Source organism: Xenopus laevis, chromosome 7L (assembly GCF_017654675.1).
Source record: "Xenopus laevis strain J_2021 chromosome 7L, Xenopus_laevis_v10.1, whole genome shotgun sequence".
NCBI lineage: Eukaryota > Metazoa > Chordata > Amphibia > Anura > Pipidae > Xenopus > Xenopus laevis.
The window spans coordinates 63583737-63649572 of record NC_054383.1 but is presented as its reverse complement, the minus strand read 5'-3'; the positions used below and the strand labels follow the sequence as shown (position 1 = coordinate 63649572).

At 38.8% G+C, this 65836-nt stretch overlaps 1 protein-coding gene across 9 annotated transcripts; it reads left to right on the top strand.

Moving 5' to 3' along the window:
• The first annotated feature begins 6097 nt into the window (after window positions 1-6097).
• On the top strand, window positions 6098-44885 carry rad9a.L (RAD9 checkpoint clamp component A L homeolog). Of its 9 annotated transcripts, XM_018224365.2 has the most exons (13): window positions 7851-7929; window positions 9591-9745; window positions 11389-11481; window positions 12056-12126; window positions 23071-23190; window positions 23330-23444; window positions 27759-27858; window positions 30492-30601; window positions 32969-33075; window positions 34310-34374; window positions 35770-35874; window positions 40653-40857; window positions 44627-44885. In XM_018224365.2, the coding sequence occupies exons 3-13, from the start codon at window positions 11436-11438 to the stop codon at window positions 44714-44716; spliced, it is 1134 nt and encodes a 377-aa protein (XP_018079854.1). In that variant the 5' UTR covers window positions 7851-7929; window positions 9591-9745; window positions 11389-11435; the 3' UTR covers window positions 44717-44885. The 9 variants fall into 9 exon arrangements, 8 of the variants coding, with proteins under 8 accessions (XP_041424361.1, XP_018079853.1, XP_018079857.1 ...); XM_041568427.1 differs by lacking the exons at window positions 7851-7929; window positions 9591-9745 and adding an exon at window positions 6098-6116; NM_001089131.2 differs by lacking the exon at window positions 9591-9745 and having other exon boundaries at window positions 7862-7929; window positions 44627-44881.
• Window positions 44886-65836: the final 20951 nt, after the last annotated feature.

Genomic DNA, 65836 nt, shown 5'->3' with positions numbered 1-65836 from the left:
ATATATATATATATATCTGGAAACAGGCGAGCACACACAGGTCTTAATTGAAAAACAAAAGGTGTTTATTAAACAAAAAACTGACGTTTCGGCTAGCACTCTAGCCTTTCTCAAAGTACAAATGCACACTAAAAACCAACCTTTTAAACCCCCAGTGGCGGGAAGGGAGGGAAAGTGATGTCATAGGTCAGGAATGTTAAGTGGATAAACAGTATGCAACAAAAGGGGCGTGGGAGTAAGGTGAAGTGAAACCATCAAAGAAAAAAGGGGAGGTTAATAATATATACATATCAAGGCAAGCAGTAATTGCAGAAAAAGTACATGTTAACATTAATATATACAGAGATTAATAAAAGCTCCAACGCTGACTTGACACAAATAGTGAAATTTAGACAATATCGGTAGTTCGTTACTCAAAGTCAATGCAACATAAAAATATATGAGTTCATAATAGAGATACAAGTCCCTTGACAAAGTAGATGTATAAAGCGATACAAAGTTGTATCTACGCTTGAGGGAAAGAAACATTGTGTGATGTCTGTTAGTTAACGCATTGATCGCCAGGTGGGTCATCATGGAGGGAAATGTCAAGTAGTGACAGATGAAACTATTCCCCATTCAGTTCCGTACCTAATACCTGTAGATCGCTAGTTGTGATCCTGTTATCTATTACTTTGTGATTATTTTTCTCCTGTTAGAAATAAGTGAACTTTGAACTTTGATCCTTGAACTTGATCTCGTTGCTATCCTTCCAGGCCCTAGCGACGCTCACCTTCACATTGAGTTTACAGCCAGCCTGAACTACACCAGATCTATTGCTGATACCACACCCCTTACTTCATCTCCATAATGACCATTCCCGCGGACTCCACGCCTTGAATACAAGCGAAACCTCTCTGCTGTTTCCCCGACTGATATCCACGGTAGCTCTCAAACAGCCGCAGCACCACTGGATGCTCCACACCGCTGCGCACTCTAAGGCGCATCACGCTACCGATCTCCTGCCTCTGATCTGATGGATCTCACGGCCCACAACAAGGTACACCACGTTCCAGCACTTTTACGGCCGGACCAGTCGACAAATACAGGTAACCGCTGTGGAACCGCCATTACATCTGTCACTACTTGACATTTCCCTCCATGATGACCCACCTGGCGATCAATGCGTTAACTAACAGACATCACACAATGTTTCTTTCCCTCAAGCGTAGATACAACTTTGTATCGCTTTATACATCTACTTTGTCAAGGGACTTGTATCTCTATTATGAACTCATATATTTTTATGTTGCATTGACTTTGAGTAACGAACTACCGATATTGTCTAAATTTCACTATTTGTGTCAAGTCAGCGTTGGAGCTTTTATTAATCTCTGTATATATTAATGTTAACATGTACTTTTTCTGCAATTACTGCTTGCCTTGATATGTATATATTATTAACCTCCCCTTTTTTCTTTGATGGTTTCACTTCACCTTACTCCCACGCCCCTTTTGTTGCATACTGTTTATCCACTTAACATTCCTGACCTATGACATCACTTTCCCTCCCTTCCCGCCACTGGGGGTTTAAAAGGTTGGTTTTTAGTGTGCATTTGTACTTTGAGAAAGGCTAGAGTGCTAGCCGAAACGTCAGTTTTTTGTTTAATAAACACCTTTTGTTTTTCAATTAAGACCTGTGTGTGCTCGCCTGTTTCCAGATATACATTACTATTTTGCTGTTAGCACCCAGGCAACAAGACTTTTTAAACGAGCTGTGCTGGCTTTTTTTGCTCTTTATATATATATATATATATATATATATATATATATATATATATATATATATATATATATATATATATATATATATATGTTATAAGTCAAAGCTACATGGCCAGACCCAAACAGAAATCCGGCCCTGGTCTTTCTATATCCATACCAGGCCCACCCCTGTCTCTGATGTCAAAAACAGATGCTGCCTTACGTGGAAGTGGGGAACAGTTAGGTTACAGGCAGGACAGCTGGCAAGGGCAGCAGGAAGCGCTTGACCCGAACCTGCCCATACCGCAATTCGTTCTGCCTGAACACGCTGACCCATGGGTCCTGCAGGCTTTGGGCTGCCCTGCATATCACTAGAGGGCAACTGGATCTGTTGTTGCTTATCTGATTCACATAAGCTTTCACTCTTAAGGTCCCTGTCACATTCCCATCAGTCTATGCCCCATTAAGCTTACACTCCAAGGTCCCTGTCACATTCCCATCAGTCACTGCCCCAGTAAGCTTACACTGTAAGGCCCCTATGTGTGTGTGTGTGTGTGGGGGGGTGCAGAGGGTGTTTTGCGGCTGGGGGCCCTGGGCCCCCCAGTCTGATGCTGGCCACACATGAGAGAATCGGTATATGTAATATGTGTATGCAGCTTTACGCATCATCCTTTAAAAAGAGAATATTAAAAAGGAATTTACCATATAAAGAGGAGGTCTGCACTGTTGCTTAGTATGTATGTGAAACTATTTTGTTTTCATTAAAAATGTTTCATTTAGGAAGAAGAGGTGTGGCATACCTTTAGGGCAGAGACACACGGTTGCCCAGCGACAAATCTCCTCTTCTTTGGAGCAACTATTCTCCCTGAACTGCCTTATTATTGCGTCAGAACGCACCGTTTATAATCTTAAAGAGACAGCACTTGCAGCTGCGGCCCTCTCCTCTACCCTTGTTTCCCGCCAGTTTCGATTTTAAGCGCCACATTTCCTTACTTCCCCCACACGAATCAAGCTCTGCCTGGTTCACTCCCTCCCATGTATTGGCTTCTCTGTCCTCCTCTCACATCACACTCGCACGTCCCCTGCAGCTGCCTCCCTGGTGTCGCTCCCTTTCTCACAGGATTGTAACCCCCCTCCCGTCCACTATCTCAAATCTCGCTCCCCCTCCCATCAGCTATCGCAAGTCTCTCTTCCCATCCAATATAACACGTCTTGCTCCCTTCTCCTTCCCTTGTCTCCTCCCCCCAGCTCTGATGCCTCAGAATGAAGTGACACAGAGCAGGCTCCATCAAAAAGAATCTGAAGAAAGGAAAATAAATACAGGTACTTAGCCCCATAAAAGGGATGCAGGGAAAGAACAAAATCAACAGTAATAAAAAAGTATCGCATTTTGTAAAAAGCTAAGACAAGAAGTAAAAAAAAGTGTAGGTAACAATAATGTACCCCCTACTGAAAATTTATAAAGATATTAGCACCTCGAAGTTATGTGACCTGTATAAAAGCATTTGGCCTGTGGCCTCGTGCTTTTATATGGTCACATAACACATAACTCCTCGGTGACATAATATTTTTATAAATTACAGAAGGGGTTACATTATTCACTATATAACTAAATCATGTTTTAGTGAAAAAAATATATAAATATAGCTTTAGTTCTTGCACTTGTTCTACCTCTGAACCTTATCACAAATTCCAGCTGATGACTGTTCAAACAATGTCTGAGCATATCCTGATTATGAGTAATGCACGTGTGCTCTTGATCAAAAAATTGTTGGATGTTATGAATTTCCCAACAGCACAGAGATTCATCAACTGTTGGCATGGGGACACAGTTACCACATCGGCACCAGGTGGTATTACCCAAATGTCCATTTGTATCTGGAACTCTGACAGGATCCACAGGTGCTATTTCAGGGTCATTCTGGAAACAATAATAGGACCTTTGATATGGGCTCTAGCTATAGCACACTGCTCTAAAAACATCTGTTCTCTCTAGAGTTAAAATATACAGTATATTTCTATCACAATCTCTCACTATCTGTAACACATGTATTTGTGTTTGTGCTCTCTCTTGATGACATTTTGCTATTACAAAAGAAACCTTGTGAAAAATGAATATACGAACGGTTATAAAACACAAGTTTGCATAAATGGTGACCTTTTGGAACTATCGTAATATGCTATAAGGTTTAATGTACCCCACAACTGTAAATTCTTAGGATGATAGGGATACTAGAAGTCACTGAGGGGTTCTGTGACCATATAAAAGCACAAATCTGCAGGCCGATTTATACAGGGAACTCTGAGTATCACTTGTGTATTATAAGGGATACTATACCTCCTGAAGTAATTGATAATGAAATTAGAAGTCACTGAGGGTTTATGTGACCATATAAAGGCACAAGGCTACAGGCTGCCTTTTATATAGAACTTCGAATAAACAAAAATTTATTGACTTTTTAAGAGTGCCTTTCACCTTTAATTTAAATATTTGTATCCTATAGGGTGACCTATTACAACATTTTAGTTGGTCTTTATTTACAGTTTTTGAATTGTTTACTTCTTCTGCTTCTTTCCAGTTGTAAAATAGTGGTCATTGCTGCCATCATCGCAGTAGTAATAATATTATTAATAATGATTTTTAAAAACACTGGCTGTTTGGTAGGTAAACTCACAACAAACAACCGAATAACTGTTGAAATTCCAAAATATATACCTGTAATCAATGTCCGTTGAACGCTGTTTTTTCACTGAGGGCTAGTGGTGATCCTATGCTTTTAAAATTGGGCGTTTGTTTTGGGAATATCTCTCCTTTAAAAGCCTGATTGCTGGCTGGGGAGGATTTAGCCCTTAGTGAAAAAACAGCGTTCAACGGACATTGATTACAGGTAATGCTAAAATGCACATAAAATATAAAACAAGTTAGGGACCGCCATTCGGGGTTTACCTTGACGTGGTATGGTGGCTTATCAATTTTATGATCATAACTTTGTAACAAAATAACCCCTGTTTTGGGTACATATGCAATAGCATTTATTATACTTATATATACTTTAAAGCCTTTAGAGTGCTCCCACAACCCCCCTGTTTTGATATTATATATATATATATATATATATATATATATATATATATATATATATATATATATATATATATATATGTTATAAGTCAAAGCTACATGGCCAGACCCAAACAGAAATCCGGCCCTGGTCTTTCTATATCCATACCAGGCCCACCCCTGTCTCTGATGTCAAAAACAGATGCTGCCTTACGTGGAAGTGGGGAACAGTTAGGTTACAGGCAGGACAGCTGGCAAGGGCAGCAGGAAGCGATTGACCCGAACCTGCCCATACCGCAATTCGTTCTGCCTGAACACGCTGACCCATGGGTCCTGCAGGCTTTGGGCTGCCCTGCATATCACTAGAGGGCAACTGGATCTGTTGTTGCTTATCTGATTCACATAAGCTTTCACTCTTAAGGTCCCTGTCACATTCCCATCAGTCTATGCCCCATTAAGCTTACACTCCAAGGTCCCTGTCACATTCCCATCAGTCACTGCCCCAGTAAGCTTACACTGTAAGGCCCCTATGTGTGTGCGTGTGTGGGGGGGTGCAGAGGGTGTTTTGCGGCTGGGGGCCCTGGGCCCCCCAGTCTGATGCTGGCCACACATGAGAGAATCGGTATATGTAATATGTGTATGCAGCTTTACGCATCATCCTTTAAAAAGAGAATATTAAAAAGGAATTTACCATATAAAGAGGAGGTCTGCACCGTTGCTTAGTATGTATGTGAAACTATTTTGTTTTCATTAAAAATGTTTCATTTAGGAAGAAGAGATGTGGCATACCTTTAGGGCAGAGACACACGGTTGCCCAGCGACAAATCTCCTCTTCTTTGGGGCAACTATTCTCCCTGAACTGCCTTATTATTGCGTCAGAACGCACCGTTTATAATCTTAAAGAGACAGCACTTGCAGCTGCGGCCCTCTCCTCTACCCTTGTTTCCCGCCAGTTTCGCTTTTAAGCGCCACATTTCCTTACTTCCCCCACACGAATCAAGCTCTGCCTGGTTCACTCCCTCCCATGTATTGGCTTCTCTGTCCTCCTCTCACATCACACTCGCACGTCCCCTGCAGCTGCCTCCCTGGTGTCGCTCCCTTTCTCACAGGATTGTAACCCCCCTCCCGTCCACTATCTCAAATCTCGCTCCCCCTCCCATCAGCTATCGCAAGTCTCTCTTCCCATCCAATATAACACGTCTTGCTCCCTTCTCCTTCCCTTGTCTCCTCCCCCCAGCTCTGATGCATCAGAATGAAGTGACACAGAGCAGGCTCCATCAAAAAGAATCTGAAGAAAGGAAAATAAATACAGGTACTTAGCCCCATAAAAGGGATGCAGGGAAAGAACAAAATCAACAGTAATAAAAAAGTATCGCATTTTGTAAAAAGCTAAGACAAGAAGTAAAAAAAAGTGTAGGTAACAATAATGTACCCCCTACTGAAAATTTATAAAGATATTAGCACCTCGAAGTTATGTGACCTGTATAAAAGCATTTGGCCTGTGGCCTCGTGCTTTTATATGGTCACATAACTCCTCGGTGACATAATATTTTTATAAATTACAGAAGGGGTTACATTATTCACTATATAACTAAATCATGTTTTAGTGAAAAAAATATATAAATATAGCTTTAGTTCTTGCACTTGTTCTACCTCTGAACCTTATCACAAATTCCAGCTGATGACTGTTCAAACAATGTCTGAGCATATCCTGATTATGAGTAATGCACGTGTGCTCTTGATCAAAAAATTGTTGGATGTTATGAATTTCCCAACAGCACAGAGATTCATCAACTGTTGGCATGGGGACACAGTTACCACATCGGCACCAGGTGGTATTACCCAAATGTCCATTTGTATCTGGAACTCTGACAGGATCCACAGGTGCTATTTCAGGGTCATTCTGGAAACAATAATAGGACCTTTGATATGGGCTCTAGCTATAGCACACTGCTCTAAAAACATCTGTTCTCTCTAGAGTTAAAATATACAGTATATTTCTATCACAATCTCTCACTATCTGTAACACATGTATTTGTGTTTGTGCTCTCTCTTGATGACATTTTGCTATTACAAAAGAAACCTTGTGAAAAATGAATATACGAACGGTTATAAAACACAAGTTTGCATAAATGGTGACCTTTTGGAACTATCGTAATATGCTATAAGGTTTAATGTACCCCACAACTGTAAATTCTTAGGATGATAGGGATACTAGAAGTCACTGAGGGGTTCTGTGACCATATAAAAGCACAAATCTGCAGGCCGATTTATACAGGGAACTCTGAGTATCACTTGTGTATTATAAGGGATACTATACCTCCTGAAGTAATTGATAATGAAATTAGAAGTCACTGAGGGTTTATGTGACCATATAAAGGCACAAGGCTACAGGCTGCCTTTTATATAGAACTTCGAATAAACAAAAATTTATTGACTTTTTAAGAGTGCCTTTCACCTTTAATTTAAATATTTGTATCCTATAGGGTGACCTATTACAACATTTTAGTTGGTCTTTATTTACAGTTTTTGAATTGTTTACTTCTTCTGCTTCTTTCCAGTTGTAAAATAGTGGTCATTGCTGCCATCATCGCAGTAGTAATAATATTATTAATAATGATTTTTAAAAACACTGGCTGTTTGGTAGGTAAACTCACAACAAACAACCGAATAACTGTTGAAATTCCAAACTGGAGAGTGGGTAGACAAAAGCAAAATAATTCACAAACATAAAAAGACCATTTGCAAATTAAACCTGTTATATACTAGGGAAAAAAAGTAAATATCTGAAGTCATCAGTGCACTCTAGTTAACATTGGGTTAATAAGAGTCCAGTTTTATTTAGTAGGCTATTGTAGAAAAACCAAAGACAGATCACCTCAATCACCACAAAGATTGAAAATGTGCATCAATGCAGTTTCAATAAAGTTTATTTAAAAAAAATCTGAAGCAACAGGCACACACCCAATGAAAAGGTTTCTTCTGCTAGCCAATAAGTGAATAGTAAGGGAAAAGTCTTGTGATGAGGCCAGCACGCTGCCATGTGACTCACACTGCAGAAAGGAGAAACGCTCCTCCCCCCGAAGACTTTCTCAGATGCCTCTGTATGATGTGCAGCTATTACAGTAAGTTTTAAACAGCTTATTTAGCCACATAGATACACAATCTTTGCACAACACATATTATCATACTCAGGAGAACATAATATATAATTTTTTGAGTAACAGTGAAAAAAGGCGGACAAGGGCCACCCCTGGGATCACAAGATTCACAGTGCAAATAAACAAACAAACAAACCTAGGCCACACATACAAGTTAGGTCACATGAGCCAGTTAAAGGTGGTTTGCCTTTCAGTTAACTTTGTTAAATGTTATAGAATGGCCAAGTCTAAGATTCGGCTTCATTTTTTTTTTTTTTTTATAGTTATTTAATTATTGCCTTTTTTTCTGATTCTTTCCAGCTTTCAAATGGGGGTCACTGATCCCAATTAAAAAGAAATACTCAGGCTACAAATTTACTGTTATTGCTAGTTTTATCACTCATCTTTCTATTCAGGCCCTCTCCTATTCATATTCCAGTCTCCAATTCAAATTGTGTATGGTTGCTAGGGTAATTGTGATCCTAGCAACCAGATTTAATTGCAAACTGGAGAGCTGTTAAATAACAAGCCAAATAACTCAAAAAACACCAATAAAAATGAAAAACAATTGCAAATTGTCTTAGAGTATCACTCTCTACATCATACTAAAAGTTTATTTTAGTATGTTATAGAACAGCCAATTCTAAGATACTGTTTAATTGGACTTCAGTATTTATTTTTTATAGTTTTTGAATTATTTGCCTTCTGTTTCTTTCTAGCTTTCAAATGGGGGCCACTGAATCCATCTGAAAAGCAAATTGTCAGTAAGGCTACAAATTGATTGTTATTGCTACTTTTTTTATTTTTTATTGCTCATCTGTCTATTCAGGCCCTCTCCCGTACATATTCCAGTCTCTTATTCAAATCAATGCATGGTTGCTAGTAATTTGGACCCTAGCAACCAGATGGCTGACATTACGAACTGGCGAGCTGAATAAAAAAACGTAGAAACCAAAAATAAAAACCAATTGCAAATTGTATCAGAATGTCACTCTGTGCATTATAATAAGTTAACTCAAAAGGTGAACAATCCCTTTAGGACAAAGTTCTTTCTTTTGCTCCCACACTTCCTGTTACAGCTAGAGCTTTATTAATTCTGGTCAGATGACCTCTGAGGTAGTACAAAGACTATCACAAAATGGTGTCTCAAGGTAAAAGAAGTGAGAGGTAAATATTTACTGACATATTCCAATTTAATGTATATATCATATAAGATAAAAAATATCTGTTCAGTATTCATTCTGGTGGTTTAGTTTTCCTTTAATATGATTATGTGAATAATAGCACACCACTTAAAGAACACCTGTTGGGTAAAAATGTTATCCCCAACCAAAGGTGTGGGCTAATATAGCTCCCTCCCGGTGTGGGTAGCGTAGCGGTAAATTGCTCCAACTGCGCATGCGCTGATTCGCAGGTCTCTGTCTCAGCTTACTGAAGTTGACTGCGGTGAACTCCAATGCTGTGACTCTGCACCAAGGGGTAAGTAAAGAGTTAGGGGCATTTCCCGGGGAAAGGGGGGTAGGAGTTTTTTTGGTAAAAGGTTTGTTTTTGCTTTAAAGGTTAAACCCACCTTTAAACATGCACAAGGACCAAATCATGTCCTGTTAAATCTCTCTTCCTTGCTTTTCTTATGTCCATGTGACCAGTCGATGGGTGGCTACTGGAATTTTAATTTTACAGGACATTTTTGTAAGTGGAAGACCCAAGCAACTTGCAGTTCTTTTACTACCATCAACTCAGGCACAGTTTCCCCTGGAAGTATATTTACATAGACCTGACCTTGGCAAGGACTTTCCAGCAGGTACGGACTGAGAATTAAAGTAGGCCCAGGCATTTCAGGTATACAGAGGCCCAATCAGTCCACACAGAGGCCCAAACAGCCCCCACCAGCCCACTAAATAAACACTTTCTATGGCAGCTTATAGCAGCCCCTCTGGCATTTGCCAGAACCCACAGATTGCCAGTCCAGGCCTGCTTTCCAGTAAAAAATTGTTGTAAAATTAGGGAAATTAATAATATAAAAGTGGGACCACAAAAAAATGGTGTAAAATGAGGGAAAACTTAAAATCAGGGTATGTAAAATTGAGGTTTCACAATCTGCCAAAAGGACAGAGGCTTCTCTGCTCCATGGTCCTTGAGCTTGTCCCTCTTAATGCATTTCACATCACTGGATACTTCATTAGATGAGAACTACCCATAACCAAATGACCACAGTGCAGGGAAACTGGTAAAGGAATATTCCAGTTTGGGATGCTGAAATGTGGAGTGATGCCCTGAAATAACTATATCAATCAAAGCTTGATTCATTCAGCTTAATTTTTTTTAAATCATGTCTGTTTGATGCCCTACAGGCTCTCATAAACTGTTCTCATAGACCTCGAATTTCCATAACGGATACCTAGACAGAAAAGAGTTTAATGGTATTGAGTCTGTTAAACAATTAAAATAAGTGCTCCACTTTCTTTAGATTGTACTCACAGGATGGGTTGGGAGGTCATATTCAACAACACCAATGTGTAATTTCTATTCCAACGTTGTCTGCTTCCTCTCCCCAGATCAAGCATTAACTTCCTGTTATCAAGTAATTATGTATTACAAGTGTAATTATTTTATGGTACTAAAATTAAAACCACATGAAGCTGAAGCATTCAGCATGTCTTAGTTGGCAGCCGATGTTTTTCTCAATTCGCAGTATAGCCACTTGTTACCAGCAGAATCATATTCCAACAATAATTGCTCTTAAAGCACTCTCCTTAGCTTAATGTCATGTTTTATTATTGTAAACTCTTTATATTAGCTATAAAATGCAAAATAAATGTTTACCTCATTCATAAAGTTACTTTTAGGCTAATATGAGACTGGGTTTTTGACTGCCGCTACCATCCAGCATTAAAGCAATGGCACACAGTTTTCTGTAGACAATTATGGAAAGCAGAAACTAATAGGAGAGGAGTTTTGTCTGTTGCTGTTTTTCACCTCGTCACAGAATCTACAGTGGTGAAAATACTTAAAATTTTGCTTTTCTGGCAACCTAAGGGGAAACACTTTGCTTTACACAGCTATGCTTTTTGAACGCATAGATGTATGATAAAAGTTATAGGTAAATTTCTTTTGACAATCATACCTGTTACAGTTATTTGATATATGGTACTATCTAAAAAAAAATGTCATATTACTTTTTGACAGAAGAGCATTAATTAGTTATATGTTACAATTTAGCATCCTTAGAGCTGATATAACTTTTTTGGAAATCCACATAGTTTATATGAACGTAGTTTGTGTGTCTAGTTATGCCCTTTGATGACAAGAATTAAAAAAAAATATGCAAAGAATTAACACATTCTTGGCTCGAACTATCTATCACAATTCATAAAAAGTCAAATAAATATACCTTTATGCTATATTTAAGGTAAATGTTTATAATGTTTATCATTTTTGTTCCAGCTTTCTTGATTATCAGTTAACAAGCTGCATTGTCATTTAGTACTATTATGGGAGGAGAAGTAAAGTGTGTGATTACTGGAACCAACATTAAAGGTGAATATGTTTTTAAAGGGGACCTGTCACCCTAAGAAATATTTCCAAAATCAAGTTAGTTGAGCAAAATAAAGTTTACTTACACTATATTTATTGTTTACATTTTGTTTCCTTCAGTCTTGGAAGTATACAATCACAGCAAGCAGGCAGGTGCCATTTTGTGGACACCTAAGACAAATAGTGTATCAATCTTGTGTATTCATCAGAATAGGGGACCTAATGTCCATGCGCAGTGCTCTACACAATACAGCGTTAGGAGGGAGGGTGAATTTGGGGAGGGCAGTGGCATCTCGGAATTGCTGTATGGAAAGTGAAAGTAAATGACTGCCCCATCTCTATGCCTCAAGCATAGAGGCAGGCAGGTAATATTTGATTGACAGCTCAGATATTTAAACACCTTTATAACAGGTATGGATGCTTTAATGAAGAAAATAATTTAGGGCCCATGTTTAATTTGCAAAGGACTTTCATTATACAGCTTTTCTGAATAGGTGACAGGTCTGCTTAAAGTTCATTTCTGTAGAGATAAACAAATAACAATCTCATTTAATTATTTATTCATTCTTTTTCACAGCACTTGGGCGAGCTGTACATTCCCTTTCACGAATAGGAGATGAATTATATTTTGAGCCTTTGGAAGATGGAGTAAGTAACATGTTGAGGCTTTATTATGTGATGTTAAAAGATGATATAGTTTGGAACAATACAACCAGTTGAAGTTTAGGCTTTTCTGTTCTGGTGTAGTTCGTATAATAAACTTGCTGCAATGATTTCTTGCTAGAGCTAGATTAATTTAGCGCTACTTTAGATATGCCATGTCTCCAAACCCTTCACTCTCAGCTGTGCCACTGCAGGTGCAGCCTGGCGGTACTTTCAAAAGCAAATTGTAGATTTTTTTTTCTATATAGGCATACATTGTGTTTAGAGAAAATTACATCTAATCAATTAATTTAGTGTGAAAAAATATTTAACAGCTTCTGGATGGGGGAACTAGAGTACTAGAAGACTAAGGGGTGCAGAATCATGTAATTTAGAGCTCATTCAATAAGCATTTTATTCTGGGGTCTGTTACACGGTGAAGACTGCAGCATTATCAGATTCAAGGCAGCACTATCCTTACCTCTTGCCTTGGCAGAACTACCCTAACTCTGTTTAAACTGACTGACCAGTTCCAATAAAAAGGAACAGTAAGCTTTCAGTATTACTTAAAAAGTAGTATTATTTTTTAACTGCCCCCAAACCACCCTACTAGCCCAACGAAAACCTACACATATATTAGGGATAGTGAGCTGCCGGAGTAGCGCTGCTTCCTTCCTTCACACTGATTAGAGAAGTGAGATCTTCAGTAGTTTGGATTACAAATGTAAACCGTATCCTAACCTATTGAAAGGGCCTGGATCAATGTTTTAGCAGTAGGGGACACAGAAAGATAAGGGAAATTTGTTACATACTTGTCGTGAGTTTCCTTTTTTGGTACCTCTCCATATCAGCACCCTCCGGGATAGCTTCTCCCCTCACCCCCAGAAAGAACCCCTCCTACGAAGTAATTAAATACCATCTACATTCTACAGGAAATCACCCGCGTCACGTTAAAATCTTGAACCAGGCAAGAACACCAGGGAGGGGACTGCTGATTTGGAGAGGTACCAGGAATAGAAAATCACGGTAAGTATGTAACTATTTACCCTGGCCCTCTCCATATCTGCACTCTCCGGGATATAGCAAGCTACCGGAATAAGGGCGGGACCATGCAGTGGAATGCAAAATGTTTTAATGTACATAGGCGACCGAGGACAATACATTGTGACCAAAACCTGCACGTTCCACTGTTGCCACGTCCGTTTGAAAAATAAAAGTATTGGGTGATGCCCAGGAAGCTGTCCTACCAATCACTTCCAGGGAAGTTCCTACTTCTGCTGCCCAGGAAGCTGCTTGACCTGTGGTTGAGTGAGCTGTCACCACTGGCACCTGCAAGCCTCTTGCAGAATATGACTTCATGATTACCATCTTAATCCATCTTAATCTATAGGAGTAGAAGCTGCCTCTCCTTTCCTTTTGCCACCTGGAAGGATGAAAAGTCTCTCCGCCTTTCTAAAAGTTTGGGTTGGTTGGCGATATGCCTTAATTGTCCTTCCCACATCCAGAAGATGTAAAGGATGATCTTCCTTTTTTTCCTTACTCTTTCCGAAATGAAGGAAGAGAAGGCTTGTCTCGAATGTGGAAATCTGTAACCACTTTAGGCTTAAATGAAGAGACAAACTTTAGGATTACTCTATCCTGATGAAAAATAGCACAATCTTCTGTACACTTTAGGGCTTGCAGTTCCCCAACTCTTTTAGCTAAAGTCACTGCTATCAGAAAAATGGCTTTTAGCGTTAAATAACACAAAGAAGCCTCTTGAATTAGTTCAATCGGACCAGATGAAATAAACTCCAGGACGGATGAAAGATCCCACTGTGGACAAGAAGGTCTCTTAGGAGGAAGGATCCTGATAACTGCTCTGAAAAATGTTATTATCAGTGGATGCAGGGCCCAACGGACATCTGAGAAGGTTGAAATGGCCGTCACCTGGGTTTTGAGGGTACTAACTCTTAGCCCTTTGTCCAGCTCCTTTTGGAGGAAGTTGAAAAGCTCCACTATTGAAACAGAAGAATTGTCTTAAGATTCTTTGCTTCTTTTCTTGATGAATGCTTTCCAGATGCTAGAATATCTCAAATCTGTAGGGGATTTCCTAGACTTCATTAGCACCTCAACCACTCTGCTTGAAAGACCTTGAGCCTCTAGACCCTCTCGCTGAATCTCCAAGCCGTCAGGGCTAAGGGAGCTGGAACCGAGTGTATGAACGTCCCCTGAATCAGCAGATCCCTGGAATATGGCAACTTCCATGGAGGACACACTGATAGTCTGATCAGTGTCGGTAACTACGGTAGTCTTGACCATGCTGGAGCGATACATATCAACTCCCCTCTGACCTCCACTAACTTCTGCAGCACCCTCTGAATCAAAGGAAAAGGAGGAAAGACATAGCATCAAGCCGTTGGCCACGGTTGAACTAGGGCATCTAATGCCTTGTGCTCGCTCCTTCGCGGAAAGAATTTCCTGCATTTGGTGTTGCATGCCATCAGGTCCATGCAAGATATCCCACACATCCTCACTAACTGGCTGAAAATCTTGGGATGCAACTGCCATTCGTGGGGATCTAACACACTCTGGCTCAAGAAGTCCACTTTCCTGTTTAATCTGCTGTACATACATGCCGTGGTACATGTACCACTGTAATTTCTGCCACATGCTGTTCTGCCCAGGCAAATACTGGCTCCGCTTCTGACAATAGACACAGACTTTTTGTCCCTCCTTGTCTCCTGACATAGGTGACTGCTGTCACATCTGATATTTACTCTGCGACCTTTCAGATCCTCCTGGAAAAAATGCAGAACTCTAGAACATTTGAGGGCTCTTCTGATGAGGGCTGCGGGCAAGTTCCCTGAGCTGCTTTTCTTTCTAACGCTAACCCCCTGAACCGGAGGCATCTGTCATAAGGATAGCCACTCTTTCAAAAGAGAGGAACTCATGATAGTCGCCCTGGCCAAATCCACCAAGACAGGGCATCTCTGAGACACTGGCTGACTTGAATCTGTACTGTTGGATTGAGAACTCCTCCTGACCGAATCAGAAAACTTGAATAAATGTCATGTGCTAATGTGCCCAGGCCACTAAGCAAATTGCTGATGCCATCATCCCTAGGAGGTGGGCCACCATGCTGGCTGGAACAACTGGCAACAGGCGAATCTGATACACTAACCAGAGAATATCCTTCTGCTGGTTCCATATGGCCTTTTTCGAAATTGAGACACCATCCATGATGTTACAGAAAATTGATCACCCTGTCTCTGTGGGTTATTGCCAATTCCCTCGATGAAGCCAGTAGAATCAAATTGTCTAGTTAGTGCAATATTCTTATACCTTGCTGTCTTAAGTGTGGCACTAGCATGCCTAGACTAATAATGTGTCTGTTCGGGGCAAATGCCCAAGGGGCCCCTCTACCCTGCTGTCAAGTGGGCCGCCTGCTGCTTAATTAAAATCGGTGCTCGCTGCACTTGCTTGGAAGATTTATGGCTGACCTGGCTGCTGCCTTAACTGATGAAGTTAGTTTCGCTGGCTTCACGGAGCCTGCACTGTTTTCCCTCCTTAGCATTCTTGCCAGTTTGGGTTTGGGGAGTGTGCAGGTAGTTTTATTTGCTTGGCTGTGATTTAATTTTCTAATAGCTACCAGCAGTAAGGGCAGCAGCCAGGTCAGCAATACATCTTCCAAGGACTGCAGAAAGCCCCAACAAAGTCAGCGTGAGAAATAGCCAGCTATCAAGACACAGTAGCGCGCACCTAACAGCTGGTTCAAGTGTTAATCGCCTGTTGCCTTTTTCAGACCCAGCAGTACAATTGGAAGAGGGATTTTGTGTCATTATTTAGATGCATTTAGAGGCCACCAAGGCCCGGGCCTAGGGCGGCAGGATTTTAGGGGGATTGCATGCTGCCCAACCACACCCACATTGGTTCAGAAACACTGGGGATGCGCAGGCGATAAACTCGTTTTTTTTAAATTTCCTGTGCGCCAATCCCCATGCTCTGATTCCGATGATGAAAATGTAATAAAAAAAAAAAAAGGGAGGGGACAGGGGCGACGAATGACAGTTGGCCTAGGGGCACCAGCTATGTAGAACTGGCCCTGTTTAGAAATAAAACATTTTAAATTAGTAGCCCTGTCAAGGCCAGATGAGTTAGTGGAGGTGGGTAGAAGGGATTTTTTAAAATGTTTAGTGTTCCTGTCCCTTTAATCACTGACACCAGCGTACAGGGCAGGGCCACAGGGAACTCTGAGTATCAATCGTGAATTATAAGGGATAATTTACCCCCTACTGTAAATCATAAGGATATTAGAAGTCACTGAGGGGCTGTTCTATGACCATATAAAGGCACAAGGCTGCAGGCTGAGTTATACAGGTAACTCTGAGTATCACTCATGTATTATAAGGGATAATGTACCTGCTGCTGTAAATGATAAGGAAATCTATATATACATCTATAAAATATGTGTGTGTATAAGTAAAACACTAGCATGCATTTATGTGTGGGCTGCTTTGAATTTTTTGCCGGGACTGCTTTTTACTCCCAGTCCGGCCCTGGCCACTAGGGTAACTAATACCTTGGAAAATACCCTTGGAGCCAAGGGAAGAGAAACAAACTGGAAATGGTGATCTTAGAATCTTAGAAACACTTGGTGTGATTTTGCAATCGGGATGTGATGGCATCCTGAAGACCCTTGAAGGAAGCAAAGGACCCTGGAATTCAAGTCTGTATCCTTATTTTAAAATGCTGAGAACCCACTGATATTTTGTGGATCTTTCCCCGGCGGCCAGAAAATGCTGTAACCTTCCTCCTACTTCTGGCCCCTTCAGAAGGACTAGCGGGATGAGGGAGAAGCAAAGGGCCTGGAATTAAACTGATGAAAGGAACTAGACTGACCTCCAGACAAAGTGTCCGTTCTAACCGGATCCTTCCTACCCCTCAAGGGTCTGGGCGCCAAAATTGTTCTAGACTTGAAGGAAAACTTGCTGCAAAAAGTTTTCTTTGGCTGTTTTCGAAAAAGCATTTGCCACTGAAAGGGCAGGATACAGAAGGCTAATTTTGAGGTAGCGTCTGCTTTCCAAGATCGCGGCCACAAAGCCTGCCTGTCAGAAACAGAGAGTGCTAAGGACCTAGAAGCTAGGCGAGTAACATCAATCAAAGTGCAGAGAAGAAAAGAAACTCCCATTCTGAGTTCTGTAAGAATATCTGACTTTTCCCGATCTTCCCGAAATACTTGCCACCGCTGTTTTTTTTGTTTCTCCTGAGAGCAGAAAATACCTTTTCAGGTCTGTATCGACTGTCCATAGGGTCCCTCAGTGTAGCCACATCCTTCAGGGCCGGAACTATGGGTAGGCAGAAGAGGCAGCTGTAAAATCAAATAAGGGGCAAATTGCCTCCCCCGATTCTTAATCTGAGGAGGAACTCACATCAATCACTTACTCCTGAAGTACTTCAGAATCAGGTTGCCCCAATTAGCTACTCTGCCTGAAGTAGCTGAAGACACTTCCTGTGGCACCACTTGCTTAATCCAAGTTTCAAAGGTTTGAACTTCCGGCTGCTTCATTCAAACAAGCCTGGCATAACCTTTTATTCAGCAGAGGAGCCTCCGAACATGCCGGGCAGGTTCCCAGATCCTCATCAGATGCACTTTTCCTTTTGTCTTGCATCTAGCAGAATTCATCACTGCAAATGAAGGAAAACAATACATCATTAAGGAACCCCTAGGGGTTTTTTCTTTTTACCTCAACCTGAGAGGTAGACTTGCGAGGGTGGCAGCTGGTAACCCAGAAAAAGAATACCTAAAAAATAAAATTGGGACTTATTAAAAAAACAAACGCTAGCCCCAACCACAGGCATCATTCCAGGCACTCTACTTACACAGAAGGTAGCGGCTCCAGCCTCAGGCGTGGGCAGAGAAAAAACGCCAGACACTCAGTGCAGCCCACTTCCTGTCTTTTAACCACCGAGCTATCTCCAAACTTCCGCCACCCTTCCTGCCCGGCAAAAATTACGTATCCTGCTCCTGTGCGGTCGTAGGCACGAGGTAGGACCCGGCCGTGGATAGCATTTCTGCATATTGGGTAAGCCACCGAAAGGGGTAACATGGTGTACTTTAGCGCCGCAACGACCACAATGCAGATGCTCCTATTTATGCAGACTGCCACCAGGTCTCAGAGACGGGAGGACAGATAAGGGACCCGACTCACTGCAAGTTAGCACCCATATAAGGAAAAAGGCTTTCCAGCCAAATAAAAAACTCCAGACCGCGCTCCGCAGGTCCATCATACCCTCCAGGAAAAAATAAAACCGACTCCTTCCCAAAGGAATGGGTGAAGAAGAATCAAAAAAATCCAGTGTGGGCTGAGAAAGTGAGGGATTGGTATAAGCTGATACCTAGCACCTGCCTTAGGAAGCTAGATGTCAGATTATATGGACTGTAATATTAAATGGAGGGAGTGGGCTTTGTTTAGGGAATATCAGCAGTTTAGTGTTTAGTTAAATTTCAGGCGGCAGCTGTGGTACCGAAACAATGTGTGACTTGTACCAGAATAGTAAAGTTGAGATTAGGTTATTTGTCATCTGAATGAAGGCGATCGGAGCAGCTAAAGCATGCGATTAGGTCACAGAGAGAGAGAGAGAGAGAGAGAGAGAGAGAAAATTTAAAGAGAAGAGGTCCTAAGACCCTTGAAACATACCCAACAGATGAAGAGGTGCTGTCAGAATTATTAAAACTGAAGATGTGATAACTGATTAATGTTGCAGGGAGAATGAGGATGGAAGAGTATCTGTGGTCCTTTGCAGTATGCATATCATTGACCTTAGTTAAAGCGGTTTCAGTATAGTGACTAGTATAGAAATTTGAGTGAAATGGATCAAAAAGAAGGTGTGTACAGGAAGTTCTGAAATAGTCTTGAGACAATTATTTTTAGGAGCTTGAAACTGGCCTGCAGTTATCAAGGAAAGTAGGATCAGAGGAGGGTTTCTGAAGTACTGATTTGAAAAGGGCATACAGTACATCTTCAGTGACAGAGAGGAAGAAAAAGTCAAAGGATCCCCTGGGTCTGCTTCCACTGTAGTTATGCCCCTGGCCAGAGGTCTATTGGAGAAGGCTGTTGAGAGACTGTTACAGAAAGGGGATACGAGGCCAGGTATAGATTGTGGTCATCAGTGTAGCAATTTAAATTACCTAGTTTCAGAGAGGGACGGTCCAAGGACATAGAGAGTGCAATGCCTCCTGCATTTTCGAACAATTACCCAAGATCGCTGCATGTATTGTCGGCACTTCATCGCATGCAGGAGAGGAGATTTCTTTCTGAGCAATTAAGCACACTGTGTGTCATTGCCCTTATACAAAATAGAGGATGTGCAAATAAAAGTGCTAGGAATGAGAGCTTTTCTAAGAGACATAGGCAGAAAGCCTTGACTTGGTTAAATTAGTCTAGAGCAGAGACACAGGGTGGAGCTAAATGTGGCCATACACTGGCTGATTAAAGCTGCCAACTTGGTCCTTCTGGACCAAGTCGGCAGTTTATTAGCCCATATATATGGTGCCAGCCGACAGCCATGCCCGAAATGCATCTGATTTTGCCATTAGATCAGGGATTTTCTTGGCCCAACAATCAGAGCAGTCCAATATTGCCCGCTCAAACAAGTGGATCTTCACGTGTATGGCAAACGTTAGTGTGGCTAGGAGCAGAGACGTGGGGAAGGGACTTGGGCTGCTATTGCAGAATGTCACTCAATGACTTCAGGTTATGCTAATGACAATGAGCCTGTGGCTCTCCTGATTTCGCTAGATAACCAGGAGAGCAAATGAGGTAAAGGGCAACACTAGGTATATTTGTTTTTCCAGAAACTGGATCTGAAATTGCAATATTTTTGGGCGATTTTCAGAAATATCATAAAAACCACTGCCTTTAGCATAGCTTTGCAGTTTGGTAGTTTAGAGTAGAAAGACATAATTACCCGTTTTAGATTAGTGAGAATTTCTGTCCAAAAATATATGGTTTTCAGGGGTCACCATTCTTTTTTTTGTAGTACCACACATAAAACTGGCAGTGTGTTTATAAATTAGGGTAAGTGTAAGCCATGAAAGAAGCATCCACAAGGTAAATTTTGGGGTCTTTGCATGCCATGTAGTTTGATAAACCTACTGTATGTACATTGGGTATCAAACTGTTCATCAGACCCCTGGCATTCATATTTGGGGTGTTTTATCTTGGTACATAATGATATGTGGGAAATAAGATTCTTCAAAATGGAAGTTTTGAAGTGATTTTCAGAAATGTCACCAAAATCACTAATTTTAGGAAAGTTTTGTGACTTGGAACTTTGGAGTAGAAAGACCTGTACCTAATTCGTATTTGAGGGAATGTGTACTTTCCAAAAATATATGGTTTTCTGGGGTGAATGTACCTTTTTGTACCTTTACCCCTCTGTAAAAGTGTTGGTTTTGGGGTATCAGAAATTACAGAACTGATAACTTGTATGGGTTGTCTTCATTTTCGGGCGACTCCATGCCACATACTTAGGTAAAGATGCATATTGGGCATCAATCTTTTCAGAGGACCCCTCTTTTTTAGGGTATTTTATCTGGCTACCTAATGATATGTGGGAGATAATTTTTCAAAAATGTCATAATTTTTTTTTTTAAATATAACTTTGAGTAGAAAGTATATTTATGGCACAGGATAAATAGTGGATAATAGATATGCTCTGTAGAACACCATTATATTGTACAGAGCTTATCGGCTCTATAACCTGAGCCATTTCTTCATAGAATGGCTGCCCTCATGGCTACACAGCAGCTTATTTATACACTACTATATAACTGTACTAGTGTTTCTAAAGCATACATTAGGTTTATCGGTGTAAGGCAACAATACATAATATTCTGATTATTTTAAAGGGGACCCGTCACCCAAAAAAAAGATATTCAAAATCCTATTTTATCACATTAGTCAAGCAAAATTAACTATAATTATTATTTGAATCTTGTTTCCTTCAGTCTGGAAATTCATAATTATAGCAATCAGGCAGGAGCCATTTTGTGGACACTGTTATGAAGGCAAGCTTTGCATCATCTCAGAATCTTGTTTGTGCACCAGAATGGGGGACCCGATGTCCATTCCCATGCCCTGGCTACACAACTGAACGGGGCAATGTGTGGAGAGCAGGGACTGAATGGAAAGTGAAAGTAATTGTCTGCCCAGCAGGTCCGGACTGAGAATTAAAATAGGCCCTGGCATTTCAGGTGCACAGAGGCCCAATCAGCCCCCACCAGCCCACTAAATACTGACTTTCTTTGGCATATTATAGCAGCCCCTCTGGCATTTGCCAGAACCCACAGATTGCCAGTCCGGGCATGCTGCCCAGCCTCTATGCCTAAGGCATAGAGGCGGGGCAGACAATATTTGATTGGCAGCTGCAATTTTTAAACGAGCTTACAACACAGGGGTGCCCAAACTTTTTGCAACTAGGGCCAGATTTGGTGATGTGAAAATGTGTGGGGGCCGACCATTCAGCCTAACATTCTTTGAACCATTAACATTAAATTACAGGAATCGAGTAATCGTAGCAGTAATATTTGGGCACATTAGTGAAATGATCTGTCACTTGGTCTATACTGCTGTCTGTGTGCTGAAGGTGTTAGCAATAGACATGTACTGGAACGTAGTGACACCATACTTCTTTAGTTTACTGTACCGGCACGCCAGTACGTCTATTGACACCTTCAGCCCAAAGAAGTATACGAAAACAGTGCTTCACTACGTGCCAGTACGTGGTTATTGCTAACACCTTCAGCACACAGGCAGCAGTATAGACCAAGTGGCAGATCACTTCACTAATGTGCCTTAATATTACTGCTATGGGATTCCTGATCGCACTGTGCTTGAGGGCCTCATTATTATTAATTTCATGATGGAGGCTGAGGGCCGGTGTAAATTTGAAAAAGGGCTGCACTTGCCCCCCAGGCCGCGCTTTGGACATGCCTGTTACAACAGCTATGAATGCTTTAATAAAAAATAGAAATTGGATTTAATGTTTAATTTGAAAAGGACTTTTATGATTATATTTTTTATTAGCTTTTTGTGTCTGCGTGACAGGTCCACTTTAAAACACTTTTTTTGTTACTGTTCCTTTAATATAAGCTTCATCATACTTAAATACATAATGTATAATTTATTAAATGTAATAACACTTCTGAAATAATCAAGTTACTCTTTACTATACCCCTCTCAGCTTCTGTCTTTCTTCATTTTCTTCTTCATGCAGAAAACAGGAGTCAGATTTTGATTTACAGTTAAGTCTAATACAGAGTTTGAGGTGGTACTCCTTTTGCCTAGAAGAATGTGTATTTGACCTCTCCCTTTCAAAATAATTGTCTCAGAAATCCTGTCTCTATACATGCAGGATTTATGCTGAAATGTTAGTTATTTTGTTAGATTGTGTTTGGGCTTGGATCAGTTTTTTGAGTTAGCGCTAATACATCTGCTAATAGTAGCCCATCCTCTAAAAGATATATATTCGATCTGTCAATCAAAACCTGACAAATTCCTGCATGAAGAAAGAGTGAAGCGACACAGTTGCTGGGAGAGTAGGGCAGACACGGTCGGACTGGGATTGCGGGACACTGGGAAAAAACCCTGTGGACCCCACCGGCCCAGATCCGCTCCCTGCGCTTTCGCACATACACACACGCGGGGCGTGAGGCAGAGCACTGGTGGGCCCAGGGCCCCCCAGTCCGACTCTGAGTGAAGAGGAACTTGATTATTTCAGAAACAGTACAACATTTTTAATTGATTATGTTCAATTCTTGTTTCAGTATTATGAAGCTTATATTCAATTGTCTGTCTGTAGCAGTAATGGCAGTACTTTATTTTTTTTTAGATGACACATAAACTAAGTAGACATACGGGTCTGTTCAAAGATAATCTGATTACCTTGTTTGCCTTTTTTTTTTAGCTTTGTCTGCGCTCTGTCAATTCATCTCGATCAGCCTATGCCTGTTTTACACTAGCGCCCCTGTTTTTCCACAGTTATGAGGCAACAGGTGGAACCTGCCACTGCAAGATACACATGAAGGTAAGAAGTAGCCTAAATAGTAAACTCAAATTACAAAATTAAAAACTTCCTCAAAAACAGCCAGAAACTCAAGCCTTGTGGCATAATTTCTTTTGACTGAAATGTCTTAATAGGTTTTCTGTTCTTTCTAATTTTTCAGTCAGTGATTAGTGTTTTTCGCTCCCTCCCATCTTTGGAGAAGACTGTAGAGAAATGTCTCATCAGCCTCAATACCACAAATAGTCGCCTAGTCATCCAGCTTCTATGCAAATATGGTTTGTGTCAATTTTTTGAATTTATGCTTTTCTGAATATAGGAATGTTTACTGCTTGAATGCTTAATTTCATTAGGCAATATTTTACATTTGACATACTTTGCCACCCAGGGTTTGATATTCACCCAAATCCATTAAGAAGGATTTGGGTATTTGGCTGAATACAAAATAACTCCATATTGGTTTTTGCTGTGGCTGTTATCAGAAGTCCTTTATGCTTGGGTGTTTCCTGTGCACTATTAATCTAATTATCTACCTTGCAAGAACCAAACATGAAGTAGCTTTAGTTTCCCAGTTTATCTTAAAGGGAATCTGTCGTCATTTTAAACTTTTTTTTTTTTTTTTACATTTTTATAAAAACAACACATCCATAAACACTGTCTGGCAAATAAAATGTTAATCCACAAATCCATGCATAAGTTATTTTAGTTTGTATTTTCTCATGGGGGCTTCCATTTCTGCTCATTACACATTCATCCTGTGCTGCTCTAACAGCAGGCACAGCATTACCTGTGTGCTTGGAGGCAGCCACTCTGTAATGAAAAGCCAAGTCGCACCACGACATGAGAATCCAGCTGTACACTCCCCCTCCCCTCTCTGCCCATGCCTGTGATGTTTGGAGGAGAGAGGTCACATGGTTGCAGGGAACCAATTACTTTCACTTTCCTACGTTCTGCACTAGCAGCCCCTCCTCCCACAGACACTATCAAAGCTCCTGCTGTTCTGTAAGTTTGATCTCTGCTTTCCTTTGGAGGGGGGAGCTTTCTCTCCTTGCTGCCTTCCTAGTTAGTTTTACTGGTTACTAGATGAGGTAAAGGAGCTGTGAGTTCCCTCTGCTATCCACCTCACACACACTGCGCTCCTTTCCTGCCTGCAATACTTCTTTTTTCATTAACTACTTACTGCCTCCTTTCTCCTGATCTATTTTAACCCTTCCTAGACTTCCTCCTAAGTTTCCCTAGTTTTCAAGTATGTCCTCCTTATTTTATCCTTTTTCTATTCCCTGTCATCAGTCCTGGGAGTGTACTCCTGTGTTTCTGCCATTCATTTTTGTGTAAACAAATATAATAAACTATCTATATAAAATATTTTTTCCAGTGCCCAAAATGAATTGTGTGTGTGTATATATATATATATATATATATATATATATATATATTTATTTTTTTAAACGTCAGTGGGGGCAGTGATCACAGGATCTTATTTCAGTCCTTCTGAAGTGGTGTCAGTGGGAGCTTATCTTGATTCCTGCCTATTGTTCAATTGACAGGCTCAGCAGACAAGGCTCTATTTACATTACAGCAGCTTGTAGGAGGGAGGGGTAATGACATCACTCCAACTTGCAGTGCAGCAGTAAAGTGTGATTGAAGTTTATCAGAGCACAAGTCACATGACCTGAGGGCAGCTGGGAAATGTCAAAATGTCTAGCCCCATAGCAAATTTTAAAATTAGATATAAAAAAATCCATTTCTTGTTTTGAAAAACGGATTTCGATGCAGGATTCTGCTGTAGTAGCACTATTAACTGATACATTTTGTAAAAAAAAAATTTTTCCACGACAGTATCCCTTTAAGAAATCACAGTGAAAATTGCCAGTGTTCATTTGTAAGAAACTTATATTAGAAATCATGCCAATATTATAAAAAGGATTATGATCTCAGCATAGCAATTATAGGCTTGTACGTTTGACATCTGTGGTGGGCAAGTTATTTGAAAGTTAGCTTTATGAAATCTATATAATTAGTTAAGTCTGTTACCAGCAGGAGTCAGTCATTTTAAACTTTATTTTTAAAGTTTTTTATTTTTTTCCCCCAGTATTTCTACAATACATAATAGAAAACAAGTTCAAAGATATCAAATCAGAGTCCCATTTTGATTGACAGCTATCTAAAGCCAGCTCTAATAATTGTCTAGGCCAATGCTGTCCTACTTCAGACAGTAAGATCCTATATTGTTCACAACTTTAACATCTTTATTGTTCATACCCTTAAAGCCCTGTACTTTTTACACCTGTAAAGCCCTGTACTGTTCACATCTCATACCCAAACAGAAAATGCCCATATTGTTCACCTGTTCACCACTCATGCATACTGCTGCATGGGCACCAGCACTGTGTCACTGTTTGTAGCACAGGATGAACTGTTGATCTTAGGTTTTCCTGTCTTCTGCTCTATTCTGCATTCTCTATGCTCCCTGTATGTGCCATACTCTGCATGCCCTATGTTCCTTGTGTGTACCATACATTGCCTGCCCTATGTTCCTTGTGTGTGTCATACACTACCTGCCCTATGTTCCTTGTGTGTGCCATACACTGCCTGCCCTTTGCTCTGTGTGTGTCATACACTGCCTGCACTTTTCTCTGTGTGTGCCAAACTCTGCCTGTTCCGTGCTCCCTTTGTGTGGCATACTCTGCAGCCCTATGCTCCCTTTGTGTGCCATTCTCTGCCTGCCTTATGCTCCCTGAGTGTGCCACACTCTACTTCACATACAGTACCTGTGGGGTGTGAGCCTGGTAGGGTTTGTTCTGGGGGATTGTTAGCATTTGGAAATTTTTGGGAAGGTGTTTAATCATGTGCTTGGGTGCTGTGTTATCCACAGTTGAGGAACAGGAGGCATAAGGATCAAGGGAATGTTTTAATATAACTTACATTTTTCACATGAGTAATATCCCTGCAGTGAGCACCAACCATTTGATTTTTTGGTGTTCTACCAGCATTAATGTGGACATGGTCTTAGTAGGTATTATGGTAACAACATGGTTGTGTCTTAAATTAGGTGAGGTTTAAAAACAAGGAGTTGTCAACACTGGCTTCCATTATCAGCTCTCTACCACGTAGGCCAAAAAAATGTTGGCCCTTCGTACCACACAAGGACAGCATTGGTCTAGGCAAAGGGAGCACACACAAATGGTTTATTGGAGTCAGTCAAAATCTGACTTTGACTCACGCCTTAAAGGAGAACTAAACCCTAATATTTAATATGATTCAAAATGCCCTATTTTATATACTGAATATACTGCACCAGCCTAAAGTTTCAGCTTCTCAATAGCAGCAATAATCCAGGACTTCAAACTTGCCTCACAGTGTCACCATCTTGGAAAGTGTCTGTTACACTCACATGCTCAGTGGGCTCAGAGCAGTTGCTGAGAAGCTAAGCTTAGGGGCCATCGCAAATTTACAAGCAGAAAATGAGATTTGTCTGTAATATAAACTGATGCTACAGGCTGATGCTTGTTGCACTGGTTTCTGAGCAGCCATGTAGTAGTTATCTGTATTAAGTACTAATCAGCCTTACTGTATATTGGGCCATTTCTATTCTGTATATACAGTATACTGTGTGTCAGTCGGCAGAAAAGAAGATGGGGAGCTACTGGTGCATCTTTGGAGGCACAGGTCTTCCCTGCTAAAGGGCTGTGGTTGCCTTGGGTTGGTACAGAAGCCCAATACATAATGTACAACATTTCTAGCCTACTTCTATAGTTCAGCTTTAGTTCTCTTTTAAGAGAGGCAGATTGTTGATAGGGCGATAATGAACACCTTGATTTTTTTCAAGCTTTTCAAGAAGTTTTAATTGATTGTATTTAAAAATAATTCTAATTTCATACGATGAAGTCCATATTTAATTTACTTATTCAAAAAATTCCTCCTTTGGAGTTAAAGTGATGTAGTATTTACTGTGCACACAACCTGAAAACATTTAGTGCAAATATTTCATGTGATTGGCTTTATCATAGAAGCCTTTTGCAGAAAAAAATGCAATTCAGATTGCACTGTGGCTGACAGAGATTTTTTGACCTGGCTGATCAATTTCCTGACAGATGTCGGATGAAAAATCTTTAGATGTACGATCATTCGAATCCTATTAACCGCACGATAATTTGAAGGATTGGTCGGACTTCCCTAAAATCGGTCGTTTGGCAAGAAGAATCGTCACGTCTTTGGGGAGCTTTAGAGTGCCTTTGAAATCCAGGGTCGTGTTCAAAGGCTATCTGAGCAAAAATGCTCAACAGAGAAAGCAAATGCAGCATTCCAGTACACTTCACTGTTCACAGCTTTTAGCTATAGCATGGGCTGCTCTTGATTTTTAGTTGTAATCTGGAGCTGTGTTTTTTTTAAACAACAACTACTGCCGCCCAAACATGGCAGCCCCCTAATAAAGGAACATGTGGGATACATAAAAGTGAAGTCATGTAGTTTTGAGCTGAACTTTTTCTGTTTTAATAAATGAGTATAATGGGCTCATCTGGGTGTTCTTGGCCAAGAATTACTTGACTGAGGTATGCTTTGTTTAAGTTGTAAATATTTCTCTTACTCAGGAATTACGAAAACACACAATTTGTCATATCAAGACTGTGAGTCTCTACAGGCTGTGTACAACCCCGATACCTGTCCTAATATACTGAGAGCTCCTGCAAGGTGAGCGTAATTAAGTCCAGTAAATTATAAAGGGTACTGTAACCAAGACTACAATGCTGATGCAGAGTATGAAAATTTGGATTGGGCGTAAAAATAAGGATATGGGAGCAGAAGGAGAACTTGTAGAGAACACTAATGTCATCTGTAACAAGTAGAAAATATATGGCCAACAGAAAGAAAAAAAAAAAAAGGGCTGTCTCTGAAGAGAAGACTGATGAGTGCCTGTGAGGCTTACATCAGGCTTTCTTCAGGTTGAGGAGGAGGGCAAACCAGTTAAGAAGAGACTAATTGAGCACATGTGTAGCTACTTAAGTCTATAATGCGTTAATTGTATCACTGCTTTATTTCAAGACTTTAAATCACCTGCCAGTCTATTGCAACCAGTAGTAATGTAAGCAAATTTGTAATTGAGCTTAATTGTTATTTTCGAACTTGAATTTCTTTTTTTAATTTCTATTATGCATTATTTCAGAACTGAAACTGAATGCAGTTTTGCTTCTAGGGGCACATTTATTAAAGGAACATTAACATCAAAAAATAAAAGTATTTTAAAGTAATGTAAATATCATGTACTGTTGCCATGCACTGGTAAAACTGATCTGTTTGCTTCAGAAACACTACTCTACTGTAGTTCATATAAACAAGCTGCTTGTGTAGCAATATTGGAAATTGAAAAATGTCTATATGGCACGGGTTAAATAGCGGATAACAGATAACACAATTATGTTCTACAAAGCTTATCTGCTATCTGCTGTGTAACCTGGGCCTTTTATCCTTTGAGTGGCTGCCCCCAGTGCTACACAGCAGCTTATTTATATAAACAAAAGTAGTGTTTGTGAAGGAATTTATTACTTTAAAAACTAATTTTTTGATGTAACTGTTCCTTTAACCACAGCACATTCACATTTAGAAAAATCTTCACAACCAGAGCTGAACTTGTGATTGCTGATTGCAATACGGATCTCTATTCACTAATCTGGCTTTATTTTAGAAAAAGCCCAAATGGTTTAATTATTGTCAAGAATGATTGTGAATGGTTGTGGTTGAAAAAAAAACCCAGCAGCTAATAGTCTACAAAAAGCTTAGGTGGAAGACATCTGAGAGATTTATCCTAATAATTTGCCTACAAAAAAAGGGAAAAAAACTTGCTACCGCGAGTAGTTAGGAGTAGCTGTGGGGGGCTTGGGATCTGTTTGGGGTGAAAATTTTGCTAGGAGGTCTGTTTCCACCAGCACTGGTTGGTGGATAGGAATCAAGTCCCTTGAGCCTGTGGATATGACATTAGAACAGGTGGATCATTTGCTAGGGAGCAATAGAGAACGTCACCATCAGCTGTGAGGAGAAGGAAGCCGGTCATCACCACTCTTTCCACCAACTGTAAAATACTAAAATTAAATCTAAATGAAAGCTAGGCAGAGATCCATTCATTTGAAGAGACAGCCAAATGACCAGACCTCCACACATATGGCAAGCATTAGAAGGTCTAAACTCTTCCTCCAAAAGGGTGCCATGTGTTTTAATATCAGCTACTATATCACTCCCACGCATGAACATTTTCTGATAGGATGTGCAGTTTCTATTAAAACTCTTAGCTACAACTTATTTTAACTTACAGGTAGATAAATAAATATTTACAGTTGTAACTTGGTAGCCTTTCAGCTGTCACTAACCAACTACTCTTTATAAATTTATGTAGTTGTTTTGTGACAGGTAGCTTAGCAATGCAGCTAAGCAGCCTGCCGGCTGTTGCAAAATAGCTGCTTCCATATATAGTTAAAAACTGGGTTTTTTTCAGTGATAGCAGGTGGTTCTTCAATTTTAGGTGCCCCAATAGGTGTCACAGAGCAACTACTGCTTTCCATCTATATTTAGACATTTTCTTTTCTGTGACACTTCGTGGGCCTTCATGCTGCCGTAGGTGTCTTGTTTGTAGTTAAAGGAAGTTGTTGCTTTGATACAAATTCTACAGTACAGAGAGGAACCCCAACAAATAAACCTTGGCAGGGGGTGATCACATGCAGGGACCAAATTTTTAAGTTCCACAATGGCAGCAGGCGTGTGCTGTTTCCTTTCTGCCTCGCATTCATCCCGTAGTTTCACCTTGTTACACTTTTGTCAATAAGTGATGTCCAGGCATGCATAAACATGTTGCAGGAGGTTTTGTGTGCAATTATAAGCTTGTTCACCCATGACTTAACCCATGTCCTAGTGCATTTAGGTTTTCTATTGATTTTTTTATATCACAAAAATAGCATCCCATGTGCCAAAAATGCAAAACTGCAGTAAACTGCCTTATGCCTCTTAATATGTAAATATGTTTGCTTAACATAGGGGTTTATATCACATCATTCAGAATATAAAACACACACATATTTTATACATATATATATATATATATATATGTCCCGCAGTGCCTGCACTCGAACCAGTGAAGCCAGTGGTGCAAGTTCAATGGTATTATGATGCTTCAATGGAGGATCAGCACTCACTGTTGTTTGTGAATAAATTGATTTATTATTTCACACAAATTTTTTACATCTTAATATAAATATAAATATATTTATAAAAAATATATGTGTAGTTACATTAATATCTAGTATATTTTTAATATATTTTACTTTATTCTCTGATAGACTGCTCTCAGATGCTGTGATGCACTTCCCTCCGACTCTTGCAGAGATTACATTAATGGCAAGCCCTTGTGGAAAAGTTACCTTACGGAATTATGTTGAGGAGGATGTAGGTAAGAGTGTGGCCAAATAATCTAACTGGTATTGTTAAACTGTATAGCATGTATTAAATTGATATGTTTTTTGAACTCTGATTAAGCTTTTATGCTGTGCTCTGGGGCATTGCTTACATTTAAATGTATGATGGTATTTATTTTCCTTTGGCAAAACAAGTGGTTAGCTCTGTCAGGCACAAGCAGGCCCATGGCAAAGGTCCCATGTGTGGCTCCTTTTGCATTTTACTTCTGCTCCACCTTCAACAAATCTGGAAAAATACCCATACACTATTGTAAGGAAAAGTAAAGGATGTCTCTATAAGTTCTTTCTTTACGTGATTACATTATAACCTAAATTATTTAAATGTTATTGTAAAACCTGTAACTTTTCTCTGAAACTAAGGGGTTTACTTTACTAAGTACAGCTATCCAATAAAATGTCTCATGCATATTTAAAGGGACTGTTGTGACAAAATTTATGTTTTCTCAGTTTAAAGAATGTTTATTAAACCTAAACTAGACACCTTCCTTATCCAATCCACCCATAGTATATCACTACTAATGTTATTCATTTATGCAATTAATACTTCTAGCTGTAACTTTTAAGCAGAAACTATTAATCAAAAAGTCTTAAACATGAACTCTCACTGTCCCATATTTAAACACATTCTGTTTATTCATTGATATTAGAACATTAATTGAATTATCTAAAAATAATCTCCCCCCCATAGCCTAAACGAATTAAATCCACAATTACTTATATAGTGTCGGTTCTGCAGTTAATATCTGTAATTAGAAAATAATGTTTACAGAATGATATCAATATACAGCAAATGGTATGGAATCTATATTCCCAGGACCGTGAGTTTTCCTGAAAAAAAATATTTTTAAAAATAATTTGGATACCCACACAATAAGGGAAAGTTAGAGTTCACCATTTGATAAATACTCTACTAAAAATCCCATAGGAATAAATAGAAAGTGAGCTTTTTTCTGTAGTGAGCTCTAATTTCACACTTTAATAAATCTGCCCTGAAGTCCACTAAGAAACATTTAAATATTAATACCAAGAAGGTTGTTTGGCCACTGACAAGGATTTATACAAGCTAGGTTAGGATCAAGTAAAAGCTACAACTATAGTAGCTATAATTACACCTACCAGTGAAGTAATGGATGCTATATTTGTACACCTAGCTTGAGACTTTATTAAAATCATAGCCTTGATTTAGTAGTATATTTTTTCAGTTGTTTTCAGATAGTTCACCAGAAATAAAGATTTTCCATTTGCTTTCTAGACCATTTGTCTAATATTGACGTTTAAAATTTAATTTTTCATCTTTTTATTTCTTTCTAAAGCAGCTCTGGGAATGGTTCGCTAACTCTGTAAAGTGTTCTTAATGATACATTAGTTGATACATATTACATCTATTGATGCATTTCTTATCTTTGGCCCTGCTGAGTATAATGCATGAGTTTCATTAAAAGCAGCTGTTAGAATTGATAATAGTTGCTAATATTCCAAAGATGTTGCTAAGAAATGTATCAACTGATGTAGCAAATTGTAACAGTTCACAATCTGCTCCTTGATTATAGAGCCGCCAAAAGATACGAGATGGAAAGTAGTTGAAAAAAGCTTTATTTCTGGTGAACAATCTGAACAACACTGAAAAAAGTGTTTGGAGGGTGAACAACCCCTTTAAGCTCTGCTTCTTTAGCGTAAGCATTCCCAACTTGGCAGCCTTTTCTCATATGCGAGCCTTTCTAGTCTATTCCCCCATCAACTTTGATGTTCTTCTTTTGTCTTTCTCTTTTTCATTAATATAATTTTTAAGCACTGGAGGCCAAAACTTACAGTATTCTAGATGTGGCTTTACCATTGCTTTTTTGAGTCTATGCCCCTGTTAATACAAGACAATACCTTGCTGGATCTTCTGCTTTGGACTGGCCTGGAAAGTCAAAGTTAATCTCCATTATGGGTATAAGCAACTTGCATATTTTTAAATCCCAAATGTATAACCGTATGTTTATTATCACTGAATCTCATCTGCACTTAGCTGCCCAGATTGCCAGCATGTCCAGATCCCCCTGCAAAGATTCCACATCCTGGATCCACTTAATTAGTCTGCATAGTTTTGTGTCGTCGACATAAACAGACTACTGTGTGTTCTATTGGCCTAGCTAAATTAAACTAAGCTGTCTAAGTTTGGAGAGTACATTCCATCAGATTTCTGTTCCTGTTTTGTATGCCATTTACTCACTGCATGGAATGCTTCATATAAACAATTTACAGAAACTCTGTATGCATAGTTCTTTATAATAGAAAAGTGTTGTAATTATTGTCTTTTGCTCTTAAATTGGTATTTACTGGTTGTTTTCCTACCATAGATGCGACTAAAGCCATGCTAACAGAGCTAGCCCTGAGTAGGGATGAATTCCTGGTGTACAATCTAAAGAAACAGAGCGACATAACCTTCTGTTTGCGTGAATTCCGGGTGAGAATAATATAATACTTGTATGGTTTACAACGGTAATGCTCATTGTAATCCTTTTAGTAACATGTCTGTATTGCAATAAGCAATGGCAAACCATTGTAACATCCTGGCGAGTGTACCTCTCTACACATTGCAGGTCCGGTAGGGAGTAGGGAGTGTGTGGGGCTCATACCATAATATTATATCTGCATTATATTACATATGGTATATATTTATAGTATAGGGGATGTTTGTTTGCAAAATAACACAAGGACACAAGTATATTATTTAACTGTTCAAACAAGTTGTCTGATTGCATCTTAAATAGCTAACTTACATTGCCAGAGGGTTGCATGTTATTTGTTTTTTTGCATAAAAAAAAATCTGTTAGTGGTGTAAAACTTCAAAAGTCACCTCTTCTGGAGAAGTGATTTTCCTGGCCAAAGGTGGATAAGAAAGCTAAGGTGTCTGGCCTTAGTGAACAGTCATGTCTTGGGGAGCAGTGATTTAAATCTTATACTGTCTCCCTGTATATCTATTTGATTCACCTTAAAACCTGTATTTGCCATATATGCTGTAACTTGTTTATTTGAGAACAGCAATAATTATTCTTTATTTTTATATATATTCTATGCTCCAATATTAAATAAAAGTAATCCTTATTGGAAGCAGAACCATGATTTTCTAGTAGACTTAAGGTATGAAGATCCAAATTGAGGAAAGATCTGTTATCCGGAAAGCCCCAGTTCCATTTGTAATTTAAAGGTTTGGTTCACCTTTAAGTTAATTTTTAGTATGTTATAAAATGGCCAATTCTAAGCAATATTTTAATTGGTTTTCATTATTTTTTTTTTTTTTTTTTTCATTATTTGCCACCTTCTGTCTTTTTCAGCATTCAGTAATATTGCAAACTTATTGTTATTTTTATTTCTACTTTTTATTAATCCTCTTTCTATTCTATTCATGTTTCAGTATCTTAATCAAATCAGTGTATGGTTGCTGGAGTAGTTTGGACCCAAGCAACCAGATTGCTGAAATTGCAAACTGGAGAGCTGTTGGTTAGAAACCCAAATAACTCAAAAATCACAAAAAAAAAATAATTAAAACCAATTGCAAATTGTCTTTGAATATCACTCTTTACATCACACTAAAAGTTAATTCAAAGGTTAACAACCCCTTTAAGCACATTTTCTTAATTTCACCCAGAGTCCATTTTTCCTTCTTCATCATTAAATTTTATTTTTGTCACTGCCAGGGACTTCTGAGTTTTGCAGAATCGACTAGCCTTCCAGTCTCTATACATTTCAACAGTGCTGGTTGGTAAGTCAGAACAATATACACTACATATGTAAATGTCAATAGTGGGGGCACTTGGCACATACCTCTCTTGTTAAGTTGAATACACATTACATCTGTTTATACAGATAACATTAAGAGCATTACTTATCAAAGGTCGAGTTGTTTTTTCCACAAAAAAAATTGAATTTTGAAGGGTATTTTTTTGTCAAAACTTGAATTTTCGGGTTAAAAACAAAACTTTAAAAATGTGAGGGTTTTTTTAAAAAACAAAACTTTAATTTTTTCTAGATTTATTATACCCGGAAAAGGGTAATAGCTTGAATCTGAAAATGTACCATCTAAAACCTGTCAAGGTCACGTAGAAGTCATTGGCAGAGGTCCCTTTAACCATTTGAAGATGTTTATAGCCTTCATTAGTTTTTTTCGGTGGGTTTCGCTCAAAAACTCAAGTGATTCAAAGTTTTTTTCATGCAGAAAGCTTGATTAATTAGAGTATTCGAGTTTTCACCCTAAATTAAACTGAATCGAGTTTTTTTACATTTGAGTTTTTTATTAAATTAGAAACCATTTGAGTTTCAAGGTCTAAAAAAGCTCACAAAGCTCTAAAATTCGACCTTTGTTAAATAAGCCCCTAAATAGCTTTTACTAAGGTTTATGTGCAACAAAGATTTTTCCCCTTGATACCTTTATGTAATTCATCTTTTTAGGTTGTAGTTTACTTTCATCAATTCATTATATGACTGTGGAAACCATGTTGCAACTGGGGGAAAGGACTAATTGGACCAAATCATATTTATGAAAATCTGAGAGTAGGGTTTTACAGAAGATAAAGAAGCAGGGCTGACCGGCACTCATACGGATCCACAAGACCAGAGATATTCAGTTAAAAAATAAATTTATTGGTAGAAAAGTTAAAATTATAGCTCCATCTCCATCCACCCTACGTGTTTCACCACACCCCTCAGGGTGCTTAGTCATGGGTGACTAAGCACCCTGAGGTGTGAAACGCATAGGGTGGATGGAGATGGAGCTATCATTATAAACTTTTCTACCAAAAAATTTATTTTTTAACTGAATATCTCTGGTCTTGTAGATCCGTATGAGTGCCGGTCAGCCCTGCTTCTTTATCTTCTGCTGTACCTCTCCCTGAAGCTGGGGGTCTGGGGCTGGTGCACCTGGACCACCTTCACTGTTTGGTGAGTTAACTAATTCTAATAATTGGTGAGTATAACTAATTCTGGAGCACCTTGTCCTCCTCTAATCATGAGTAGGGTTTTACAGCCAGAAACTAAAGCTTTAAGGGTAAAATGATTTTGTGTGGGTGAAAACAGTAGTAGTTTTAGTGACATATGTACATATATTTTCAATGTATAGATGGGTGTTATTTTAATAGATGTATTTTCCTGTCTTTCTCAGTCCAGCTGTATTCAGTGTCGATGATACAGTACTTGAAGTGCATTTTGTTCTTGCTACTCTTTCTGACACAGACAGAGCATCACAGACAGAGTCTCAGAACAACAGGTAACAATCCTTGTATCTTTATCTCCCTTATTGTGTATCATATACCTGAAATAGTTACTTAGTGATATAAACACTAAACAGGCCAAGCAGTACCCAAGGTCAGTACTTGTTAATTATCTACAGGTCAGATAATGCAAAAAACAAATCTGAGTACAGTTATAAAATGCTGTTTTACTTTCTAACTCAAAGGTGAACATTTTATTTAATAAATAAGGCTTGTGCTGAATATACTGAACATGCTTATTGTTTTCATTTTCTTTTGGGAATATGTTTTTTTTTATTTCTTGCACTAAACAGGGCAAAATTTTAAAGCTGTCACATTCTACTTCTACAGTTCTCATGAACACAAACAAAACAGCACTCCACTGTGTCCAGTATGAGGATGGTTAAATGAAAACCCAGCTATGAGATTGTTGCAGTGCAACAATCTCATAGCTGGGTCTTCATTTAACCTTCCTCACACTGAAATAAAAATTAATATAAATCACAGACTAACTTGCACCTCGAAATTCCTGATTTACTTTATTAAATGCCCCTGTGGATTATTCTACATGGGGAAGACCATAATGACATTCCGTGAACGTATGGCCAACCATCGTTCCTCCATCAGATCCACTTTGGACACTGGCAAAGCAGACGCACCTGTGGCTTTACATTTCCTTACCCACAGACACTCATTGGCTAACCTAAGATGCATGTTGGTCGACCATGTACCCCCTCCAATCAGGGATGGTAACTGAGAAAAACCTGTTGCTCCAAATGGGCTGAATGAACTGGTCTGTTTCTCACCGTCCATTTTTAAGTGACCATTAACTTGAACTACAACTTGAACTACAAACTGCCTATTTATTATGAGATTTCGTTGAAATGTTATATATTTGCTATACATCTTAAGTTTATTTGAATATATATATTATGTCTTTACGCTTAAGATTGATTTATTGTATGATACTTTACCATACCTACTTACATTATTCAACTACTTCTTCTCATATATAGTACATAGAAGGTGGGTTTATGCCTTTTTTGGATACAGGGTTCTGCCATTACACTCTGGTAAAAACACCATATAATCAGCACCAATTTTGCCATATATACCACCACTTTCGGTGGTCCCGGTATCTTGTGTTCATTAAAGAGATGCTGACACCAGAAAATAACATTTTTAAATATCTATCATAACATTATCTTTGAATGTTATTTATAATTTTGCCATAGAGGTATCTGCCTGATGCTTTTACATTACCTTTCTTACCCCTTTTTTTCCCTATGAGGGGGCTGCCATATTTGTGCAGCAGTAGTCTGTTAGCAGTAGAAACGCTAACTGACAAGTTGAGAAGGGCCAGTCAGGTTGGCAAAAAAGTCAGGTTTAGAAACTATTAGTAACAATTACTTACAAAAGCAGAACTATCAGCAAAAAACGATCAACATGACCTATAAGTAACTTTTCAAGTAGATTAATATAATTTTTAGTGTCAGTATCAATTTAAGTGCATCACTTTTGGATATATGCCATTGATCTATTCTGCTGTCCCATGTTTGTAAACCCGATCCGGAGCGAGCCCATCCAGTGGTCCCGATACCTTGGACGTTCATCATTTGTCTTTTTTAGAGGGGGATATTATTTGGAACGTTTGTTGGTCAGTGGCCCTTTTACATCAGGGGTTCCAGTAAAAAGGAGACGAACCAGTCCCCTTGTTCCGGTTGACTCTGTCAGTAGCATCATCACAAAGCATAATTTCTGCAGACAAAGCACTGCAGGACCTTGGGGAAGACCTACAAACCTACTCTGAGCCCCTTAAGCCAAGAAAAGCAGTGGACAAAAAGGCAACCAACTGTAAGTTACCTAAATGTAAGTTTTGCAGACATTCTCTGCTCAAGCATGAACTCCATATTTGCACAGATTTTCTGAATTATAGCAACATCATCCCCTGTCACACCTGGACAGTCAGGACACTGTCCCTGATATTTTGCAAGCATAATTGGAGTCTTAGCTGATGCAAAACGACCAGGCTGGGTTTAATGCAGCCCTTACCCCTGAGGTTTGACCATCTATACCAAAACCAGATGTGTTTATGTATTGGATAAAAACCGCTATCCAATCCACCATTAAACAGATTAGCCAAAGAAAATAAAGCATTTATTAAAACACCTAGACTATGGCTCCTCTACAGACAGTAATAATCAGGATTCTGAGGAGTAACAGGGGCCCCCCTGTTACACTATAACAGCCCGAGATACAGCTAAACACCTATTAAATAAAGTGATATTCTGAGACAATTTGCAATTGGTTTTCATTTTATATTATTTAGCTTTTTATTCAGCAGCTCTCCAGTTTGCTTTGAATCCTAGCAACCAGATTGCTGAAATTGCAACCATTTGTTGATTTGAATGAAAAACTGTAATATGAATAGGAGAGGGCCTGAATAGAAAGATGACTAATAAATATTTGTAGCCTTACTCCATGTTTAGCATGTAAAAGCTGGAAACGGTCAGAAGAAGGTGAGAAAATTTAAAAAAAAAACTATAAATAAGAAAAAAATGAAGATGAATTGAAAAGGTACTTCAAATTAGCCATTCTATAACATACTTAAGTTAACTCAAAGCTGAACCGCCCTTTAAGCGATACATTAGTGACTTTGGGGATCAAAAAATGAGACACAGCCACATCTAAGGTTGAGGGGGAGTTAGGGGTTCAACCCAAGAGAGCCAACATTTTCCCCAACTTTGAATCTGTTTTTAAGTTAAGTAAGGCAGAATTGTCAAAACCGGATAGGCAGATTGTGTTCACTCAGCATTTCTTGTTCTTTGGGACAAGGCTCCTAAGAGTTACTCCGCAATTGCACGTCTATCCGAACACACCACTTAGCTGGCAGATGAGACAGCTTTAAAGAGAGTTCAAGCAACTTCCATATTAACACCAGCAGACACATCAGCAGGACTGACATGTACAGGGATTTGTTTCAGGAGCTATTACAACAACCACCAGTATCCCAACAGTAATTGATCACAAAGATAGAATGCCTCGGTCATGCCTTTGCCTTCAAGGTGGACCCTTCTATATACATTATGAAGCATAGTATTTACATACATTATAAATCCAAGTATTTACACAAGTATTAGGATAAAGACTGTATGGCTAAGGTACTGGTAGGCAGGATCCAGCCTCAAAAACATATAATATTATTCTCAAATTTGCAGGTTATTCCCTGTTTGGGCCTGAACTGAAAACATCTTATTGGATGTCACATTGGGCAAAAGTACCTATCTCCCTTTCGGAGGAAAAACAAGACATAACTCCACCTCAAGACAATACAATTGGCAGCAGTGCTAACGCTAACTATTTCATCCCTTTCAGAATGCCTCCTACACACCCAACCAATCGAGCCAGGACTCTAAAAAAGGCAGATCTCCATGACAATCCAGACAAAGCCCCACAAGAAGGCCACTGATGTTAAACCAACATCCACATGACCTTCCTGGCAGACCGGGGCCACATTTTGAACTATAGCCTAGGATATACACTTATTATGTATATTTCCATGATGTCTGCTTTGCATTGCATTATTATTTTACATAAACCAGGGTGTCATGCTAGTTGTCTTCTGCCCAAATTCATCTAAATACAAGACAAAGGCAACTAACTATCTCAGTGTAAGCTACGCTTTTTCTTTTTTTTTTATTGTTCGGCCAAAGGCTGGCTGCATTAAAATGATAATAACAAGACCTTTTTCCTGTGATCAGATGAAAAGGACCAGACCATTTTCATTGAAGGATCACTCAACAATTCATGGACAATGCAACGTTTGATTATGCCAAACCTTGTTATCTAGCAAATTCCAAGGGCCTGTTTATCATGATGTATAAAAAGTGGAGAGAGACATTACCGTTGATGTTACCCAGAGCAACCAATAGGCTATTAGATTTCAAAAGTTAGAAAACTAAAGCAAAGATCTGATTAGTTGCTATGAGCAACATCACTTTCTCTACACAGCATGATATATAGACCCCTAAGTGTTTTTGTGTCTGCGCCAACTGATTTTGTGCTTAACGTTATTCAGTCAACTGGCGCACAACTGTCTATTAGACTGCAGTTCAACCTCCCTTAGTGTTAATAGTTTGAGATTTCTGGATGTCGAAAAATTAAATGTTTTCCTCCCTCGAAAGCATTTAACTTCTTTAGACTGGTTTCACTATCATTTTAAATGGCAGATATACCTCTGTTTTGACAGAGAGAGATGAGAGCATTCAGTTGTGCTCATGTAGGCCACGTTTTTTATGTGCAAAAAGAAGTAATCAAGGTACACTGCAAAATGCAATAAAATCACAAAATCCCAAGAAAACCAATCCATGCAATATAAAGAATATTGCACACTGAGAGTAGCGATGAAACCCCCAGTTCTACTAGTTTTGCTGTGCAATATTTAAGCAAGTAAACACAGCAATGTGGAACTGAAAATGAAATAATTTTCTGAATATGCAGTAAAATTGCCTTTGTCATAATAAATTTATTGCCTAGGGCCAGGGCAACAAGCCTGGCAAACAAAAGTGGTTTAAAATGCTGTTTTGTACACCGATATTCATAACTGGGCCTTTGACAGGATATGCCTGTTATCTAGTAATTATAAATGTCTTGATCTGTGGCAGTAAAATTAATAACATGCAGTTGTATTAAGGTTGTTTTCAGTTTGAAAGCTTTCATGTTTTTGCATATTATTCGCATTGTTAGTTTTGCCCTACTGTTCCATGATATTTTTCATTCATTGTTTCTCTTTCAGACCCTTGCTTTCAACAGAGGATGACTTTTTAGGTGATGATATAGACTATATGATTGCAATGGAAACCACTCTTGCAAATCCTTCCCCACCCACTAGTCCTACCTTCTGCAATCGCTCTAGCATAATTCCTTTACAAGAATCTCAGGGTCTATCAAGTGATGATGAACTCGAAACAGGAGTCCCTGGGACACCTCCCAACAAGAAGGTATGAAGATTTTTTTTTTACTTTGTGTGATTGCTAATAGGTTTGAAATCTGGTATTTTACAAAGCAGAATTAAAGACACACAATGTAGACTAAGGAAATTGTAGTACGGGTATGGGACCTGTTATTCTTTACATAATTTGGATCTTCATATATTAAGTCCACTAGAAAATGATGTAAACCCAATAGGCTGATTAATTATATCTTAGTTTGGCACAAGTACAAGGTACTGTTTTATTATTACTACAGGTATAAAGGAAATAATTTAAAACAATTTCGATTATCTGGATAAAAAAATGGAGTCAATGGAAGACAGCCTTTCCGTAATTCAGTGCTTTCTAGATAATGGGTTTCTGGATAACATCCCATAGCTGTATACATAAAGAAGCAGAAAAAAATCATTGGTTGAGACCTCACTTGAAATACTTTATTCAGATTTTAGGGCACGGTTTACAGATAGCTGCTTATAAAACCTAGATTATTATAAGGAGTATAAGAAGAGTCACCTTAATTCTATAAATACAGGTATGGGGCAATTGGTTGATTTGTGGTTTTTGCAGGGCCGGGCCATACTGGCTTGGCGCCCCAGGCAAATAGGCCAGCCGAGTCACCCCTCCACAGAGCACGCGCGCATGCACGCTAAGAGCCGCGTCCAGCACACGCCACACTCCCCTTAAATAGGCACAGTTACGTCATCGCACATGACACACTTCCCTCACTTAGGCCGCGCATGCGCACAAGGAGCAGGACTTCACACCGGACTGGGGTAGGCCGCAGCTAAAGGTACGTGCCGGGCGCCCCCAAGATTTGCACCCTAGGCACGTGCCTACTCTGCCTACCCCTAGTTCCGGCCCTGGGTTTTTGAGTTATTTAGCTTTTTATTCAGCAGTTCTCTAGTTTGCAATTTTAGCAATCTCATTGCTAGGGTTCATGTTACCCTGGCAACTATGCAATGATTTGAATAAGGCACTGGGATATGAATTAGAAAGGGCATGAATAGAACACAGGGAGCATAGTGAAGGCAGAACAGAGCAGGAGACGGAAACCCAGGGGGAATTACATGTGTGAACAATACAGGGGATTACAGTCTGAATTTGAGGTTTAAACAATGCAGGGGCCAGTTAATTTCTGTATTGATACCTTTTAGAATTTACACATGATAAGCAGACACAGCAGGCAGACTTTCATGTGGAGGGCCACACAAGGGGGTACAGGTCGCCAGTTGGATAGCCCTGCCTTAAAGGGTTGTTCACCTTTGCATTAACTTTTAGTATGATGTAGAGATAGTGATATGAAAAGAAACAGGATAAAGGACCCTTAATAACTTATTTAAAAGTTCACTTCCTGGAGAAAAACAGGTATTGTTTACTCAACTGAGATATATTAATTAAAGAAAAATAGTAAAAACCCCTTCTCCCCACCGCTTATCCCAATATTAGTGTTGCTCACTGATCAACTGCTAGAAAGCAACTATTATTCCATTCCCAAATTACCATGTACTAATAAATATAGTTCATAACCAATTAGTCAGAACCTTAATAATTACAAAAAGTGCTTGTGCTTAATGTGAATTATCTTAGAAGTGCAATGTGCCAATGAATAAATTGAACTTAGTTCGAATTAATCAATTACAATATTGAAAATATACAGGCTGTAGCTTCTTGGGACTTCTCCACCTCTATACTCTATTCATCTTCCTACTTTATTTCTTAAATGCAGGTAATGGAAACATTTTTTTAAAAAATAAGTTTTTTGTATTTATCTAATGAGTTCGTTTTCTAAGACCGCACAACAATTGCTTTTTTAACCACCCTATTCCTATATATAATTTTTTTTTTTTTTAAATCACTGGCAAATTGGTGATTGCAATCACCAGCAGCACTAGCACTTTTGGAAACAACTTTTTAAATTAATTCTGAATGTACTATATTGTAATTAATGCATTAAATTGTAATTGATGAATTTGAACGAAGTTCAATTTATTAATTGGCACATTGCACTTCTAAGACAATTCACATTAATTAACCACAAGCACTTTTTGTAATTATTAAATGGATCCTGTCATTGGAAAACCTGTTTTTTTCCAAACGAATCAGTTAATAGTGCTACTCCTGCAGAATTCTGCACTGAAATCCATTTCTCAAAAGAGCAAACAGATTTTTTATATTCAATTTTGAAATCTGACATGGGGCTAAACATTTTGTCAATTTCCCAGCTTCCCCCAGTCATGTGACTTGTGCCTGCACTTTAGGAGAGAAATGCTTTCTGGCAGGCTGCTGTTTTTCCTTCTCAATGTAACTGAATGTGTCTCAGTGGGATATGGGTTTTTACTATTGAGTGTTGTTCTTAGATCTACCAGGTAGCTGTTATCTTGTGTTAGGGAGCTGCTATCTGGTTACCTTCCCATTGTTCTTTTGTTTGGCTGCTGGGGGGAAAAGGGAGGGGGGTGATATCACTCTAACTTGCAGTAAAGAGTGATTGAAGTTTATCAGAGCACAAGTCACGTGACTTGGGGCAGCTGAGAAATTGACAATATGTCTAGCCCCATGTCAGATTTCGAAATTGAATATAAAAAAATCTGTTTTGAGAAATGAATTTCAGTGCAGAATTCTGCTGGAACAGCACTATTAACTGATTCATTTTGGTAGCCTTACAAAGGATTTGTTTTAAGATGGGGACAGTGACCCCATCTTAAAGAGAGAAAGAAAAAAAAATAAATAAATGAGACCAATTGAAATGTTGCTTAGAATTGGTAATTTTATAACATTGCTAAAAGTTAACTTAAAGGTGACCCACCCCTTTTAAGGCTACAAAGAAATTATTTAAATATTAAATAAACTCAAAAGCATTGTTTTGCCTCTAAGTATATCTTAGCTGCAATCAAGTACAAGGCACTGTTTTATTATTACAGAGAAAAAGGAATACATTTTTTTATAGTTCATTTTTTTGGATTGAAATGGAATTTTTCCCCCTGTGAGGCAAATTGGAGAAAATGTAAATGGGTTTTTACTTGCCTCTGGACCAACTAACAGGCAGGTTTTATACAGACATGAAAGGTTGAACTCAACGGACGTGGTTTTATTTAATTAATTAATTTTTTTTTAAGCCTAAGTTACTATGAATAAAGTACAGCCATTCTCTTCTGCACAAGATCTTATAAGCTTAGGGGTCGTTGCAAATTATCCAGCAGAAAATGAACTTTGTCTGTAATATAAGCTGAGGCTACAAGGCTGATTATTAAATTGTGATGCTAATTGCACTGGTTTCTGTGCTGCCACGTGGTAATTATCCATATTAATTACTAATCAGCCTTATACTGTGAAATTTATATTCTATGTGTACTGTATTTTGAGTCAGTCCCTAAGCTGAGTAACTGACATCAGCACAGGGCATGTGCTGTTAATCAGCAGAAAAGAAGATGGGGAGCTACTGGGGCGTCTTTGGAGACACACATCTTTACTGCTGAAGGGCTGTGGTTGCCTGGGGCTGGCACAGAACACAAAACATAATGTACAACATTTCTAGCCTATTTCTTTAGTTTAACTTTCCTTGTCCTTTAAGGGTGGCCAAAAATATATGTATGGTTTCCCATTTAGCTATTATACTGTACTTGTGAACAGGTTTGTGGGCTACAAATGAAAGAGGAAATTTAGCATATTTTCAGTGTTCATATGTTATGGCAATCACAGCTGAGTTTAGCAGGAACGATAGTCTTCTACAGATATAAGTGCAGGACAATATAACTGACATTTTTTTTCTTTTTACATGTAGTTTCGGTCCCTTTTTTTTGGGTCTATTCTGGCAAGCTCCGGTCATTCAAATCAAGAGATTTTGGCTGAAGATAGTGATGGAGAAGAATAATAACGAAGAGCATCTAACATTCCCTGATAACAATGTGGTCTGAATTTAGAACTAGGTGTTGGTGACGCTAGAGGCACAAAAAGAGTATATTTTCACAGAATAGTACTGAAGTCACTGATGTTACACACATTTATTTAATTAAAGCTGAGTGAGTTGGCTTGGGCTACAATCCAAAGAGTGCATATTTATAAAGGTAAACTGTCCGTGATTTTAATATTTAATATTAGGTGGAATAGTGTCTCCTGTACAAGAGCTATCTTTAGAGTAGAACTGCAACCTAAAAATATGGTTACCTATGCTTCATTGTATATACTGAATTTACCGTTCCAGCCCATAGGTCCAACAGCTTTCTGTCCATAATTTGTGACTTCAAAGTTGTCCACAGCAGATCTAAATCTTTTGATCTTGTTAGATCTATTCATTGTCCGTGACATTGTACAAGTCATTGTGTCCTATGCTGCTGTTTGAAAACCAGGCTTAGGGTCATCAGAAATCATTAAAACATTTACAAGCAGAGACTGGCACACAAGCAGCACTGGGCAAGCAGAGAATGGCACACAAGCAGCACTGGGCAAGCAGACAATGGCACACCCAAGCAGCACTGGGCAAGCAGACAATGGCACACCCAAGCAGCACTGGGCAAGCAGGCAATGGCACACCCAAGCAGCACTGGGCAAGCAGACAATGGCACACCCAAGCAGCACTGGGCAAGTAGACAATGGCACACCCAAGCAACACTGGGCAAGCAGACAATGGCACACCCAAGCAGCACTGGGCAAGCAGAGAATGGCACACCCAAGAAGCACTGCGCAAGCAGAGAATGGCACACCCAAGAAGTACTGGGCAAGCAGAGAATGGCACACACAAGTGGCCCTCGATAACACAGAAGTTGGACAGTACTGATCTAGATCCTGGTCCAACAACTATATCACAAAGGAGCCCCGTGCAGACCCCTTAAAGGAGAAGGAAACCCCCTTCGGCGCAAAACCCCTCCCCCGTGTTGCCCCTCCTCCCCCCTGGCCTACCTGTCGACCTGGGCAAATGCCCCTAACTTGTTACTCACCCCTCTGCGCAGGTCCTGTCCATGGAGTTCACAGTCGCCATCTTCTCCCACACGCGTCTTCTTCCTGATTTGACCAGTGTCTTCTGCCGCATGCACAGTAGGAACAGTTACCGGTACGGATCTACTGCGCATGTGCCGAATGTCACGAAATGAAATCGGAAAACTTTGTGACATTCGGCGCATTCTCCCCCCAGGTAGGTCAGGAGGGAGGGGGGGCAACACTGGGGAGAGGTTTTGCGCCCAGGGGGTTTCCTTCTCCTTTAAGAGAGACAGCATACATAGCAGAGAGCACTGAGAAAGCAGAGAATGTTACACACAAGCAGCACTAGGCAAACAGTTTATGGCACACACAAGAAGCACTGGGCAAGCAAGAGTATGTCACACACAAGAAGCACTTGCAAAGCAGAATATGGCAGACACACGCAGCACTGGGCAAGCAGAGTATGGCACACACAAGCAGCGCTGGGAAAGCAGAGTATGACAAACAGGGAGCATAGGGAAGGCAGAACAGAGCAGGAGTCAGGGAAACCTATCAGGACCACTTTAAGATGAACAGTTCATATTGTGCTTCATACAGTGACACAGTGCTGGTGCCCCTCCAGTGTGGGCAGTTTCAGTCTGGGCCTCGGTTTGTGAACAGTAAAGGTCTTGAACAATAGAGGTGTTACAAGTGTGAACAATGCAGGGAGGATTACATGTGTTAACAATACAGGGGATTACAGTCTGAATTTGAGGTTTAAACAGTGCAGGGGCCAGTTAATTTCTGTAGTGATACTTTTTAAAATTTACAAATGGTAAGCAGACACAGCAGGCAGACTTTCATGTGGGGGCCACTGGGGGGGGGGTTTGTGGGCCGCCAGTTGGACAGCCCTGCCTTTAAAGGTTGTTCACCTTTGCATTAACTTTTAGTATGATGTAGAGAGAGTGATATTTTGAGACAATTTGGAGTTGGTTTTAATTTTTTATGATTTGTGGTTTTTGAGTTATTTAGCTTTTTATTCAGCAGCTCTCTAGTTTGCCATTTTAGCAATCTGGTTGCTAGGGTCCATGTTACCTTGGCAACCATGCAATGATTTGAATAAGGCATTGGGATATGATTTGGAAAGGGCATAAATAGAAAGATGATTATAAAAAGTAGCAATAACAATACATATGTAGCCTTACAGAGGATTTGTTTTAAAATGGGGATAGTGACCCCATCTTAAAGAGAAACAGAAGAAAAAGGCAAATAAATAAAAAACTACAAAAAATAAATAATTGAGACCAATTGAAAAGTAAGGTTATATATCCCCCCTCTGAGGCAAATTGGAGAGGCTTCCTCTGGATCAACTAGCAGTCGGGTTATATATAGACTTAAAAGGTTGAACTTCATGGATGTGTGTCTTTTTTCAACATAAATACATGTCTGATGATTAGTTGTGATGCAAGAAAGGGTCTCTTTGCTGTCATGTAATGTGCATCTAAATTAACCAGCCTTGTAGTTATTTTTATATTGAATATTTATTGGACATTGTGAGATGGCCCCTGAATGAGGTAGCTGACTCTGACCTGAGCATATTCTGTGAATCCGTAGCATAAAAAATTGGTAGTCATCTGTGGCATTTTTACAGATTCTTGCCCACCCAGATAGCTAGCCTGATATAATCATCTAGATCAGGGTTGTCCAACTGGCAGCCTGCGACCCCCCCCCCCACTTGTGTGGCCCCCCACCTACCTGCTGTGTTTGCTTAACATGTATAAAATTGAAATAGTATCACTACAGAGATTAAGTGGACCCTACATTGGTTAAACCTCAAATTCAAACTAATCCCCTGTATTGTTCACACCTGTGATCTCCTGTATTGTTCACACCTGTGATCTCCCTGCATTATTCACACGTGTGACACCTCTATTGTTCACATTCTAAAGCCATTATTGTTCACAAAAAAAGTGATAAGTGATATCCCTGCAGTGAGCACCAACCATTTGTTTTTTTGGTGTGATACTACAAATAATGAAAAAAACAGGAAGTGGTCAACACTGGCTTCCATTATCGGCCTTCCACTATGTAGGTCAGAAACATTTCGGCCCTCGATAACAAGTACTGATCTAGATCCTGGTCCAACAACTGGATCACAAAGGAGCCCCGGGCAGACCCCTTAAGAGACACAGCATACATAACTTGGTGGTCTTCAGTGAATAGGATTTTCCAGCCAGCACAAGCAAATGTCTGACCAAAGCCTATAATTATTATAATACAACATAAGTATAGAGCTAATTATGTAACACCAAAGAATGGGACAATAAAAAGAAAGCACATTGAAAATAGCCCCGCAAATAAAATATAACTTTTATTGAATATAACAAAAGTAGATGGGGAAAAAAGTATGCTAGATGTTTCTTTTCAAACATCAAGTTATTTCTGTGCAACATTTCCAAATGCAAAGCAATACAACATATCTATAGGGCTAATTATGTAACACCAAAGAATGGGACACTAAAAAGAAAGCACGTGGAAAATAGCCCTGCAAATAAAATATAACTTTTATTGCATACTGTTAAAAATCAATTAAAACAAACCCAACCTCAGGGGAATAATGTTGATCAAATCCAGCATATAGTGAGTGGCAAATTCATCTAAATAGCACATAGAGACTACACATTTGAACAAATAAAAAAGTAACAAATAGCATTGTGGATGACTACAAGATGCAATTATGCAATATATGTTTTGTTTCAGAATAGGTGGAGAACCAAATTCACTAATCCATTGTTGCATCCACTCCCACCTGGGGAGCTATGGCAAAATCCCCAAACCATTTAAAAATTCTCAATTTACTTAATCATGTGTTGACATTGAACCAAGACAGTGTTTTGAATAAAGGCATAGTTCTCCTAACAGCTCTAAGTTTGACTTATACAAAGATTAATTTATTTTTTGTCAAACTTCTTTTGAAAAAGCATTTTGCTTGAGAACAATTGGTAAACTTGTATGGTCAGTCTAATCCTATTAATGCTCATCCTATCATACATAGTTGCATAGTTAATTTGGCTTGAATCCAGAGAAAAGTGCATCAAGTTCAACCCTTCCAAATTAACCCTAGTGCACATATATACAGATACCTATACATACCTATCTAGACACTCAAATTTATAAAATATTTATACTGATAACTATTTTGAACAAACTGTATATATTAAGCCACTCTTAGGCATTAATAGAATCTGCCTCAGATTAATTTGTCTATTCATTCATCAGTCTAGTTGCATATCACTGAGGTCTCTCCTGCTCATTAATATCTTTCTTTGGACTTCTGGTTTGGAGCCAGAGAGAATGGAAGTCCGGAGCTAGAGCTTTTGATTTGAGGGTCAAAAATCTGTGTAATTAAACTTTATTCATACCTAGTCAAAGAGGTTAGCGGGAAGTCAGGGACAGTGCATGGCAAGCTTTAGACATATACTCATGCAATGTTAGAATTAGCTGGTGATGGAGATTCAAGGGCGGTGTGGTGTAAGTTGCGATGTCTGAGGTACTCCACAATTTAAATCTCTGTTCTACTGTTTTGTCAATTTCTCCTGAGTGACTGCTTGTATACAGCAGTGCTTTTATGTTAGTCTTAAATGTATTGTTCAGTTTAAAAATAAAAACTGGTTAAATAGAAAGGTTGTGCAAAATAAAAAATGTTCCTAATATAGTTAGCCAAAAATGTAATGTATAAAGTAAAGCACTGCGTATCTTGACAGCGCTATATACATAAGTGATGATGATAAAGACTGGAGTGACTGGATGTCTAACATAATAGCCAGAACACTACTTCCTGCTTTGTAGCTCTCTTGGTTTCCACTGACTGGTTAGTAGCTAATCAGTGACTTGCGGTGGGGGGCACATGGGTCATAACTGTTTGCTTTTGAATCTGAGCTGCATGCTAAGGATCAATTGCAAACTCACTGAACAGATATATCCCCCTTCAAGTCACTGACTTAGAGAGCAGAAAGCTGTATTCTGTTATGTTATGTTAGATGTCCTCTCACTTCAGCCTTTATAGATTAAATTTTTGGCTAACTATTTTCAAAAAAATTATTTTGCACAACCTATTTCTATTTAGTCAGTTTTTATTTTTACACTAAACTGTCTTGTAACAAGCATGTAATATAAAACGGCAATCCAAAATGCTCCCTGAGATGCTGACAAGATTTTAGTTAAACACTGTTTTTCAACTTTTGCAGGTCTGTGGTTTTCATATAATTCACCAGAAAGTCTATTGAAGACTATGTTCAATTGCTTTCTATTTCTGGACGTTTTTGTATATTGAAAAGTTTCATTTTTGCCTTCTTATGTCTTTCTAAAGCATCTCTGGGAGGCGAGTCATGACCCTGTAAACTGTGCTAAATAGTTACATTAGTTGATACATTTCATATCTTTGGCCCTGCTGAGTAGAACCCCTGAGTTTCATTAAAGGCAGCTGTTATAATTGATACAATAGAATAGTTAATATTCTGCAGATACTGCTGAGAAATGTATCAACTAATATAGGAATTTGTAACAATTCAGAATCTGAACCTGGATTTTTGAGCTGCCAGACTGGAACACCAGAGACAAGAACATTTTTTTTTTGTGGAAAAACTGTCAAATATAAAAAACTAAAATAACTATACTGGAGAACAATCTTAAAACAACTGAAAAACATATTTGGAATGTGAACAACCCCTTTAAATTTCAAGTCTTGACATCACAGACTAATTCGATTTGATATTTTATTGAAGACAGAGGCTGGTTTCCCTTGCTTAATCAATTTATTTGAATGATAGCCTTCAACTGGATCCTTCATGTAACTTGCTATATTAAAAATGATATCACGCTGCAAACAGGATTGTAACCCTGCGCTGACTATAGACTAAATAGTCTAACTATTTTATGATACCAAACCACTCTACCCACTTCTAAAATAGTCAAGTCAGTACTTTCAAGAGGTGTGTTTCTTACTGAACACTGTTTGCTGGATTATTCAGTATATCTGTGACAACAAGTTGTGTAGATAATACTAGATGTGACTACTGATTGTGTAGATAATACTAGATGTGACTGCAGATTCTGAATTGTTACAAATTCCTGCATTAGTTGATACATTTCTGGTGTTATCTCATGTCATTTGAATTATAAAAAAAGGCAAGGAAAAGGTAGTTAAAGTTTGAAAAACAAAAATAACAAAGGAAAACAAAATATAAAGAAAAAAAGGACTCCCCAAATGTTATAATATATTAATAACAAGTATTTTAGAAGTGTCCAAACTTCTAATCTTACAGTTCAGTCAATACTTATTACTTGTTTATGGAAACATGCTCTCCTACATTTATTATGACTTCTAAAACAAATGGTAAAGCTGTAAGGTGAGAGAATGGGTAGGCACATTTCCTCTGGTCCTTGGCACTGCTGGTGTCATGCGTGCATCTTGTCTAGTGCTCGTGTGTGCTTGTTGTGCGCAAAGTGAATTTTGGCATGCAGTGCACTTAAATAGATGCCACACCCTTCACTTCCTTTAAAAAGTGATTTCCTGCGTGCCTTCTTCAAAGTGAATTCTGAACCCGTTGCTGACCTCTGCCTGATTCACGGATTTCCTGTCTGCCCCTGTTGACCTCGGCCTGTTTTCCTGTTTCAAGATCCCTGCTGGACTTAAGGTCTGCCCTTTGGCTACGATTTCTGCTTGACATTATTTGTGCCATGCCTCGTGGCCAGTCCTGTCTCACCTCCAGGTTTTGTTCCATTGTGGGAGGTGCAGGAGAGGCTTTTCCTCTGGACAATCTAATCTCTAAAACAATCCTTCAAAAACTAGGATTTTTCCAGAGGGTGGCAATTTAAGATAGCAAGATTTAACAGGATTGGTCCTTTAAAGGTGCCCCCCCCAGTAAAAAATAGCACCCACAAATAAATATCAAAATTTTCAAAAGTGGCCGTGACAATATTAAATTTAATTATTAGTCAAAAACACAAAAGCATAACAGAATCCCTATAAATAGTTTTACAATTTTTAAAATATAAAGAAAAACTTTTTATCACACTTTTGTTCATAAATAAATAGCAATCCAAATTCTAACAAAACACAAAAACAGTATTTTACATTGATTTCCCAGATTGAAAAGTGCATAGAACAATCACTCACACACACACTTTGTGCAAGAATGTAGATGACTTGGCAAAGTTATTAATTATGTCATCATGCAATAAACTAGCAGCAATATCCCTTTCATTATCTAGGAGACAAAATGCTTCTAACAGTTCCTGCCCAATCATGGATCTTAAGCGATTTTTCAGCTTTGAGTACACCATCACAAGACACCCGAGTGCACGCTAAAGTGAGTGATGTCTTATAGACAGCAAACAGGATTGTGTAGGCAGCTAAGTGTAAGTGCTGTGATCATACAGGAGTCTGTAGCAGCAAGTGAGGCAGTTTTCACACCCTCTTTTTAATGTCACTGACTGTTTCTTCTTCTTCATCAGTTTCCTCTACATTGATGCTGGTTTTTTTGAGGAAGGCTTGGCTTTTTTAGGATTGAATAGTTACAGTTAGGTCCATAAATAAAACAGCTCAGATGCAGTTGAACTGCAGACTTTCAGCTTTAATTAAGTGGGTTGAACAAAAAGTTTGCATAAAAATATGAGGTACTAAAGCCTTTTTTTAAAAACAATCACTTCAGGGGTTCAAAAGTAATTGGACAATTGTCTCAAAGGCTATTTCATGGGCAGGTGTGGGCAATTCCTTTGTTATGGCTATCAATGAAGTGGATTAAAGCCCTGGAGTTGATTTGAGGGGGGGTCTTGTATGTGGAAGATTTTGCAGTGAACAGAAAACATTCGGTCAAAAGAGCTCTCCATGCAGGTGAAACAAGCCATCCTTAAGCTGAAAAAACTCATCCAAGAAATTGCTACAATATTAGGAGTGGCAAAATCTACAGTTTGGTACATCCAGAGAAAAAAGAAAGCACTGGTGAAGTCGGCAACTTAAAAAGACCTGGACGTCCACGGAAGACAACAGTGGTGGATGATCGCAGAATCATTTCCATGGTGAAGAGAAACTGCTTCACAACAGCCAAACAAGTGAACACCACTCTCCAGGAGGTAGGTGTATTCAAGTCTACCATAAAGAGAAGACTGCATGAAAGGAAATACAGAGGGTGCACTGCAAGGTGCAAGCCACTCATAAGCATCAAGAATAGAAAGGCTAGATTGGACTTTGCTAAAAAAAAAAAAAATCTAAAAAAAGCCAGCACAGTTCTAGAAAAAAGTTCTTTGGACAGATGAAACCAGAATGATGGCAAGAAATAATTATGGAGAAGGTGTGGAACAGCTCATGGTCCAAAGCATACCACATCATCTATAAAATGGCAGAGGCAGTATGATAGCTTGGGCGTGCATGGCTGCCAGTGGTACTGGGACACTAGTGTTTATCGATGATGTGACACGACAGAAACAGCCGAATGAATACTGAGGTGTTCAGAGACATACTCTCTGCTCAAATCCAGCTAAATGCAGTCAAATTGATTGGGAGGCTTTTTATAGTACAGATGGACAATGACCCAAAACATATAGCCAAAGCAACCCAGGAGTTTATTAAAGGAGAAGGAAAGCTACGGAGGCATTTTATTGCCAATAGATTAGCTGCAATAGTGCAAGCTAGAATGCTATATTTATTCTGTAGAATGTTTTACCATACCTGAGTAAAAAGCTCTAGAAACTCTCTGTTTGTTTAGGATAGGAGCTGCAGTATTAACATGGTGTGACATCACTTCCTGCCTGAGTCTTTCCCTGCTCTGGGCTCAGATTACAGTAGAGAAGGGAGGGGTGGGGGAAGAGGAGCAAACTGAGCATGCTCTTGCCCAGGGCAATGAGGTTTAAGCTGAAGGCAGGAAGTCTGATACAGAAGCCCATGTGTACACAATAGAAGGAAAGAAATGCTGTGTTTCTTTTGACAGGGGACTCAGAGCAGCACTACTTTGGTGGTTCACTGGTATATTTAGATGGACCTTTCTGATAAGGCTTACTTAGTTTTAACCTTTCCTTCTCCTTTAAAGCAAAGAAGTGGAATATTCTTGAATGGCCAATTCAGTCACCCGATCTGAACCCAATTGAGCATGCATTTCACTTGTTGAAGACTAAACTTCGGACAGAAAGCTGCTGCAATAAAGGCCTGGCAGAGCATTAAAAAAGGAGGAAACCCAGAATCTGGTGATGTTCAAGACTCCAGGCAGTCACTGCCAGCAAAGGGTTTTCAACCAAGTATTAGAAATGAACATTTTGTTTTTAATTTGTCCAATTACTGTAGAAGCCCCTGAAATGAAGTGATTGTGTTAAAAAAAAAGGCTTTAGTTCCTCACATTTTAGTGCAAGCTTTCTGTTCAACCCATTGATTTATAGCTGAAAGTCTGCAGTTCAACTGCATCTGAGTTGTTTCATTTAAGATTCATTGTGGTATTGTACAGAACCAAAATTAGAAAAAAAAGTTTTCTGTCCAAATATTTATGGACCTAACTGTATCTGTGAAGTTCAAAAGTTCGGGTTTTAAATGAACAAGGTTCAAACTAGCCAAATTAGCAATTGTTTTTAAGGTATCTGCTGTAATTCGCTTTTCTCTTTTGCTCAATGCTGCCAACCGGCTGATTTATGCCTGTGCAGAACATTTGCACCTCAATGCTTTAACTGGATCCAGTTCTCTACTTCTGCATGGACAGGCATTTCATCAAGAGAATGGTCTACATTTTCAATAAAAGCATTTGCTAAAGCTAAAAGTTTTGGAAATGATAGCATCAGTTTCTATCACCAGTTTCTTTTTGGTGTGAAAGTTTTTCCTGTTCTTGACGCTGGGTAGAGACTTGCTCTGTCCACAAATAGAGCCTTAGAGCCTGACACACTGTCTTCTCTAAGAGTCCAAATAAAGATTTCACAGGGATTACACATTGTGTTATGTCAACAATGACAAGATTGAGGATGTGAGCATAGCACCAGGTGTAGACAGAATTACAGGAAACATTTCTAATGTGGGCTTGAACTCCATTGTAGCATCCAATCATATTTGCAGCACCATCAAAAGAGGAGCTAACTATGTCACTAACACTCAAAGACACCATTTCTAGTTGTTCTTTCAGAGTTATGAACAGGGCTTCTCTGGTTGTGCTCTTACATTTATTAGAGCAATATGCCTTTCATGCACATCTCTGGGAATGATTCTGCAGTGCTCCATCACCCCAACATCTTAAGTCCTTTCCATTTCTACACTATATTTCAGTGCATCTTTTACTTCCTTGCTAATGTTCTCTTTTCCCATTTCATCCATTAACAGGATCAAGTTATTTATAGTTGTTTTAGGAATGTAACTAGACCTCCTCTCGCTTTGCTCTCAGGATGGCGCCTTTTTTGTTCCTCACTCAATGCCACTACATCTTTGACATGTTTCTGAAGAACAGGGTCATATTTGGCAAGAAGCAGAACCAGCTCTAAGAAGTTACCATGGTTAAGCTCACTGTTTAGTAGGGCATGAGCAGCTTCATCCTTCCCCCTGTATGCAAGGCCAAGTTTTGCAATGTGTTGTTGGACTGTATCAATTAGCCTTTGTATGACCATGTGATTATGTTGTATTTTTTCCTTTTGTTTAACATTTATTAGTGTTGCTATGACACTTTTCCTTTCTGCAGTCAAATATGCAGAAACTGATGCCAGATGGGGGCAGAATCTTCATGCTCCTTAACCCTGTCAGTAACATGATGTTTATGAACTGACCAGCCACCAATAAATACACTACTATTGTCAATGCAGAAAGCCATGCATACAGAACAATAAGTCTTTTGGTTATCAACACCGTAAGCCATTTTCTCTACATAGCACTCCCATCAGGGACAGAACGGAAACACACATTGTTTGGTTGAAAAAGCAGTATATGATAAGTATCTGATATTGGCTGAACAGGGTGAGATTTTATAAAGTTTAATTTGGCAGAGATAGGGCAGGATGGATCTGGATTGGGATGGGCGAATTTTTTCACCGTGGAAATAACGCCCATAGAATTCTTTTTGACTCCCATAGACGCTAAGGGGCATCAGCGACATTTCGCGGGGGCAAATTTTTGGCGAAAACAAATTGGTCAAATTTACCCAAGCCTAGTCTGGAGCATCAAACATATTGCATGAAGCAGATGTGCTAGGCACAGGAAACCCCAGTCCATCTGATCCAGAAGACAGATGCCCAATCCTCTAAACAAGATGGTAATTTAGTCACAGCAGGGGCATCTTCCTGGGGTAGGACCAGGAAGCTCTTCTGAGCTCTGACTTGTAAGGTCTTTTGTTTGCCAAAACTTTTGCTGCCCTGGTGCAGTTACTGCTTCCACTAGGCCTTTTCTGGAAGACTAATCTTTTTTCTGCCCCAGTTTTATATTTCTTTTTTCTAGGAATTGCTTCCTTGCCTTCAACTCCTCTTTAAGAAGACATTGCAGATTCCTAACTGTAAGGGCTCTTACAGACGAGCGTTTTTACCTGCGCTCCCCTGCCTTCCATTTTTCTGCGTTCAGCCGCAGGGGAGCGCAGGAATAGACGCATTCAATTTTTTCCAATGGGGCTGTACTCACACAGGCGCGTGTAGGCGCCGAACGCAGGTTGAGACGCAACATACTGCATTTTTCCTGCATTCGGCACCTACACGCGCCTGTGTGAGTACAGCCCCATTGGAAAAAATGTAATGCGTCTATTCCTGCGCTCCCCTGCGGTTGAACGCAGAAAAACAGAACGCAGGGAAGTGCAGGTAAAAACGCTCATCTGTAAGAGCCCTTAAGAGTGAATTATTTGTATTAGTACCCCTACCCTAACTATGCAAAGTTTGTAATTTGTGTGGAACATGCCCGTCCAGACAAACTGTGACACAGGCAAAAAAAACTATTTAAATTTGAACATTACACCATGCATGAAAACACAGCCCTTACAATAACCTGCTCAACAATGCATAACTTTTGAACCAGTCTTATAAAAATATAAATTAAAGTTGTCAAGAATCTGAAACAAGAAAACACTGTATATGTTTAAAAAATACAGAACTGTTTCACCACAAAAAGATATGCAAAAGCAAATAGATTCACGCCGTTGCCTTAAAAAACACACATTTCCAATTCTGTTCTGACTTTGTAACATTCATTTGTTTTTCAAAGGGAATGCAGTTCAGCTGCAGTAATTGTTGCTTATTAGGCTTGTAAATTGTGGTAAATGTGGAACATTATCTGCCTCTTATAAAGCAAATCTTGTATGTGACAATGTGTCCTACTGGAAACTATGCATGTGTAAGGTAGGTGTTAAATATAAATTTAACCCCATCTCCACCAGATTTTCAGATTTGCAGTGATAAAGTGTGCAGCATGTTGCGTCTCAACCTGCGTTTGGCGCCTACACGCACCTGTGTGAGTATTGTAATTGTTCCATTTTAATACTTATCTTTATTATCCAGGCTCTCTACTATTCATATTCCAGTTTCTTATTCAAATCATTGCATGGTTGCTAGGGTAATTTGGACCCTAGCAACCAGACATGTGAGAGTTGAACACAAAGCTAAATTATTTAAAAAAAACTACAAATAATAAAAACAATGAATATCAATTGAAAATTGTCTCAGACTATCATTTCTACATCAAGATAGTTAATCTTAAAATGAACACTCCCTTTAAATGTATCAGCCATTACAACATCACCTAGCAAAATATTTCACTGCCAAACACCCATAGACTTGATAAATTTGCCCCTTCTGACACTATTCTGAGAAGAACAGATTATTTAAAACACTAGAATTAGAATGAAAAAGGACCTTCGTGTTTCAGGATTATTTGCTGCTTCTTTCTCAAAAATGGAAGAAGGAATATTCCAAGTCTTTTTAAACTCTGATTAATCTCCAGCGAGACAAAATGTTCTTGCGTATGGGAGCTCAAATACTTTAATGACGCAAAAGAACCATCTGACTTTGTGGATTATTTGGAGAGACAGGGAAACACTAAATCCTCTTCTGATGGGAGTTACAGATAATAAAAACAACATCCAATCTAAAGAACAGAGTGTCAGAAAATATGAAAAACCTTGCCAATATGAGATTTCCAAAGACTTAAAATAGTCTCAGGCAGTCAATTTCATGTCAAATCAAGATCTAGGTGGAGATCACCCACCCTACTAGGGTAATTAAGCCTTCATAATCCAGCAAAGGTTACATGATATTTGATTATTTGTCATGTTTATTCCGTGTATGACCTAGATAGATGTAGGGGATCAGAAAATCCTTCCCCTGTTTTTCTGTCTGGGACATCATCCAGCCCAGTTACAGGCTGGAGAGCCATCTGATTGGCTGGGTGCCCCAGTGCATCTTCGGGAGAGGGGGAGTGGCTGCCTTTGAAACCAAATGTACAGGTTTTCAGACAGAGCTTATAAAGGGATCCCTGCTGCAGCAGTCAGAAAGATCCAGATCTGTGGAGTGTGAAAGTGCTGCTTGAAAGGATTTTCCAAGGAGAATGAAAAGGAAAGGGCTGCATTTTGCTCTGCTTTGATAAAACATTTGAGCTTAAGGAAAAAAGGATGTAGTTTATGGATAGCAGCGGCGTCTCAGAGGCCGTCTGAGGCAGCAGCACCGATGCCGCCCCCCCCCCCATGATCCATGCTTTCAACACTTTGCGTAGGAGCGGCCGCATCTCTGAACTAGCAGATCCGAATTTCCATGTTAAAAAATGGAAATTCAACTCTTAAAGTTACCAGAGTCTGCTTTTTGTCGCCCCTGGTAACTGGCCACTCTGTGCCACCTGAGGCAAGGTTCTCATCTTGCCTCATGGCAGGAGCGGCCCTGATGGATAGATTATATAGTTTAACATTCTTTTTCTTTTAAAATTCTTTTTATTGAATTTTCATGAAAATACAATGAATTAAATATATGAACAATCATATTATGGAATAAAAGAACAATTCATATGAGAAAAATTCAAGAGATGTTTTCATGTGTCTGAACCATGAAATAACCAGAAACAAATCAAAACAAAAACAAAAAGACCCGTACTTTTTTTTAAAAAAGATAATTAAGACATGGGAAGTCAGTACAAATAGTTTTAACACACTATTACCAAATTCATTCATTAGCGATCATCTTGTCCCATCAGTTTATGGATAAAATTTCATTTTAAAGATGAAATATACAGGGACCATCTGTTTTTAACTTTATTTCTTTGAATAGAATCATCCATCCTAAATCTAACAGCTTCTTGCATACATAGCTTATGTAAATATGAAATTACATCTTTCAAAGAAGGGGGTTTATCTTTAATCCAAAACAGAAAAATAGACTTTCGAGTAGCAGCCATAACCAGCCAACAGAAAGACAGTATTTCATCTGTAATCTTCCCAGAAGAATCACTCTGTGATAACTGAAACTAATCTTTAAGATCTAACAGTGCATATTGGGGTTTCAACAATATATCTAACGTGACCACTCCTTTTATATAACGTGAAATTTTCTCCCATAAAGTTGTGATAAGTGGACATACCCACATATAATGAAAAAAGTCAACATTTTGCTCTTTGCATTTCGGACAATAAGAAACCTTCTGAGAATTTTTATTTTCTTGAAACAATTGTCCATAACCCAGATGAATGAATCTAAATTGCTGATCTCTCCAGCTCTCAGAAAGTACATTCTTTCTAAAATTTTGAAACTATCTCAAAAGGTCTTTGGAAGAAATGTTTATCCCTAAAAACACGGACCATTTTTTACTGGAATTATCAAGTGGATCAAAATCATTAGAAATTGGGTTTAGAAGATGTGATGAGATCCATGAAATATTATTTAGTTTGAGATCTTCAGTTAATTGCACTACGGAATCATAAAACTGATGATGATTTAGTTGTGACTTTGTTTTGTGATCAATTAGTTGAAAACCTAGTCTAATTTGCAAATAACTTAACCTCTCTTTCTCAGAAAGACCATATTGTTCTTTAATTTTGTTCCAAGAAAGAGGATCTCCTGAAACTGGATCAATAATATGACTAATTTGAAAAATACCAAATCTTCTCCACCTATGAGAGACAATATTTCTTCCCTTTTTAGGAAAACCTCCCAAAAAAAAAGGAGATAAGAAAGGTGAAACATTAAAATTTAAATTATTCTGTTTACACAAAATTTTCCAAGTGCTGAATGTATCTCTATATATTGGGTTTCTTTTAATATCAATATTTTGCTCTGACCAACCTCTATGTAGAGAAGAAATAATATGCTCTTTTGAGTCTAAAAATTGTTCCAAATCTAGATTTGTGAATTTCTCTCTACCAGACAACCATTCAACAATATATCTAGTATTTTCAGCAACATTAAACTTTCTAAAATCTGGAACATTAAGTCCCCCTAAGCATTTAGGTTTCCTAAGTTTAGATAAAGAAAATTTTTGCTTTTTGTTATGCCAGATAAAATTACTTAAAATTCGATCCATCTTCTGCACATCTGAGTGCTTTAACAATAGTGGGAGATTTAATATAGGAAATGCAATTTTTGGAAAGATCAACATCTTAAATAATGCTATTCTTCCCATTAAATTTAATGGGCTATCCATCCATTTTTTACAAAGAGTATTCATTATTTGAATTAATGGGTTATAATTTAATGAATATAACTTAGAGAGATCAGAAGAGACCAGCAATCCTAAATATTTCAATGTACCAGAAGGAGATTTAATGTGAAGGTCAACAAGTAATTGTCTTGGAATGACATTACCAATGTTTAAAATATTTGTTTTGCTAGAGTTTATAAAGTACCCCGAAAAAGTTTTATAATAATCAAAAAATTTAAAAATGTTCTTAAGTGATAGTGTAGGATTACTAACAATTAAGAGAAGATCATCAGCATATGCTAATGACCTAATATGTTTGCCGTCAATCATCAACCCTTGAAATAAATCAGAAGAGTCCATAAATCTAATTAAAGGCTCCATAGAAATATTGAACAAAAGTGGGGACAAAGGGCAACCCTGGCGAGTTCCTCTATACAAACCAAATGTTTCAGAAAGTTCACCAACTACAGCAATTCTCGCTTTAGGATTTGAATATATGGAATGAAGCAGTCCAATAAATTGACCTCTAAAGCCAAATCTGTCACAGCATTCAGAAAGATATTTCCAGGAAACATTATCAAAGGCCTTTTCGGCATCAAGGCTCAAAATTGAACATGGAACCCTAGATTTCTTGGCTTTATAAATGACATTTAATAAAGTACGTATATTTTTAACCCCAGTCCTATTTTTCACAAAACCATTTTGTTGAGAAGAAATAATAGTAGGCAGTAATAAAGATAATCTATCAGCTATTATTTTCGTTAATATCTTAAAGTCAATATTTATTAAGGAAATAGGTCTGAAAGAAGCAGGTTGAGAAAGGTCTTTACCTTCTTTTGGAATTAACTTAATATGGGAGACCAAACTAGAATCTAAAATTTTCCCATGACAATAAATTTCGTTATATAAATCAGTTAAAAAGGGGGCAAATTCCATTTTCATATTTTTATAAAAGGGAGAAGTGAATCCATCAGGCCCTCCTGCTTTAAAATCTTTAAGTGAATTAATGGTTAATAATACTTCTTGAGTAGTAATTGGTTGATTAAGCGAAGCTAACTGTTCTTCAGAGAGTTTTGGAAAATCGACCTTCGAAAGAAAAGTTAAGCTTTCAATGTCATTTGTTTGTGAAGGGGAATAAATAGATTCAAAATAACATTTAAAGATATTAACCACATTAACCACATCTTTCGGAAGATTAGTTAAATGACCTAAATGGTTTCTAATCAACATTGGTTTATGAGAACTCTTACTATTTTTAAACATATTAGCTAAGAATCTGTTAGACTTATTATGCAAATTACTAAATTTAGCTTTGTAATAAGCCAATGAAGATTGATCTCTCAGGTTAGTCCAATATTTAAGTTTATCCAAAGATTCTTTATACTCCTCACTATGTTGTCTAGATGGATGCATAATAAAATTTAAATAAGCCTTAGTTTAACATTCTTATGCCTTTACAGTTTACTATTTTATTACTCTTGCATTACAGGACAGAAAAACTTTCAAAAGCGTTACACATACAGATACCTTAAAAACCATAGACTGTTGGTAAGGAATGTATATTGCAAAGGTGCTTAGAATTATGTTTTCTTTTATAAGGCAAAAATTTATTTTTTCTTGGGTAGACTTTCCCTTTAAAGTCTATTGTCAAAGTCTGCTTGTGCTCACTTTTCCTGATGAAATTCCTACATAATCCTACATAATGCTTTTCCTGGAATGTTAGGTACAGATCAGGAAATAAAAAAAAATTGGTCTCCCATCCCTCTTCCCAAACAGGCCTGAGAAACACATTAATCTCTCTGAAAACAGGCTCCCCAAATGCTAGAGAATGCAGAAATCTTACTTCGGGGTTTTAACCGGAAGTATAGCCATTGCTATACTAGGAATAGGAATATAGGAATTGCCACATCCTCTTTTCTTGCTATGCCCTATACATCCAAGGCAATGTTAGTTATTCAATAATTATGTTGGCTTTGAAGAAGCCAACATACTGTTCTACTAGTTCAGCTCGTTCTTATTCTTATTATTCTTCTTCTTATTAAGTTGGCTTTGAAGAAGCCAACATACTGTTCTACTAGTTATGTTGGCTTTGAAAAAGACAACATCTTGATCTACTAGTTCAGCTCGTTCTTATTATGTTGGCTTTGAAAAAGCCAACATCTTGATCTACTAGTTCAGCTCGTTCTTATTCTTATTCTTATGTTGGCTTTGAAAAAGCCAACATCTTGATCTACTAGTTCAGCTTGTTCTTATTCTTATTATTATTATTATGTTGGCTTTGAAAAAGCCAACATCTTGATCTACTAGTTCAGCTCGTTCTTCTTATTATGTTGGCTTTGAAAAAGCCAACATCTTGATCTACTAGTTCAGCTCGTTCTTATTATTATTATGTTGGCTATGAAATAGCCAACATACTGTTCTTCGAGTTCAGCTCGTTCTTCTTCTTATTATTATGTTGGCTATGAAATAGCCAACATACTGTTCTTCGAGTTCAGCTCGTTCTTCTTCTTCTTATTATTATGTTGGCTATGAAATAGCCAACATACTGTTCTTCGAGTTCAGCTCATTCTTCTTCTTCTTCTTATTATTAAAATTATTATTATTATTGGCGAACCCCATTTTCTAAACGCTACTCCTCCTACAGTTTTAGGGGTGCAAGCGCCAAACTTTCCACACTTATTCCTCTTATAGCAAAGTACGTTGCTTGTGCTTTAATAAGCGATCCCACCCACACCACCCCTGTGGCGACCCCCCGACGACCCCTTTTTTCCCATTGACTTTGACAGGGAAAAATTTAAAATCGCCGCCACTCGTACAGTTTTGAAGATACAGTCCCCAAACTCGGACCACATATTGTTGATGTCACCCCGAATAAAAATAAGTATTTTGGGGGGGCACCCCAAAGTGGGCGGAGCTACCAACGCCCAATGAAAATTTAGCAATTTTCTATACGCTACTCCTCCCAGAGGTTTAGGAGTACAATTATGATACTTTGCACACTTGTTCGGCTCATACCCGAATAGGTTGCTTGTGCTTTGTTAAGCGATCCCACCCTCCGTGCCCCTGTGGCAACCCCCCGACGACCCCATTTTTCCCCATAGACTTTCATTGGAAAACTTGAAACTTTTGCCACTTGTACAGCTTTGAAGTTACACTCACCAAACTTGGGTCATTTAGTCATGGGGTGAAGCTGAAAAATTCTGTCCTATTTTGGGGACCCACCCCGCCCCTGTGGCGACCCCCCGACGACCCCTTTTTTCCCATTGAGATTGACAGGGAAAAATTTCAAATCGCTGCCACTTGTACAGTTTTGAAGATACAGTCCCCAAACTCGGACCACATATAGTTGATGTCACCCCGAATAAAAATAAGTATTTTGGGGGGGCACCCCAAAGTGGGCGGAGCTACCAACGCCCAATGAAAATTGAGCAATTTTCTAAACGCTACTCCTCCCAGAGTTTTAGGAGTACAATTATGAAACTTTGCACACTTGTTCGACTCATACTCGAATAGGTTGCTTGTGCTTTGTTAAGCGATCCCAACCTCCGTGCCCCTGTGGCGACCCCCCGACGACCCCTTTTTTCCCCATAGACTTTCATTGGAAAACTTGAAACTTTTGCCACTTGTACAGCTTTGAAGTTACACTCACCAAACTTGGCTCATTTAGTCATGGGGTGAAACTGAAAAATTCTGTCCTATTTTGGGGACCCAAAAAAGTGGGCGGAGCCGCAAACAACCAATCAGATTTTCCCTATTGACTTCAATGAGAAAATGTAAACAGCTGTAATTCTCACAGTATTAAAGCTAGAGCTCTCCCAAACTTGGCACCGTGGGTCACTGGGTGACTCGGCTAAAATTTACCTAAAGTGGGCGGAGTCTACAACAGCCAATCAAATTTCAGCCATTCAAATAAATAGGAAAATGTTAAACTGCTGCCGCTCTTAGACGGTTAATGGCAGGGTCCTCAAATTTGGCACAGTTGGTCACTGGGGGACTGGGATTAAAATTAAGAAAAGTGGGTGGAGCCAAAACCAACCAATCAGATTTCTTTGATTGATTTTAATGAGAACAATTAAGAAGGCTGCCATTCTCTCAGTATTGATGTCAGGGACCTTGAATATCACAAATGTGGTCGCTGGGGGTTTCCACTTCAAGTTTAGAAAAAGTGGGCGGAGCCACCAACAACCAATCGAATTTCATTCATTGATTTTCAATAGAAAAAAATAAAAATGCTGCCATTTTTACACAATAAATGACAGCATTCCCAAACTTTGGAATGTTAGTCACTGAGTGACTGTGGTTCACAATTAGGAAAAAAAGGGGCGGGGCAACAACAGCCAATCAGATTTCAGCCATTGACCTTAATTAAAAATGATAAACTGCTGCTATTATCACGGTTTAAATGCTAGGTGTACCAAACTTGGCTCAATTACTCACTGGGTGACTGCGGTCAAAATTTAGGAAAAGTGGGTGGAGCCAAAAACGGCCAATCAGTTTTCACCTATTGACTTCAATGTAAAATTTTTGATTACTGCCGTTCTCACAGTTTTAAAACCAGAGGTCCCAAACTTAGCACTGACCATGACTAGGTAACTGGGGTTAAAATTCAGAAAACTGGGCGGAGCTGAAGACAGCCAATCAGATTTCTTTGATTGATTTTAATGGGAACAATTAAGAAGGCTGCCATTCTCACAGTATTGATGTCAGGGACCTTGAATATCACAAATGTGGCCGCTGGGGGTTTCCACTTCAAGTTTAGAAAAAGTGGGCGGAGCCACCAACAACCAATCGAATTTCATTCATTGATTTTCACTAGAAAAAAATAAAAATGCTGCCATTTTTACACATTAAATCACAGCATTCACAAACTTTGAAATGTTAGTCACTGAGTGGCTGTGGTTCATAATTAGGAAAAAAAGGGGCGGGGCAACAACAACCAATCAGATTTCAGCCATTGACCTTAAAGAAAAATGATAAACTGCTGCTATTATCACAGTTTAAATGCTAGGTGTACCAAACTTGACTCAATTACTCACTGGGTAACTGCGGTCAAAATTTAGGAAAAGTGGGTGGAGCCAAAAACAGCCAATCAGTTTTCACCTCTTGACTTTAATGTAAAATTTTGTATTACCGCCGTTCTCACAGTTTTAAAACCGGAGGCCCCAAACTTGGCACTGACCATGACTAGGTAACTGGGGTTAAAATTCAGAAAACTGGGCGGAGCTTAAGACAGCCAATCACATTTTACCAAACGCTTTTCAATGGGAATATTTAAATTCCTGTCAATCTTACACTGTTAATGTAAGAGTGCTCAAACTTGGTCCATTTGGTGAAGGGGTGACTGGGATGCAAATTTTTAAAAGTGGGCGGAGCCAAAAATAGCCAGTTTGTTTGAATGGATTTCAATGGTAAAATTGGATTGGCTTTAAATTTCACCGTTTAATCCGGATTCTACCGACTTTGTGTACTCTCTAGGCACCG

Excerpts from the sequence above, each read along its gene's own strand:
- rad9a.L (XM_018224364.2), top strand. The coding sequence starts at position 7,827 with ATGAGGCCAGCACGCTGCCATGTGACTCACACTGCAGAAAGGAGAAAC. Across the intron at positions 12,127-23,070 it reads TTGAGCCTTTGGAAGATGGA|CTTTGTCTGCGCTCTGTCAA; the intron begins GTAAGTAACATG and ends TTTTTTTTTTAG. Across the intron at positions 23,191-23,329 it reads ACTGCAAGATACACATGAAG|TCAGTGATTAGTGTTTTTCG; the intron begins GTAAGAAGTAGC and ends CTAATTTTTCAG.